The sequence below is a fragment of the Lolium perenne genome, chromosome 4, assembly GCF_019359855.2.
Source record: "Lolium perenne isolate Kyuss_39 chromosome 4, Kyuss_2.0, whole genome shotgun sequence".
Lineage (NCBI taxonomy): Eukaryota > Viridiplantae > Streptophyta > Magnoliopsida > Poales > Poaceae > Lolium > Lolium perenne.
Window position 1 is genome coordinate 194,308,157 of NC_067247.2, and position 72,089 is coordinate 194,380,245.

At 41.4% G+C, this 72,089-nt stretch overlaps 1 protein-coding gene, 1 long non-coding RNA gene and 5 other non-coding genes across 8 annotated transcripts; 1 reads left to right on the forward strand and 6 right to left on the reverse strand.

Moving 5' to 3' along the window:
- Positions 1 to 29,990: 29,990 nt before the first annotated feature.
- Positions 29,991 to 34,325, reverse strand: LOC127295280 (eukaryotic translation initiation factor 3 subunit I). Its single transcript, XM_051325193.2, has 8 exons — positions 33,791 to 34,325; positions 33,568 to 33,695; positions 32,938 to 33,057; positions 32,771 to 32,860; positions 32,011 to 32,097; positions 31,845 to 31,924; positions 30,389 to 30,482; positions 29,991 to 30,237 (listed from the first exon to the last, which is right to left on the reverse strand). The coding sequence occupies exons 1-7, from the start codon at positions 34,188 to 34,190 to the stop codon at positions 30,407 to 30,409; spliced, it is 981 nt and encodes a 326-aa protein (XP_051181153.1). The 5' UTR covers positions 34,191 to 34,325; the 3' UTR covers positions 29,991 to 30,237; positions 30,389 to 30,406.
- LOC127297742 (small nucleolar RNA U54) lies at positions 30,651 to 30,731 on the reverse strand. The gene has a single exon (XR_007849432.1). It is a non-coding gene; the product is annotated as a small nucleolar RNA U54 (small nucleolar RNA).
- Positions 30,938 to 31,017, reverse strand: LOC127297744 (small nucleolar RNA U54). Its single transcript, XR_007849434.1, has one exon. It is a non-coding gene; the product is annotated as a small nucleolar RNA U54 (small nucleolar RNA).
- On the reverse strand, positions 31,173 to 31,252 carry LOC127297743 (small nucleolar RNA U54). The gene has a single exon (XR_007849433.1). It is a non-coding gene; the product is annotated as a small nucleolar RNA U54 (small nucleolar RNA).
- On the reverse strand, positions 31,383 to 31,461 carry LOC127297748 (small nucleolar RNA U54). Its single transcript, XR_007849437.1, has one exon. It is a non-coding gene; the product is annotated as a small nucleolar RNA U54 (small nucleolar RNA).
- LOC127297745 (small nucleolar RNA U54) lies at positions 31,663 to 31,744 on the reverse strand. Its single transcript, XR_007849435.1, has one exon. It is a non-coding gene; the product is annotated as a small nucleolar RNA U54 (small nucleolar RNA).
- Positions 34,326 to 40,948: 6,623 nt separating the features above from the next.
- On the forward strand, positions 40,949 to 42,103 carry LOC127348903 (uncharacterized). Of its 2 annotated transcripts, XR_007880011.2 has the most exons (4): positions 40,949 to 41,084; positions 41,187 to 41,460; positions 41,554 to 41,880; positions 41,979 to 42,103. It is a non-coding gene; the product is annotated as an uncharacterized lncRNA (long non-coding RNA). The 2 variants fall into 2 exon arrangements; XR_011756653.1 differs by having other exon boundaries at positions 41,187 to 41,880.
- Positions 42,104 to 72,089: the final 29,986 nt, after the last annotated feature.

The window sequence follows — 72,089 nt, forward strand, 5'->3', positions numbered from 1 at the left end:
GTGGGGCCACGAGGTGGCCAGAGGGTAGGGCGGCGCGGCCCAGCCCTTGGCCGCGCCGACCTGTCTCCTGGGCCCCTCGTGACGCCCCTTGACCTGCCCTTCCGCCTACAAATAGCCTTCGTCGCGAAACCCCCAGTACCGAGAGCCACGATACGGAAAACCTTCCAGAGACGCCGCCGCCAATCCCATCTCGGGGGATTCAGGAGATCGCCTCCGGCACCCTGCCGGAGAGGGGATCCATCTCCCGGAGGACTCTACACCGCCATGGTCGCCTCCGGAGTGATGAGTGAGTAGTTCACCCCTGGACTATGGGTCCATAGCAGTAGCTAGATGGTTGTCTTCTCCTCATTGTGCTTAATTGTCGGATCTTGTGAGCTGCCGAACATGATCAAGATCATCTATCTGTAATGCTATATGTTGTGTTTGTTGGGATCCGATGAATAGAGAATACCATGTTATGTTGATTATCAATTTATATCTATGTGTTGTTTATGATCTTGCATGCTCTCCGTTATTAGTAGAGGCTCTGGCCAAGTTTTTGCTAGTAACTCCAAGAGGGAGTATTTATGCTCGATAGTGGGTTCATGTCTCCGTGAATGCAGGGAGTGACAGAAACCTCTAAGGTTATGGATGTGCTGTTGCCACTAGGGATAAAACATTGATGCTATGTCCGAGGATGTAGTTATTGATTACATTACGCGCAATACTTAATGCAATTGTCTGTTGTTAGCAACTTAATACTGGAGGGGGTTCGGATGATAACCTGAAGGTGGACTTTTTAGGCATAGAATGCATGCTAGATAGCGGTCTATGTACTTTGTCGTAATGCCCAATTAAATCTCACTATACTCATCATAATATGTATGTGCATGGTCATGCCCTCTCTATTTGTCAATTGCCCAACTGTAATTTGTTCACCCAACATGCTATTTATCTTATGGGAGAGACACCTCTAGTGAACTGTGGACCCCGGTCCAATTCTTTATACTGAAATACAATCTACTGCAATTGTTCTACTATTCTCTGCAAACAATCATCATCCACACTATACATCTAATCCTTTGTTACAGCAAGCCGGTGAGATTGACAACCTCGCTGTTTCGTTGGGGCAAAGTATCTTGGTTGTGTTGTGCAGGTTCCACGTTGGCACCGGAATCCCTGGTGTTGCGCCGCACTACATCTCGCCGCCATCAACCTTCAACGTGCTTCTTGGCTCCTACTGGTTCGATAAACCTTGGTTTCATACTGAGGGAAAACTTGCCGCTGTACGCATCACACCTTCCTCTTGGGGTTCCCAACGGACGCGTGTTGTACGCGTATCAAGCTCTTTTTCTGGCGCCGTTGCCGGGGAGATCAAGACACGCTGCAAGGGGAGTCTCCACATCGCAATCTCTTTACTTTGTTTTTGTCTTGCTTTATTTTATTTACTACTTTGTTTGCTGCACTAAATCAAAATACAAAAAAATTAGTTGCTAGTTTTACTTTATTTGCTATCTTGTTTGCTATATCGAAAACACAAAAAAATTAGTTACTCGTATTTACTTTATCTAGTTTGCTTTATTTACCATTGCTAAAATGGGTACTCCTGAAAATACTAAGTTGTGTGACTTCACAACCACAAATAATAATGATTTCTTATGCACACCTATTGCTCCACCTGCTACTACAGCAGAATTCTTTGAAATTAAACCTTCTTTACTGAACCTTGTTATGAGAGAGCAATTTTCTGGTGTTAGTTCTGATGATGCTGCTGCCCATCTTAATAATTTTGTTGAATTATGTGAAATGCAAAAGTATAAGGATGTAGAAGGTGACATTATAAAATTAAAATTGTTCCCTTTCTCATTAAGAGGAAGAGCTAAAGATTGGTTGCTATCTCTGCCTAAGAATAGTATTGATTCATGGACTAAATGCAAGGATGCTTTTATTGGTAGATATTATCCCCCTGCTAAAATTATATCTTTGAGGAGTAGCATAATGAATTTTAAACAATTGGATAATGACCATGTTGCACAAGCATGGGAAAGAATGAAATCTTTGGTTAAAAATTGCCCAACCCATGGACTGACTACTTGGATGATCATCCAAACCTTTTATGCAGGATTGAATTTTTCTTCGCGGAACCTATTGGATTCAGCTGCTGGAGGTACATTTATGTCCATCACTCTTGGTGAAGCAACAAAGCTTCTTGATAATATGATGATTAATTACTCCGAATGGCACACGAAAAGAGCTCCACAAGGTAAGAAGGTAAATTCTGTCGAAGAAACCTCTTCCTTGAGTGATAAGATTGATGCTATTATGTCTATGCTTGTGAATGATAGGACTAATGTTGATCCTAATAATGTTCCGTTAGCTTCATTGGTTGCCCAAGAAGAACATGTTGATGTAAACTTCATTAAAAATAATAATTTCAACAACAATGCTTACCGGAACAATTCTAGTAACAACTATAGGCCATATCCTTATAATAATGGCAACGGCTATGGTAATTCTTATGGGAATTCTTACAACAATAATAGGAACACACCCCCTGGACTTGAAGCCATGCTTAAAGAATTTATTAGTACACAAACTGCTTTTAACAAATCTGTTGAAGAAAAGCTTGGGAAAATTGATATACTCGCTTCTAAAGTCGATAGTCTTGCTGCTGATGTTGATCTTTTGAAATCGAAAGTTATGCCTCATGAGAATCATAATAATAAAATTGTTACTACAGCAAATGCCATCCAAGTTAGAATTAATGAGAATATAAGATTGATGGCCGAATTGCGTGCTAGGTGGGAAAGAGAAGAAAATGAAAAAGAAGATAATATAGCTAAAGTTTGGACTATTACCACCACTAGTAATGCTAATGCTACACATGTTGCTGCTCCTCCTACTATTAATAATAAAAGAATTGGTGTTAGCAATATTTCCACTTCTAATGCAAAGCGCGAAAAAGCTGAAAGCTGCTAAAAGCTATGAAAGCTTTGTGATAAAACTGCTGAAATTTTTTCCAACATTGGGGATGATGATCCCATTGCTTTAGATTATAATGGTTTGGATTTTGATGATTGCCATATCTCTGAATTTATAAAGTTCTTACAAAAACTTGCTAAAAGTCCTAATGCTAATGCTATAAATTTGGCTTTCACGAAACATATTACAAATGCTCTCATAAAAGCTAGAGAAGAGAAACTAGAACGCGAAGCTTCTATTCCTAGGAAGCTAGAGGATGGTTGGGAGCCCATCATTAAGATGAAGGTCAATGACTTTGATTGTAATGCTTTATGTGATCTTGGTGCAAGTATTTCTGTTATGCCTAAGAAAATTTATAATATGCTTAACTTGCCACCATTGAAAAATTGTTATTTGGATGTTAATCTTGCTGATCATTCTACAAAGAAACCTTTGGGGAAAGTTGATAATATTCGCATTACCGTTAACAATAACCTTGTCCCCGTTGATTTTGTTGTCTTGGATATTGAATGCAATGCATCTTGTCCCATTATATTGGGAAGACCTTTTCTTCGAACTGTTGGTGCTATCATTGATATGAAGGAAGGTAATATTAAATATCAATTTCCTCTCAAGAAAGGTATGGAACACTTCCCTAGAAAGAGAATGAAGTTACCTTTTGATTCTATTATTAGAACAAATTATGATGTTGACACTTCGTCTCTCGATAATACTTGATACACACTTTCTGCGCCTAGCTGAAAGGCGTTAAAGAAAAGCGCTTATGGGAGACAACCCATGTTTTTACTACAGTAATTTTGTTTTTTATTTGTGTCTTGGAAGTTGTTTACTACTGTAGCAACCTCTCCTTATCTTAGTTTTGTGTTTTGTTGTGCCAAGTAAAGTCGTTGATAGTAAGGTTCATACTAGATTTGGATTACTGCACAGAAACATATTTCTTTGATGTCACGAATCTGGGCACAATTCTCTGTAGGTAACTCAGAAAATTATGCCAATTTACGTGAGTGATCCTCAGATATGTGCGCAACTTTAATTCAATTTGAGCATTTTCATTTGAGCAAGTCTGGTGCCTCAATAAAATTCATCTTTACGAACTGTTCTGTTTTGACAGATTCTGCCTTTTATTTCGCATTGCCTGTTTTGCTATGCTCGATGGATATTTTGATTCCATTGACTTTCAGTAGCTTTGTGCAATGTCCAGAAGTATTAAGAATGATTATGTCACCTCTGAACATGTATATTTGATTGTGCACTAACCCTCTAATGAGTTGTTTTGAGCTTGGTGTGGAGGAAGTTTTCAAGGATCAAGAGAGGGAGATGATACAACATGATCAAGGAGAGTGAAAGCTCTAAGCTTGGGGATGCCCCGGTGGTTCACCCCTGCATATATCAAGAAGACTCAAGCGTCTAAGCTTGGGGATGCCCAAGGCATCCCCTTCTTCATCGACAACATTATCAGGTTCCTCCCCTGAAACTATATTTTTATTCGGTCACATCCTATGTGCTTTGCTTGGAGCGTCGGTTGTTTTTGTTTTTTGTTTTGTTTGAATAAAATGGATCCTAGCATTCATTGTGTGGGAGAGAGACACGCTCCGCTGTTGCATATGGACAAATATGTCCTTAGGCTTTACTCATAATATTCTTGGCGAAGTTTCTTCTTCGTTAAATTGTTATATGGTTGGAATTGGAAAATGATACATGTAGTAATTGCTAAAATGTCTTGGATAATTTGATACTTGGCAATTGTTGTGCTCATGTTTAAGCTCTTGCATCATATACTTTGCACCCATTAATGAAGAAATACATAGAGCATGCTAAAATTTGGTTTGCATATTTGGTCTCTCTAAAGTCTAGATAATTTCTAGTATTGAGTTTGAACAACAAGGAAGACGGTGTAGAGTATTATAATGTTTACAATATGTCTTTTATGTGAGTTTTGCTGCACCGCTTCATCCTTGTGTTTGTTTCAAATAAACCTTGCTAGCCTAAACCTTGTATCGAGAGGAAATACTTCTCATGCATCCAAATACTTGAGCCAACCACTATGCCATTTGTGTCCACCATACCTACCTACTACATGGTATTTCTCCGCCATTCCAAAGTAAATTGCTTGAGTGTTACCTTTAAATTTCTATCCTCTACCTTTACAATATATAGCTCATGGGACAAATAGCTTAAAAACTATGGTGGTATTGAATATGTTCTTATGCACTTTATCTCTTATTAAGTTGCTCGTTGTGCGATAACCATGTTCCTAGGGACGCCATCAACTACTCTTTGTTGAATATCATGTGAGTTGCTATGCATGTCCGTCTTGTCTGAAGTAAGGGCGATTTACCACCTTTAATGGTTAGAGCATGCATATTGTTAGAGAAGAACATTGGGCCGCTAACTAAAGCCATGATCCATGGTGGAAGTTTTAGTTTTGGACAAATATCCTCAATCTCATATGAGAAAATTATTAATCGTTGCTACATGCTTATGCATAAAAGAGGAGTCCATTATCTGTTGTCTATGTTGTCCCGGTATGGATGTCTAAGTTGAGAATAATCAATAGCGAGAAATCCAATGCGAGCTTTCTCCTTAGACCTTTGTACAGGCGACATAGAGGTACCCCTTTGTGACACTTGGTTAAAACATGTGCATCGATAATCCCGGTAATCCAAACTAATTAGGACAAGGTGCGGGCGCTATTAGTATACTATGCATGAGGCTTGCAACTTGTAAGATATAATTTACATAACACATATGCTTTATTACTACCGTTGACAAAATTGTTTCTTGTTTTCAAAATCAAAGCTCTAGCACAAATATAGCAATCGATGCTTTCCTCTTTGAAGGACCATTCTTCTACTTTTATTGTTGAGTCAGTTCACCTATCTCTCTCCACCTCAAGAAGCAAACACTTGTGTGAACTGTGCATTGATTCCTACATACTTGCATATTGCACTTGTTATATTACTCTATGTTGACAATATCCATGAGATATACATGTTATAAGTTGAAAGCAACCGCTGAAACTTCATCTTCCTTTGTGTTGCTTCAATACCTTTACTTTGAATTATTGCTTTATGAGTTAACTCTTATGCAAGACTTATTGATGCTTGTCTTGAAGTACTATTCATGAAAAGTCTTTGCTATATAATTCACTTTTTTACTCATGTCATTTACATTGTTTTGATCGCTGCATTCATTACATATGCTTACAATAGTATGATCAAGGTTATGATGGCATGTCACTCCAGAAATTATCTTTGTTTATCGTTTATCTGCTCGGGACGAGCAGAAACTAAGCTTGGGGATGCTGATACATCTCCGACGTATCGATAATTTCTTATGTTCCATGCCACATTATTGATGATATCTACATGTTTTATGCATACTTTATGTCATATTTATGCATTTTCTGGAACTAACCTATTAACAAGATGCCGAAGAGACAGTTGCTGTTTTCTGCTGTTTGTGGTTTCAGAAATCCTAGTAAGGAAATATTCTCGGAATTGGACGAAATCAACGCCCAGGGGCCTATTTTCACACGAAGCTTCCAGAAGACCGAAGAGTCAACGAAGTGGGGCCACGAGGTGGCCAGAGGGTAGGGCGGCGTGGCCCAGCCCTTGGCCGCGCCGACCTGTCTCCTGGGCCCCTCGTGACGCCCCTTGACCTGCCCTTCCGCCTACAAATAGCCTTCGTCGCGAAACCCCCAGTACCGAGAGCCACGATACGGAAAACCTTCCAGAGACGCCGCCGCCGCCAATCCCATCTCGGGGGATTCAGGAGATCGCCTCCGGCACCCTACCGGAGAGGGGATTCATCTCCCGGAGGACTCTACACCGCCATGGTCGCCTCTGGAGTGATGAGTGAGTAGTTCACCCCTGGACTATGGGTCCATAGCAGTAGCTAGATGGTTGTGTTCTCCTCATTGTGCTTAATTGTTGGATGTTGTGAGGTGCCGAACATGATCAAGATCATCTATCTGTAATGCTATATGTTGTGTTTGTTGGGATCCGATGAATAGAGAATACCATGTTATGTTGATTATCAATTTATATCTATGTGTTGTTTATGATCTTGCATGCTCTCCGTTATTAGTAGAGGCTCTGGCCAAGTTTTTGCTAGTAACTCCAAGAGGGAGTATTTATGCTCGATAGTGGGTTCATGTCTCCGTGAATGCGGGAGTGTGAGAAACCTCTAAGGTTATGGATGTGCTGTTGCCACTAGGGATAAAACATTGATGCTATGTCCGAGGATGTAGTTATTGATTACATTACGCGCAATACTTAATGCAATTGTCTGTTGTTAGCAACTTAATACTGGAAGGGGTTCGGATGATAACCTGAAGGTGGACTTTTTAGGCATAGATGCATGCTGGATAGCGGTCTATGTACTTTGTCGTAATGCCCAATTAAATCTCACTATACTCATCATAATATGTATGTGCATGGTCATGCCCTCTCTATTTGTCAATTGCCCAACTGTAATTTGTTCACCCAACATGCTATTTATCTAATGGGAGAGACACCTCTAGTGAACTGTGGACCCCGGTCCAACTCTTTATACTGAAATACAATCTACTGCAATTGTTCTATTGTTCTCTGCAAACAATCATCATCCACACTATACATCTAATCCTTTGTTACAGCAAGCCGGTGAGATTGACAACCTCGCTGTTTCGTTGGGGCAAAGTATCTTGGTTGTGTTGTGCAGGTTCCACGTTGGCACCGGAATCCCTGGTGTTGCGCCGCACTACATCTCGCCGCCATCAACCTTCAACGTGCTTCTTGCCTCCTACTGGTTCGATAAACCTTGTTTCATACTGAGGGAAAACTTGCCGCTGTACGCATCACACCTTCCTCTTGGGGTTCCCAACGGACGCGTGTTGTACGCATATCAATGTACTAGCTCCATAGGGTGTTGGGAGCATCCTTGTGTGTGGAGCTCGCCCCAACCTTGTGAAGGAATCACCGCCTTGACCGGTGCCTTAGTGGAAGAGGGGGAGCACCTTCGTGGAGCTCTCTCGAGGAAGAAGGTGAGGCCTTCGTGGTGTGGCCGTCTAGTCTCTTGTGTGAGACTAGCACCTCCTCAACGCAGACTGATACGTCCAATTTGCATCACTATTTTATATCATAATTTGCTGTTATTCATTGATATATTTCATATTGGGACACAATACTTATGTTATTTCATCTATTTTGCATGTTTCATCATTATTGGAGGATCGAACACCGGAGCCAGGATTCTGCTGGAAAAAGCACCGTCAGAACGCAATATTTCGGAAGATCAACTCTGGAAGGAAATTATACCAAAAATCCTATTTTTCAAGATGACGAAGGAAGCCAGAAGGAGGAGCCAGGAGCAGCCAGGGTGGGCCCACACCCTAGGGCGGCGCGGCCCAGGCCCTGGCCGCGCCGGCCTATGGTGCAGGGGCCCACGACCCTTTTGCCTCCTTTTCTTCGCCAAACCCTTCGTCCCGAAGACCTAAGCCACAGAGGGTACCTCGCGAAGAGTTACTGACCGCCTCGTGGGGCGGAGAACACCAGAGAGAAAAGAGCTCTCCGGCGGGCAGGAATCCGCCGGGAAATTCCTCCGGGAGGGGAAATCGACGCCATCGACACCGTCATCGAGCTGGACATCATCGCCATCACCATCATCATCATCTCCACCATCATCACCGCCGTCATCACCGCTGGACACCGCCACCGCCGTAGCAATTTGGGTTTGATCTTGATTGTTTGATAGGGGAAACTCTCCCGGTATCGATTTCTACTTGTTGTTGATGCTATTGAGTGAAACCATTGAACCAAGTTTATGTTCAGATTGTTATTCATCATCATATCACCTCTGATCATGTTCCGTATGATGTCTTGTGAGTAGTTCGTTTAGTTCTTGAGGACATGGGTGAAGTCTAAATGTTAGTAGTGAACTATGGTTGAGTAATATTCAATGGTGTGATATTTAAGTTGTGGTGTTATTCTTCTAGTGGTGTCATGTGAACGTCGACTACATGACACTTCACCATTTATGGGCCTAGGGGAATGCATCTTGTACTCGTTTGCCAATTGCGGGGTTGCCGGAGTGACGAAACCTAAACCCCGTTGGTATATCGATGCGGGAGGATCGCGAGGATCTCGAGTTTAAGGCTGTGGTTAGATTTAATTCTTAATTACTTTCTTATAGTTGCGGATGCTTGCAAGGGGTATAATCACAAGTATGTATTAGTCCTAGGAAGGGCGGTACATTAGCATAGGTTCACCCACACAACACTTATCACAACAATGAAGATTATTTAGCCGTATGTAGCGAAAGCACTAGACTAAAATCCCGTGTGTCCTCGAGAACGTTTGGTCATTATAAGTAAACAAACCGGCTTGTCCTTTGTGCTAAAAAGGATTGGGCCACTCGCTGCAATTATTACTCTCGCACTTTACATACTCGTACTTTATTCAACTGTTACATCAAACCCCCCTGAATACTTGTCTGTGAGCATTTACAGTGAATCCTTCATCGAAACTGCTTGTCAACACCTTCTGCTGCTCGTTGGGATCGACATTCTTACTTATCGAAGATACTACGATACACCCCCTATACTTGTGGGTCATCAAGACTATTTTCTGGCGCCGTTGCCGGGGAGTGAAGCGCTATTGGTAAGTGGAATTGGTAAGGAAAACCTTTACTGTTGTGCTGATTTTATTTCTGCCTACTGCTATAAGTCATTATGGAGAGATCTTCTCTTCAATTTCTATTTGGGAAATCTACTACTACTGCAACGGTAGTGGATGAGGCGCCAGGTGAGGAAGTGATACCATATAAAATACCTATGAAAATTATTGAACGTGTTATGGATAACCGCTATGAAGGGGATGGAACTGTCCATCCCGGTGATCATTTACTGTTTTTGCATGAATTATGCGGGTTATTCAAATGTGCAGGTATTGCTATGGATGAAGTGAGGAAGAAACTATTCTCTTTGTCGCTGTCCGGTAAGGCGGCGCATTGGTATAAATTCTTTGGATAATGGGGATTCTCTTGAATGGAATGATATTGTGCCCCGGTTTTATTCTAAGTTCTATCCTCCAAGTGAAATTCATAAGGATCGGAATCGCATATATAATTTTTGGCCTCATGATGGAGAGAGCATCGCCCAAGCTTGGGGGAGATTGAAGTCTTTAATGCTCAAATGCCCCATTCATGAGCTTCCTGGTAATGTTATTATTGATAATTTCTATGCAAGACTTTCTTTTCAAGACAAGACCTTGTGGATACTTCTTGTTCTGGATCATTTACACGCAACAAAGAAGAGTTTAAAAGGGACCTTCTTGATCGGATCCAAGAAAATACGAAGGATGGGAGAACGACAAGGATAGAGAATCGGTATAATTTATGATTATAAATGCATTGAAGCTTTTATGGATCTTGATAAATTTCGTAATATGAGTGCTATATATGGTCTTGATTCTCAAGTTGCTGTAAATCTTTATAAAGCTTTTGCCTCTCATTATGAATTGCCAAAGAAGAATTTTGATAAGTATCATGAACCGTATAAAGATAAAATTGATTCATCTATTAATAAATGCGTTGTAGTTGAAACTGCTGATCGTGTTATTCCTGAAGCTTATATTGAAAAAACTCCTTTCCCTGCTAAAATGAAAGAGTACTGTTATAAATAGTGCGGTTCATAAAAGTGAAAAGAAACCTGTAGAACCTGAAGAACAAATAAAAGTTGAACCTGCTTTGTTGCAATAATTAAAGATCTTGTGACTGAAAGTGTGGAGGATGGTCATATTATTTTCTGTGAAGATGCTTCTAATATTGTCTCACATCCTAATAAACCCAAACAAGCTAGTGTTCCTATGCTATCTGTTAAAATTGGTGATCATTGTTATTATGGATTATGTGATATTGGTGCAAGTGTTAGTGCTATTCCGTATGAGCTTTACACGGAGATTATGCACGAAATTGATTCTTGTGAACTTGAAGATATTGATGTGGTTATTCAGCTGGCTAATAGAGAAACTATTTCTCCAATTGGTATTGTTCGAGATGTGGAAGTTTTATGCGGTAAGATTAAATATCCTGCTGACTTTTTGGTACTTGGTTCTGCTTTGCTAGTGATTATTGTCCTATTATTTTTGGTAGACCTTTTCTAAATACTTGTGGAGCTATTATAGATTGCAAGAAAGAGAAAATTTTGACTAAATTATTTGGTGAATCTTATGAGTTTAACTTCTCTAAATTTACTAAAACTCCTTATAAAGCTGATTTGCCTAGTAATGATTTTAAAATGGAGCAATGTGCATCTATTGTTCTTGTTCCTAATAATCCTTTGCAGCAACATTTGGAGGATAAGCGAGAGCGAAATTTTTAGGAAAGAAAGAGATGAGCTTGAGGAAATTTTTCTTCGCCAACCTATTCTCAAGCATGATTTACCGGTGGAAGATTTGGGTACAACACCGCCACCAAAGGAAGATCCTGTTTTTGATTTAAAGCCTTTACCTGATAATCTTAAATATGCTCATATTGATGATAAGAAAATATATCCTGTTATTATTAGTTCTAAGCTTTCGAGATTGAGGAAGAAAGGTTATTGGAAATATTGAAGAAGCATCGAGGCGCTATTGGCTACACTCTTGATGATTTGAAGGGGATTTCTCCGTCTATATGCCAACATGCTATTAATATGGAAGATGATGCAAAGCCTGTTGTTGAACCTCAGCGTCGTCTAATTCCGAAGATGAAGGAAGTGGTAAGGAATGAGGTATTACGACTTCTTGAAGCTGGTATTATATATCCTATTGCTGATAGTAGATGGGTTAGTCCTGTGCATTGCGTTCCCAAGAAAGGAGGTATGACTGTTGTGCCTAATGATAATGATGAGCTCATTCCTCAAAGAGTAGTTGTAGGGTATAGAATGTGCATTGATTTTCGAAAAGTTAATAAAGTTACTAAGAAAGATCGTTACCCTTTACCATTTATTGATCAAATGCTAGAAAGATTGTCTAAAAATACTCATTTTTGCTTTCTTGATGGTTATTCTGGGTTTTCACAAATTGCTGTTAAAGCTAAAGATCAAGAGAAAACCACCTTTACTTGTCCTTATGGAACTTATGCTTATAGACGCATGCCTTTTGGTTTATGTAATGCTCCTGCTACTTTTCAAAGATGCATGTCTGCTATTTTTCATGGTTTTTGTGAAAGTATTGTAGAGGTATTCATGGATGATTTTTCCGTCTATGGGAATTCTTTTGATAGTTGCTTGCGAAACCTTGATAAAGTTTTGCAGAGATGTGAAGAAACTAACCTTGTTCTTAATTGGGAGAAATGCCACTTTATGGTTAATGAAGGAATTGTATTGGGACATAAAATTTCTGAGAGAGGTATTGAAGTTGATAGAGCTAAAGTTGAAGCAATTGAGAAGATGCCCTATCCGAGGGATGTTAAAGGTAATCGTAGTGTTCTTGGACATGCTGGGTTTTATAGGAGATTTATTAAAGATTTCTCCAAGATTTCAAAGCCTCTTACTAATCTTCTTCAAAAAGATGTACCATTTGTTTTTGATGATGATTGTAAGGAAGCTTTTGAAACTCTTAAGAAAGCCTTAACAACTGCTCCTATAGTTGAACCCCGATTGGAACTTACCATTTGAAATTATGTGTGATGCTAGTGATTTTCTTTGTAGGCGCTGTTCTTGGACAGCGAGTAGATAAAAAACTGAATGTTATTCATTATGCTAGTAAAACTCTTGATGCTGCTCAAAGAAATTATGCTACAACTGAAAAGGAATTATTAGCTGTAGTCTTTGCTTGTGATAAATTTAGATCTTATATTGTTGATTCAAAAGTTACTATTCATACTGATCATGCTGCAATTAGATACCTAATGACAAAGAAAGATGCTAAGCCGAGGCTTATTAGATGGGTACTTCTTTTGCAAGAATTTGATTTACATATTGTAGATAGGAAAGGTGCTGATAATCCTGTTGCTGATAATTTGTCTAGATTGGAAAATATTGCTTATGATCTTGTTCAGTTAATGATAGTTTTCCAAATGAACAATTGGCTGTAATAAAGGTGAGCTCGCGAGACAGTCCTTGGTATGCTGATTATGCTAACTTTATTGTTTCCAAGTACTTGCCTCCAACCTTTTCAGCTCAGCAAAGGAGGAAATTCTTTTATGACTTGAGGCATTATTTCTGGGATGACCCACACTTATATAAAGAAGGAGTGGATGGTATTATGCGAAGATGTGTTCCTGAGTATGAACAACAAGAAATATTGAGTAAATGTCATGGTAGTGCTTATGGAGGACATCACGCTGGAGAAAGAACCGCGCAAAAGGTTTTACAATCAGGTTTTTATTGGCCAACTCTCTTCAAAGATGCGAGAAAGTTTATTTTATCTTGTGATGAATGCCAAAGGGTTGGTAATATCTCCAGACGCAATGAAATGCCTATGAATTATACTCTTGTTATTGAACCGTTTGATTGTTGGGGATTTGACTTCATGGGACCTTTTCCGTCTTCGGAAGGTAACACTCATATACTTGTTGCTGTTGATTATGTTACTAAATGGGTGGAAGCTATACCTACGAAAAGTGCTGATGGTGAGACCTCTTTAAGAATGCTCTTAGATATTATTTTTCCTAGATTTGGAGTACCTAGATATATTATGACTGATGGAGGTTCTCATTTTATTCATGGAGGTTTTAGAAAAACTCTTGCTAAGTATGGTATTAATCATAGAATTGCTTCTGCTTATCATCCTCAAACTAGTGGTCAAGTAGAATTATCAAATAGAGAGATTAAATCTATTTTGGGAAAGACCGTTAATAAAACTAGAAAGAATTGGGCTAGTAAATTGAAGGATGCACTTTGGGCTTATAGAACTGCTAATAAAAATCCCATGGGAATGTCACCTTATAAAATGGTTTATGGGAAAGCTTGTCATTTACCTCTAGAACTAGAGCACAAAGCTTATTGGGCTGTTAGAGAATTAAATAAAGATCCTAAACTTGCCGGTGATAAGAGGTTGTTGCAATTGAGTTCTCTAGATGAATGGAGAAGTGAAGCATATGAAAATGCTAAACTCTTTAAAGAGAAAGTTAAAAAATGGCATGATAGGAGGATTATCAAAAGAGAATTTAATATTGGGGATAAAGTCCTATTGTATCGGTCTCGTCTCGCATTCTTTGCGGAAATTACTCTCGAAATGGGAAGGACCATATGTTGTCGAGGAGGTGTATCGTTCAGGAGCAATCAAAATTAGCTCTCTCCAAGGCAATGCTACGCAAGTGGTGAATGGACAAAGACTCAAGCATTATATCTCGGGTGATTCTTATAATGTTGATGTTGATATTATTCAAGTGGAAACACCGGAGGCCTACATCAAAGGGAAAATTGACAGTCCGCCAGAACTCGACTTCGAATAGGTAACAGTACTGGTAATGAAAAGTACGCAATTTACTTTCCGAACTATATTTTTGCTGTTTTTGGAAAATATGAGAAATTACGAGTTCGAAACGGAGTGGAAAGGACGCACGAGGGGGTGCCACCATAGGGCGGCGCGGCCTGACCTGGGCCCGCGCCGGCCTATGGTTTGGCCGCCTCGTCGCCCCTTTCCGACTCTGGTTCGATCTGGTGCTTTCCGTTTGTCGTGAAAAATTTTGCTATATAATCCCCCGGACCCCTGGAGGTCCGTATATCGTTTTCTCGACGTGTTTTGTTTCGAGCTGTTTCTGCCAGGATCTGTTTTTGGTTTAGAAGCACCATGGTCTCCAAGAACAAGGGCAAGGAGTTTCCGGATGAAGATGATCGAGATCTCGGGTGGAAAGAGGAAGACAAGGACGTCAAGGAAGAAGATGAAGAAGAGGTGGAGGAAGACTCGCGCGCACGCCCGCGTGCTACCATCCCAAGCATCAAGGTGGTGGACAACCCTTTTTGTGCAAACAAGAGCGCAAGAATTCGCACTGGAGGAGCAGTCCCACGTCATTACCTAGCTCCGAAAACATCTCCATCAGGCACTCATCACCCCTTTCACAATCTAATTTTCAATAATCAAATTGAAGGGACTCCCAAGGCAGCATTGCCTAGCCAATGGGATATAGATCGCTCTAACACTGCAGGAGAGAAGGAGCCTGAGGCTGAAGAGTGGGGAAATAACTCCAAGAGCTGGGACTCGCCATCAGACAGACTCTTTAACCGCGTCGAGCACAATTCATAGATGATTCGCAATCTCATATACAGGATTGATGAGCTTCAGGAGCTTATTGAGAAGCTTGTCAGGAATTCATCACCACCATCACCGAAGGAGTAATTCATCATCGGTATTGGCATCCCCTTGGTTTGTTCCAAGCTTGGGGGAGTGCCGCGGTATCACATTATCACTACCTTTTACTTTTATTGTCAAGTAGTGTCATATCATGAGTAGGGAAGTTATCATATAAGATGGGTTGCGTTTGGAAGTATCTCTCCTTTATTCGGTTATCTATGTATCCCTTGGTGTGAGTTATCGTTATGGAATATTAATGAGAAGTCTTATCATTTACATATTGCACATCTTATTTTAGTTTGCAATCTCTACTATATGATTCACCTTGTTGTTAGTATTGGTATCACTTTGGGAGCATTGAATAAATCTATTTGGTTTTGGCAAACTTAGCATTGATCAGTAGCAACAACACTTTGAGGTTTAAATAGAAAAGAGAAATACATGTAGATGTTTCATTGTCTTTCTTGTTAGCTCATAGCTTATTATTCTGAAGTTAAAATTGTTTGTACTTACAAGGAAGATGCATGATTGTTTCTATCACATGTATATTTGTTTGTTTCCCTCGACTCTTATGCTTGCTAATTAACCTTGCTAGCCAAAGACCTGTACTGAGAGGGAATACTTCTCGTGCATCCAAACCTTAACCAAAACCTATGCCATTTGTGTCCACCATACCTACCTACTACATGGTATTTTCTGCCATTCCAAGTAAATACTTCATGCGCTACCTTTAAACAATTCAAAACTTAGTATCTCTTATTTGTGTCAATGTTTCATAGCTCATGAGGAAGTATGTGGTGTTTTATCTTTCAATCTTGTTGGGCAACTTCCACCAATGGACTAGTGGCTTCACCCGCTTATCCAATAATTTTGCAAAAAGAGCTGGCAATGGGATTCCCAGTCCCAAATTGATTAAACTAAATAGACACTCCTCCATGGTATGTGATTGATGGACGGCACCCGAAGGATTCGGTTAGCCATGGCTTGTGTAAGCAAAGGTTGGGGGAGTGTCATCATCATAATAAAGCTAAAATAAAAAGGCACTCCTTCATGGTATGAGATTGTTGGCAGGCACCCGAGGATTCGGTTAGCCATGGTTTGTGAAAGAAAGGTTGGAAGGAGTGCCACACAAAATGAAAATAATATGGGAGCCGCTCTTAGGAGGTTGTCCGGCAAGGGGTTAGAGTACCCGCTACGATCGTTGACAACAACAAACACCTCTCAAAATGTTACTTTTATTCTCTTTATATGATTGCAAAAATTGAAAAAGCTCTAGCACATGATTTAATCCCTGCTTCCCTCTGCGAAGGGCCTGTCTTTTACTTTATGCTGAGTCAGTAAACCTATTTCCCTCCATCTCAAGCAAGCATTTGAGTAGTTGTGATCAAACCATTATATTGTGATTTGCTACATCATGTCTTTTATTCTTCTTTGTTTAGTACAAGTTTTATCTGAATGAATATAGCTTTGCAAGTTATCAATGATCATGAGAAAACCATTATGATTGAGTATGCAAGTTGTGCCTTATAAACTCTAACATGAGAGCGCTGCTCAATGAGATAAATATAATCTGTTAATTGTTCTCTGACCAAGAACGAAGTTTGCCATCACCAATCATGATTTCTCATGCACCTTTACTTGTGATTACCTTATACTTGTTTCAATATGAGTTATAAGAGATTGTTTACTATAATGTCCTGTGTGAATGAATATGATGCTTCTTGTCCGTATTTTATTCATCGACTCTTCACTCCATAAACATGTGGTCATGTCTATCGAGCTCAGTTTCGCTTGGGGACAAGCGAAGTCTAAGCTTGGGGGGAGTTGATACGTCCAATTTGCATCACTATTTTATATCATAATTTGCTGTTATTCATTGATATATTTCATATTGGGACACAATACTTATGTTATTTCATCTATTTTGCATGTTTCATCATTATTGGAGGATCGAACACCGGAGCCGTGGATTCTGCTGGAAAAAGCACCGTCAGAACGCAATATTTCGGAAGATCAACTCTGGAAGGAAATTATACCAAAAATCCTATTTTTCAAGATGACGAAGGAAGCCAGAAGGAGGAGCCAGGAGCAGCCAGGGTGGGCCCACACCCTAGGGCGGCGCGGCCCAGGCCCCCGCCCGCGCCGGCCTCTGGTCGGGGGGGCCCACGACCCTTTTCGCCTCCTTTTCTTCGCCAAACCCTTCGTCCCGAAGACCTAAGCCACAGAGGGTACCTCGCGAAGAGTTCTGACCGCCTCTGCGGGGCGGAGAACACCAGAGAGAAAAGAGCTCTCCGGCGGGCAGAACTGGCCGGGAAATTCCCTCCGGGAGGGGAAATCGACGCCATCGACACCGTCATCGAGCTGGACATCATCGCCATCACCATCATCATCATCTCCACCATCATCACCGCCGTCATCACCGCTGGACACCGCCACCGCCGTAGCAATTTGGGTTTGATCTTGATTGTTTGATAGGGGAAACTCTCCCGGTATCGATTTCTACTTGTTGTTGATGCTATTGAGTGAAACCATTGAACCAAGTTTATGTTCAGATTGTTATTCATCATCATATCACCTCTGATCATGTTCCGTATGATGTCTTGTGAGTAGTTCGTTTAGTTCTTGAGGACATGGGTGAAGTCTAAATGTTAGTAGTGAACTATGGTTGAGTAATATTCAATGGTGTGATATTTAAGTTGTGGTGTTATTCTTCTAGTGGTGTCATGTGAACGTCGACTACATGACACTTCACCATTTATGGGCCTAGGGGAATGCATCTTGTACTCGTTTGCCAATTGCGGGGTTGCCGGAGTGACAGAAACCTAAACCCCCGTTGGTATATCGATGCAGGAGGGATCGCAGGATCTCAGAGTTTAAGGCTGTGGTTAGATTTAATTCTTAATTACTTTCTTGTAGTTGCGGATGCTTGCAAGGGGTATAATCACAAGTATGTATTAGTCCTAGGAAGGGCGGTACATTAGCATAGGTTCACCCACACAACACTTATCACAACAATGAAGATTATTTAGCCGTATGTAGCGAAAGCACTAGACTAAAATCCCGTGTGTCCTCGAGAACGTTTGGTCATTATAAGTAAACAAACCGGCTTGTCCTTTGTGCTAAAAAGGATTGGGCCACTCGCTGCAATTATTACTCTCGCACTTTACATACTCGTACTTTATTCAACTGTTACATCAAACCCCCCTGAATACTTGTCTGTGAGCATTTACAGTGAATCCTTCATCGAAACTGCTTGTCAACACCTTCTGCTCCTCGTTGGGATCGACATTCTTACTTATCGAAGATACTACGATACACCCCCTATACTTGTGGGTCATCACAGACGTACTTCCTATTGTGGAAGGAATTGCGGTAAACAAACCTCGCCTCGCCTCCGCGCCCTCCGGTTGTCTCGCTCCTTACTCTTACTATCTTGTTGATTCCTTTACTTGTTGCACTTGTCCTAGCATCATTGTAGGAACACCACTATTGCTAAAGCTATCACCTTTACCTTCCGTTGCGCTAAAATTGAAAAGGGCTAAAACTTGTCGTAGCGCCATTCACCCCCCCCCCCCCCCTCTTGCTCGCTACGATCCATTCAGTCGGCTCCCCTTTCTTTCCTCTTCAGACTTCTGGAAGGTTCCGTGGAAAATAAGACCCTGGGCTTTTGTTTCGTCCAATTCCGAGAATATTTCCTGTGTAGGATTTCTGAAACCAAAAACAGCAGAAAACAGGAATTGGCGCTTCGGCATCTTGTTAATAGGTTAGTGCCGAAAAATGCATAAAAATGATATAAAGTGTATATAAAACATGTGAGTATTGTCATAAAACTAGCATGAAACATAAGAAATTATAGATACGTTTGAGACGTATCAAGCATCCCCAAGCTTAGTTCCTACTCGCCCTCGAGTAGGTAAACGATAACAAGGATAATTTCTGAAGTGACATGCTACTATCATAATCTTGATCAATACTATTGTAAAGCATATGAGATGAATGAAGTGATTCAAAGCAATGGTAAAGATAATGACTAAACAACTGAATCATATAGCAAAGACTTTTCATGAATAGTACTTACAAGGCAAGCATCAATAAGTCTTTCATAAGAGTTAACTCATAAAGCAATAAATTCTTAATATAAGGTTTTGAAGCAATACAAAGGAAGATATAAGTTTCAGCAGTTGCTTTCAACTTCAACATGTATATCTCATGGATAATTGTCAACACAAAGTAATATGATGAGTGCAAATAACCAAGTATGTAGGAATCAATGCACACAGTTGACACAAGTGTTTGCTTCTAAGATAGAAAGAAGTAAGTAAACTGACTCAACATAAAGTAAAAGAAAGGCCCTTCGCAGAGGGAAGCAGGGATTACTTATGTGCTAGAGCTTTTTATTTTGAAAACATGGAAACAATTTTGTCAACGGTAGTAATAATTCATATGTGTTATGCATAAAACATCCTATAAGTTGCAAGCCTCATGCATCGAATACCAATAGTGCTCGCACCTTTTCCTAATTAGCTCGGATTTCCATGGATTATCATTGCATTACATATGTTTCAACCAAGTGTGACAAAGGGGTACCTCTATGCCGCCTGTACAAAGGTCCAAGGAGATAGATCACATTTGATTTCTCGTTTTTGATAGATCTCAACTTGAGGACATCCATACCGGGACAACATAGAAAACAGATAATGGACTCCTCTTTAATGCTTAAGCATTCAACAACAGATAATATTCTCATAAGAGATTGAGGATTAATATCCAAACTGAAACTTCCACCATGAAACATGGCTTTGGTTAGCGACCCAATGTCCTTCTCTAACAATATGCATACTCAAACCATTTAATCATGAAAAATCTCCCTTACTTCAGACAAGACGAACATGGATAGCAACCCACATGATATTCAACAAAGGTGTAACAGTTGATGGCGTCCCCAGAAACATGGTTACCGCTCAACAAGCAACTTTTAAGAAATAAGATACATAAGCGACATATTCTTTACCACAATAGTTTTTAGGCTACTTTCCCATGAGCTATGTATTGCAAAGACAAGGAATGAAAATTTTTAAAGGTAGCACGCAAGCAATTTACTTTGAATGGCAAAAAAATACCACATAGTAGGTAGTTATGGTGGACACAAACGGCATAGGTTTTGGCTCAAGGTTTTGGATGCACGAGAAGCATTCCCTCTCAGTACAAGAGTTTGGCTAGCAAGGTTGTTTGAAGCAAACACAAGTATGAACCGGTACAGCAAAACTTACATAAGAATATATTGCAAGTATTATAAGACTCTACACTGTCTTCCTTGTTATTCAAACACTTTTACCAGAAAATATCTAGACTTTAGAGAGATCAATCATGCAAACCAAATTTCAACAAGCTCTACGGTAGTTCTCCACTAATAGGTTTAAGCTACATGATGCAAGAGCTTAAACATGATCTACTTGAGAGCTCAAAACAATTGCCAAGTATCAAATTATTCAAGACCATATACCAATTACCACATGAAGCATTTTCTGTTTCCAACCAAATAGCAATGAATGAAGCGGCTTTCAACCTTCGCCATGAACATTAAAAGTAGAGCTAAGAACACCAGTGTTCATATGAAACAGCGGAACGTGTCTTTCTCCCATAAGGATTGCTAGGATCCGATTTATTCAGAGAATGAAAATAACAAAACGAAAATAAAAACACACAGACGCTCCAAGTAAAGCACATAAGATGTGACGGAATAAAAATATAGTTTCAGTAGAGGTGACCTGATAAGTTGTCGATGAAGAAGGGGATGCCTTGGGCATCCACAAGCTTAGATCCTTGAGTCTTCTTGAAATATGCAGGGATGAACCACGGGGGCATCCCCAAGCTTAGACTTTTCACTCTTCTTGATCATATTATATCATCCTCCTCTTTTGACCCTTGAAAACTTCCTCCACACCAAACTCAAAACAATCTCATTAGAGGGTTAGTACATAATCAAAAACTCACATGTTCAGAGGTGACACAATCATTCCTAACACTTCTGGACATTATCCAAAGCTACTGAAAGTTAATGGAGCAAAGAAATCCACTCAACACAGTAAAAGAGGCAATGTGAAATAAAAGACGGAATCTGTCAAAACAGAACGGTCAGTAAAGACGAATTTTTTCGAGGCAATTAACATGCTCAGATGAAGAAGCTCAAATTGAATGAAAGTTGCGTACATATCTGAGGATTACTCATGATTTTTCGCACATTTTTCTGAGTTTCCTACAGAGAGATCTACTCAAATTTGTGACAGCAAGAAATCTATTTCTGCGCAGTAATCCAAATCTAGTATCAACCTTACTATCAAAGACTTTACTTGGCACAACAATGCAATAAAATAAAGATAAGGAAAGGTTGCTACAGTAGTAACAACTTCCAAGACACAAATATAAAACAAAAATTGCAGAAGTAAAATAATGGGTTGTCTCCCATAAGCGTTTTTTCTTTAACGCCTTTCAGCTAGGCGCAGAAAGTGTAAATCAAGTATTATCAAGAGATGAAGCATCAACAGAGAGTTTTGGAGTTTTCTCAACTATGCATTGTATCTTGTCTATGTAAGAAACTCCTCTTTCGTTACTCTTAGGTTTACTATCCTCTTCAAACAAATTTTCAGGAACAATCCAAGCAAAATTATTTTCTACTGCCTCATGCATTCCTAAGAGCTTACAAGGTATTGGTACTTTAATCTCCCCCTCACAATTGACTTTATTAGTGTACTTGAGCCTATCTTTTTCCATCTTTTCAAGGGTATTTGCAAAATTGGTATAAAGGCCAAGCCTCTTATGCTTAATAAAGACTTTCCTAGCTTCTTTAGCTACATCACCAAATTCTCTAAGAAGGATTTCCAAAACAAAATCTCTCTTTTCTCCTACTTCCATATCAGAGAGTGTAAGAAACATATGTTGCATTATAGGGTTAAGATTAACAAATCTAGCTTCCAACATGTGTACTAAAGAGGCAGTAGCAATTTCATAAGTAGGAGCAAGTTCTACCAAGTGTCTATCTTCAAAATCTTTAACCCTACTAACATGAGTGAAAAATTCTTCTATATTATCTCTTCCAATGATAGACCCATGCCCTATTGATATATCTTTTAGAGTGAACTTAGGGGAAAGCATGATGAAATAAACAAAAGGTAAATGCAAGTAACTAATTTTTTTGTGTTTTTGATATAAAGAAAGCAAACAAAACAGAAAATAAAGTAAAGTAAAGCAAGACAATAAAAAAAAGTAAAGAGATTGGATGTGAGAGACTCCCCTTGCAGCGTGTCTTGATCTCCCCGGCAACGGCGCCAGAAATTTAGCTTGATGATGCGTGAAGCACATGTTCGTTGGGAACCCCAAGTGGAAGGTGTGATGCGTACAGCAGCAAGTTTCCCTCAGTAAGAAACCAAGGTTATAGAACCAGTAGGAGATGAAGGCCACGTGAAGGTTGTTGGTGAAGGAGTGTAGTGCGGGACACCAGGGATTCCGGCGCCAACGTGGAACCTGCACAACACAATCAAAATACTTTGCCCCAACTTAACAGTGAGGTTGTCAATCTCACCGGCTTGCTGTAAACAAAGGATTAAACATATGGTGTGGAGAATGATGTTTGTTTGCAAAGAACAGCTGAGAACAATGATTGCAGTAGATTGTATTCAGATGTAAAAGAATGGACCGGGGGTCCACAGTTCACTAGTGGTGTCTCTCCAATAAGAAATAGCATGTTGGGTGAACAAATTACAGTTAGGCAATTGGCAAATAGAGAGGGCATAACAATGCACATACATATCATGATGACTACTATGAGTTTTACTTAGGGCATTACGACAAAAAACATAGACCGCTATCCAGCATGCATCTATGCCTAAAAAGTCCACCTTCGGGTTAGCATCCGCACCCCTTCCAGTATTAAGTTGAAAACAATAGACAATTGCATTAAGTACTGTGCGTAATGTAAATAATACAAATATCCTTAGACAAAGCATTGTTGTTTTATCCCTAGTGGCAACAGCACATCCATAACCTTAGAACTTTCTGTCACTATCCCAGATTCAATGGAGGCATGAACCCACTATCGAGCATAAATACTCCCTCTTGGAGTCACAAGTATCAACTTGGTCAGAGCCTCTACTAGCAATGGAGAGCATGCAAGATCATAAACAACACATATATGATAGATCAATAATCAACTTGACATAGTACTCCATATTCATCGGATCCCAACAGACACAACATGTAGCATTACAAATAGATGATCTTGATCATGATAGGCAGCTCACAAGATCTAAACATGATAGCACAAGAGGAGAAGACAACCATCTAGCTACTGCCATGGACCCATAGTCCAAAGATGAGACTACTCACGCATCAGTCCGGAGGCGGTCATGGTGATGTAGAGTCCTCCGGGTGATGATTCCCCTCTTCGGCAGGGTGCCGGAGGCGATCTCCTGAATCCCCCGAGATGAGATTGGCGGCGGCGGCGTCTCTGGAACTTTTCTTGTATCGTGGCTCTCGGTAATAGGGTTTTCACGACGGAGAGAATATATAGGCGAAGGGGCAGAGTCGGGGGAGTCCCGAGGGGCCCACCCCATAGGGCGGCGCGCCCCCCTCCTTGGCCGCGCCGCCAGGTGGTGTGGGGCCCCCTCGGCTCCCCTTCCTTTCCTCTTCGGACTTCTGGAAGGCTCCGTGGAAAATAAGACCCTGGGCTTTTGTTTCGTCCAATTCCGAGAATATTTCCTGTGTAGGATTTCTGAAACCAAAAACAACAAAAAACAGGAACTGGCACTTCGGCATCTTGTTAATAGGTTAGTGCCGGAAAATGCATAAAAATGATATAAAGTGCATATAAAACATGTGAGTATTGTCATAAAACTAGCATGGAACATAAGAAATTATAGATACGTTTGAGACGTATCAAGGCTCGTTTCGAAGCTAGTACAAGATCATGCAGGGAACCATCATATTTCAGCAATGTAGGATAGAAACAAATGATGAAAGGTTTGACCTATCTAAAAAAGACATACCGGTAAAACTCCAACCTTGAAAATGCAATAAGTTGCCCGTGCAAAAACCATTCTCGATGAACTAGAGCTTATCATGAGAATAAGCACAAGCTCTAAAACATCACATGGATAAGATCCAAATAACAACCAAGAAAGATGGTGCAAGGATGCAAAGGTTTGAGCTCTCCGAAGGATACGATCGAGTTACTCACTCGAGAGCCCTCTTGATAGTACGGCAACTAAACTATAAACCGGTCTCCAACTACACCATGAGACCGGTGAGAAAGAAACCCTATCAAGAGCAAACCTTAACCTTGCGCATTCCACTTGAGCTTGATGATGACGGTCTTGACCGCAACAAGATGGAACACCTTTCTTGATTGTGCTTGCTTGATGAAGTCATGCTAAATGCTCCGCCATACTCCACTATGGGAGAGCTTCTTCTTCGACGCATCTTCACATATCCATGATCACCATATGGATGGCAAGATTCAAGCATATGATCTCTTCTAGTTTGGCTCATCTTGAACTTGCACTTCATTTCTTCATTCTTCATCATGTTGATGTCTTGAAGTAACTTGAGGGCTCACTTCATCTTCATCTTCAAGACATACTTGACACTTGATACCCTTCATCAATTTCTTCTTATTGCAACCTTGAAGCCAACATATGGTTCAAGCATTGCCTATGGACAACTCCTACAAATATAACTCAATGCAAACATTAGTCCATAGGGATTGTCATTAATTACCAAAACCACACATGGGGGCTCCATGCACTTTCAATGGGGTGCACAGATCTTTCAGTTATTTGTGGGGAGCTAAGTTGACCCTGAATATAAAGATTTAGCTTTGGCTTATTAGCATAATGCCACTGCAAGAAAAGATAACATGGTCAAGAGAAAGTGGGTCGAGAATACAAAGGGAAAAGTGCAAGAGAGCAGGTGCGTTATGCGCACTCTCTCTTTTTTTTAACTTTTTCTTTTTTATGTCTCTCAAATTATATAATATTTATATTTTACTTTTTTGCAAGTCACTCAATAATAACAAATAGAATGGGAGAAAAATAGTTCAGAAATTTTTTTTACAACTTAAATTTTAAAACTATTTAAAAAATCAAAATAAATTCTTGAAGTATATATATATACTTAATGACATAAAAATCCAAAATATTTTTCCCACATTCTAGTTGTTATGTTTAAGTGATCTGCAAAATTTGAAGTTCAAATATTGTGTGGGGTGAGAGATACGAAAATGAGAAATTTGTTGGAGAGGGAAAAAAGATCTAGCACGGATATTGATACAGCTTAGACGGTCCCGATACGGGTGCGCACTGAGCACTGAGCACCTGCTCTGAAAATCCTCTCTCAGAATACAAAATATCAGTTTTGTGATGTAGAGGATACTTGTTCTTGGAGTGTGATGCATCTAAATATGTTTGGTTAAATGTGGGAAGGAAAGTTGGAGCTGGAGACAGGCTAGTATCTTTATCTCAATACCTTAACACCTAAAAGCCAGTAGATAACATGCCTGGCAGCTATTTGTTAGGCCATCTGGAAGCTAAGGAATAAAACTTACTTTGAGAAAAAATTAATTTTCATCCCCATCTAAATTAATTTTCTACGCTTGTGTATTCATATCATATTCTTCGTCCCCAACACCAGAAGCAAGATCTGAGGGAAGGTGCAAACACGCTTCAGAGGATGGCCTTGGAGTGAGAAGGATCAAGAGCTCATGTTCATAATCTAGCAAGCATCACAGCTGGTTCGGTGAATGACCACCCTGATGATGCCATGGAGGAAGATGATCAGTGACAGAGGGAATTTTAAGAAAGCAAGAGAGGTAAGCTCTACAGTCTAATGAAAAAGTAGATGCTGAAGTGGAAAAATGGAAAGAGAAACCCCGTTTTGGAGAACCTAATGTTGAAAGAAAAAGGTCAGAAAGGAAAATGGGATGGGGTGAAAAATCCTAATGCAATGGAAACTGGAAAGGTGCTTTAAAGATATAAGTTGTTGTCATTGTGGTGATAATTTTATGCGAATGTTGGTTCGTTGGTTGTTTGTGTTCTGCCAAGGTTGGAATAGTTTAGTTCTAACCATCATAAATGTTAACAGTTGCGTCGATGATGGTAGTTTTTTGTTTCCTATCCAGTTAGCACCTCTCATATGTTGTAAACTTTAACTTCCTCTGTTGTTCATTTATCTCTAATGATAGTGGAGCTCGGTCCCGTTTCTAGGGACATGTGTGAAAAAAATGATGATATGCCAACCAACCTCTTCATGTGAACAACACACGTTATTTGTATGTTGATCTTCATGACTTATAAGGCGATGGTATTTGGTTTGTGTCGTGCCGCACTACCGTGTGAGCCTGACAAAGACTATTATTTGTGCGATTCGTAAGTCCAAGCTGGTTTTGTGTAGAGGAAACTTGTGGTTTCACCGACTAAATTACAAGAGGATTTACCAATAGATCTAGACCTAGCTATTACTACATGAGCAACTGCATTGCATTCTCTGCTGAAATGGTTAAGGACTGCAATCGCGTGAGGCAATTCCAGGGCTCGACCCAATGGCAACCTTCCACATGGCCATCCAAAAAAGGAAAATTATTCATCGCCGTAGCTTCCCGTGATCGTGTGGTTGTATGTACACCACACTTATACAAGAAAACTCATGTTCCCATGATATAAAATCCGATGATTGAGCTGGACCTCCCTGATTACCCCCATAATCGTGATATAGAGTTATTACTTCATTCCAGTTTGCTCATCACCTCTGCATTATTCAATAACTTCCATAACATTAGTTGCAACTGAATTTGCTAGCTCAGGGCCATAAAGCATGGCTTGAGGCCTCGCCATAGGAATCGTTCGCGCCTAAGGTCTTGGTCATTTTCATTGTAGATAATTGGAGCTAATATTGCATATCAATGTAGCTTGTTGTGCAAAATGTCGTTGTCAGACGGTTTCACAGAGACAACATATTGGATACTGTTAAGCTTCATGCACTAGCCACTTGAACCAAAAGTCTGAACTTGTGGAAAGGGCTAGGAAATCTACTTATACACTTCACAATACCCTCACTCGCGTGTGACGGGAGAAGAGAAAGTCAACACATGAAAGAAAAAGAGCACACCGAAACAGCGGTGGCTATAGAGGGGGGGGGGGGCAACAGCAATTTTTTAGGCTTAATTGCGAAAACCATGTGAAAGCCAGGATTTGAACTTGAGACCTGGGTGTCTGATACCATGTTAAGCTTCATGCACTAGCCACTTGAACCAAAAGTCCGAACTGATGGAAACGGCTAGGAAATCCACATATACACTTCACAACAGATACATCTATGGTTTCATTCTCTTTGCTGGCGACGTTGCTGGTCCGCTTCGTCTTCGATGGCCTTGGAGGTGTGGCCAACCACGGGCCCTCACCAGCGGGGTTTTCATTTTCTTTTAGGTTGTTTTAGTGTATTTTTCATAATGGTGAGGCGGCAGCTACATCCTGAAGTTAGAATAAGGCCTTTCCCGCCCTATACTCGCTTCGGTGGTGTGTCTAGCGATGAACGCGTGGAGTCACGTGTCCGGTGGATGATCGGTTCTCGTGTTCATTTGTGTGGTATGTTAGTCTCTTCTAATCTACATGTAGTTATCATCATTGGTGATGGTTGTTGCTCTAGTGCGCTGATATTTGAGATCCTAACGACTTCTCGTATGTATACTACAACAAGCTCTACTACAATAATATTTGTCCGGCTCCGATGATGGAGGGGCGAGGACAGCGGCACGACTTCGGCTTGTGCTAGCATCTATTTGTAACTTTTAGTAATTTTAAGGCTATTTATACTTGTTGATGATTATTAATATAGCGGTGAAAAAAATTTGCTAGTAATTTTAAGGCTATTTATACTTGTTGATGATTATTAATATAGCGGTGAAAAAAATTTGCATTTTTTTGGCTAACACGGGATTAGGCAGCTCTGCCACCGCCTAGGTTAAAAAAAAAACCCGGTTCGGAGCGGATTACTCAGGATTGGAACGACGTCCTCGCTGGCCGCACCGAAGACGCGAACGTTAGGGCTCTCCTCCGCCCCGCCTTTATATACACAGGGACGCCGCCCCCGGTTCACGCGTAACCACCAAGAAATCCCGAAATCCCCAGCCATCAAACCCGACATCGAAATCGCTCGTCGCAGCGGATCAGAGATCGGAGCGATGGCAGCAAAGGAGGAGAACCCTAGCATCGGAAGTATAGAGGCGGAGGAGGCTGTCGCCGGCGTGGCCATGGTTGAGAACGAGAGGCAGGCCATCAGCGACACGGGAGTTGCAGCTGCGTCTCAGAAGTGGACGCCGGGCGCATGCTTCTCTGAAGACGAGGATGCTGGACATGAATACTCCGGCTGGAGCACGGACGAGGAAGAGGAAGATGATCGTGACGATGATGCGATCCTCTCCAAAGCCGAATTCCAGTTGGCTTTGGACAGGATAAACGCAAAGTACAACAGATTCATTGAGAGGCTCCGTGCTCGCAATAAAACATTGCGGACTAAGGATTATACCGCGGCTGATTTTCTCGATTCTGATGATGAAGAGGTCGTCCGTGACAATGCCTAAACTGTACCCGGTTCTCGTGTCTGCTATTGATCCATCCATGTTTTCATGATAGTGTCATCTTCTTGTTGAGTTAGCCTGCGGCCTTATATTGTACTGATGAACCAATGCTATGCCGATCATTTACTGTGCTGCAACTGTGTTCTCTATTGATGCAATCTTTTGCCTTCACAAGATAGGCCTTTCTGGGTTGGCTGATTGAGGAATCTTCCGTAATATGTGATGCTTTGACTACCTAAGCATTGTTTGTTTTAGAACACCATTTCCGGTGTGTGTTCTTTTTTCTAATGCAGCTTCATTATTTGTAGTTCTTAGACTACAGTTTGCTTGTCTCTGAATATTTCAGTGCAGTTTCATCAACACATCAGAGCTGAGAGGGAAGACAACAGTTCCTACTTCTAGAAATAAAACAGTACAACTCTCAGGGCAGAGTATGAAGGCCCCTGGATTTATTTCAGGATTTTAACCGACGCTTTGCTTTCAGTGGTGACTTCATCAACCGCAAGATATGCCGGCTCGGTCTCTCGAAGGTGTTCGTATGGGTAGGGTGTGCGTGCGTTCATAGGGGTGTTGGTACATACGTGTTTGAGAGCATCTGCGTTATACTGTGTTGTAAAAAAAATACATCTATATTCATTCATATCTAGACAAAAAATGAAACGTCTATTTTTAGATAGAGGAAGCATGAGATATATATATCACGAAAAATATACCATTAAATCCGTATTTGAAAGATGTTCCCACCATGGTGCCAAGGAAATAGGCAGTAGCGCCGAGGGAGAAGGGGAATGGGGTTATATGGCGCCAATAACAGCAGGAAAAATAATTTGGGAGGGGGAGGACGAGTGAAGATGCTCTTATCCTTCAAGTTAAAACAGCCCTTTTGAAATACCATCAGGCAGGGTACCAAAAAACCAACACAGATATCCAGAGGTTCCTCATGTTTAAGAAGCTCAAGATTTGTTATTTTACCAGTTGTAATTGATGTAGAACACAAAATAGTGTAATCTATAACAGCTGCTTGCTTCAAAGTACAGAAATGCATAATTAAAAAACACTCTTTGGCTTTCAGGATAGATATAATAACCCAGGCACAGAGAAGGCATCTTGGGGAACGTCCCTACTTCACACCTCGGTAACAAAGCTGTGCAAAGTGTCTTCAAGTATAGACATGTTCAGCAGAACAGGCATCATATCAAAACAGAGTTTTTCCGATAATAAACACAAACGGTACAGGAATACTATGTCGCCAATTTAAGCAGATCTCCATCACCCATTCATAATATGCTACTCCAACTACATAGTAACCATCCAACAAAGTAAGTTTTCAAAAACTGAGCTAAAAAACGCTATGTTCTCTCCAGGGGACAAGGGAGGTCTCTCAGCTGCAGCCTGAAAAGAGGTTAACAGTGTAATCAAAGGCCTGAAGCAAAAGGGATATTTGGTAACACAATAAAAGATAATATGGCAATAACAAACAAAACGTGGCAACAAAAAGTATAATCAAGTTGCAAACCTGGCCAAGAAAGGGCCATAGTCATACCTCGGCTGATTTAGAAGATCACATCTTGATGTTGAAGTACTCAGGATCAAAATGGTGCAGCCTTACATACCCATCCTCACCACCACTCGAAAAGCTAGAAATATTACATGGGAAAAAACAGTTTGTTAAAGTTGGAATACATAAAAGACACAAGAGATAACAAGGGAAGTTCAGAGAGAGCTGGAACCATATTCTCCAAAGTATTTGGAGAAACATAAATTAGGCACAAAGATACAAAAACAAAATCTAAAGGAGGACCGGTAGCTCTCATAAATTTATTTTACAACAACACATTCAGAATAGCGTATATAACCAAAATGCATTTGGTTGAAATCACTGAGCTGCCAAAACCATCAGACACATGAAGAACAAAATAATGCAGTCAAAACAGAATGTACAAGAAAGGTTGATCATTGATAGCTATAACAGGCTAGGTCTTTGAAAGCAAAATTTTGGTGAACGATCAAAACAGAAAGTGGTACAAGAAAGCATGATCATTGATAGCTATAACAGGCTAGATCTTCGAAAGCAAAAATTTGGTTAACAAGTAGCTCTCATATCCAACTTTTCATCAAAACAAGGTCAGTATAGCGTATATTGCCAATGTAATTGGCTCTAATCACTGAGCAACATATCAGTACACATGACAAAATAGGGTTGTTTAACAAGAAATGAAGTGAAAAGAGAAGACCCCAGAACACAAAAGAGAGCACCAAAATATGGAGGACAGGGCAAGACACAAAACGGAAGGCAACTAAATGAGGACTGAGGATTACTCACATGTAGCTCTCATATTCAATTTTTCATCAAAAGAAGGTCTGTATAGCGTATATTGCCAATGTAATTGGCTCTAATCATTGAGCAACATATCAATAAACATAACAAGAATGGTTCAACAAGATAGAAAGTGAAAAGAGAACGTCAAGATTGGGAGGATGGGTAAAGACACAAAACAGAAGACAACAACATGGTGATTGGGGATTACTTCACATGTAACTCTCATATTCAATTTCTCATCAAAATAGGTCAGTATAGCGTATATTGCCAATGCATTTGGCTCTAATCACTGAGGTACATATTGAAAAATGTAACAGAAGAGACAGCGATTCAAGAAGATAAAATGTGGGATGAGAGGGTATTAGAACATCAAGAAGAAATATGTCAGGTGAACAAGATGTAACAAATAAACAAGAGGCGAGAAAACTGTAGACTTAATCTACAAGATAAATAAATTTGAAATACATGGGGTCCATATAAAATTAAATATCAGGATATGCTCTCATAAAATTTGATGACATCCTAAAGACTCAGAATAGCGTATATCGCCATGAATCTACATGGCTTAATCATTGAGCAGATTTGCATACAAAAAGAGTAACAGAGACATATCACAAACTCAAAAGGAAGTGGCAAGATGTATAAGAAATACACATGCAACATTAGAATAAGTAATTACCTCCGACCATCAGGATTAAATGCCAATGCATTGATTGGTCCAAAATGCCCTTTAACACCACCAATTTCTTCTTGTAAAATCTAAATAACAAAGCCATGGTAACAGCCGCATTATAATATGCATACAGAAAGTAACTTCACATAGAATGTCAAAAAGTATAATTCACCTTGTGGAAAAATTTAGCCTCGAATTTGCCCGCACGGCGGTCTGTCATAGTCACGTTCATAGCATCTTGCCCACCTCCAATAACCACCTGACAACGGAAGAAAAACATAATTTTAGAGAAGTAAAAAAAACAAATAAGTTGGCCAGAATATAACAGAATGTGCCACAATGTGCTTTAGTTGTGCCACCTAGTTCAGCATCAAGCATGCAGTGGGATAAGTTTTGAAAAGAACATGACTCAGATGCTGACAAATTAAGACAGTAAAAAATACTTGCACCAGTGTTACTAACAGTTTACATATTTACATATTTGAGAAAACCAACAGGACTACCTAGTAATAAAGAACCATAGCCTTGACTCATGGACACGTAAAAATTTACATGTAGACATCTTGCACTACCAGCTGCATTGACCATTAACCCAATAACAAGGAAAATTTCTGTGCCACATAACACAAATACGTTGGAGCCTTTGATAAACTTGGCTTCACTAAACTACAGCAAGAATCGAGGTATGGAAATAGATGAGCAGGACATAATCAAACTTCAAGAAATAAATCAAAGGAACGTATAGACATAGAATTCTATCCAACTTCAAGAATAAATCAAAGGAGTGGTCGCTAAGTGCACACTCGGAATAAATTAATAGCCATTCCCAGCCTCATAATTCAAGACAAACCATGTGTTCATATGGCGAAATACTCGCAGGAACAAACTAACATTGGCATAGATAAGAAAAAAGGAATGATACATGAGCATACATGGTCAAGGGTAGGAGATATGTCGACAGCATTAACCGGTCGCTCCGTGACATATGTCTTTATCAGGGTCAGTGTTCTTGCATCCCATAGCTAGCCACAAAACAGATGTCAGAAAATCCATATAACAGTGAAGTATGAACATGTTATTAGGACAGCAATCTCGTCACCTTAGCAGATTTATCCAAGGAACCTGTAAGGAAATGAGACCAATCTGCGGACTTTGACAGTGAACTAATTGCTTTCTGATGTCCCTCCTCCTTGCCTGACTCCTTCAGCAGTTTTCCGGTCTAACGAACAAGAGAAAATAGAACATAAATGCATTGTCATAAAAAGTTGAGAAAAGATCATGCCTATATTGACCGAATTAAACAACTGTATGCAGAACAGAGCGGTCAAATGGCTACATCACATAGCAAGATAATCCTTTATGGATCAAGTAAAGTAGACCTTTCTAGCAAACAGGCCACAGAAAGCATTGCATTCTAGGAAAAATATTCTAGCAAGACTGGATCAAGAACTAAGTAGTAGTCACCAGGAATATGTGGCCAGACATATAGGTATTAACTGCCTGCTGTGTCAACTAGAGGTGTACTGCTGTCAATAAGAAACTTGAATCATCCACCAAGGTAACTGGGATCATGCAGCAGCATTAAGCTCACGTAATGTCTTTGGATCGTCGACAGCATTTTTACTACTGAATAATACCAGCGAGCTATCTACAGCCATCACCTCAACAAGCATGCAACAGCACTTCTACATTTGGGCAACGATAAGTAGTAATGGTCAGCAGAACTCACCTCAGAGTCCCAGATGCGAATGGTTGCATCCTCACCAGCGGTGATGATTGTCCGGTTCCCCGGTCCCCACACAGCCCTGTTAATCCTCCCGGTGATACCAGAGATCACGAGTGCGGACTCATCCGTCTCTGCAAAACGGCAACAGACACTTCAAATAAAACCCACATCGCAGTAGACATGCAAAGACTTCCAACCGGATATTATGGAGGAGAATGAGCCATACGGTCTTGCAGGTCGTCGGCGATCCGCTTGACCTGCGCGGTGGGCATGTTCCCCATGAAGCTGTCGGTGGTGATGACGGCGAGGTGGTCGCCGATGGCGAAGTCGACGGAGCGCGCGGGGGCGTCGAACCTGAAGGTGAAGAGCTCTCTCCCGGTCTTGACGTCCCAGAGCTTGGCGGTCTGGTCGGCGCTGCCGGTGATGAGGCGCGTGGAGTGGCGGGAGACGTCGCAGGACCACACGGCGCCGTTGTGGCCGCGGTAGGTGCCGAGGCGGTCGCCGTTGTCGGCGAACCAGACGGTGGGGGTGTGGTCCTTGGCGCAGGAGAAGAGCAGGTCGCCGTCCCGGTTGTACTTGAGGAACGTGAGCGGGCGCTCGTGCCCCTTCATGAGAATCGGCCTCATCTCGCCGCTTGCTGCTGCTCGCCGCCGCCGCGGCCGCCGCCGGAAAGGAAGGAGGAGGGTAGGGTTAGGGCAGCTGGATCGTGCGTTGCGGCGGAGCGAGAAACCCTAGCTGCGCGTGGACAAGTGGCTTTTGTGTGGGACGGGAAACCAGTGCGGTTATTGGCCGTCTTAAGCACGTTGCTTGGGCCGGGTCTGGCCCAAACAAGAATAACGGGCTGGCTCAAATACGGCCTACATTCACATCACGATGATGATGGATCTGAAGCACAGAAGGTAGGAATTCTCACTCGCGTCCTTCATGGTTCTGGTTCTTTTTTTCTGAATCCATTGTCTAGTCCTCATACTGCAATGCCAATAGATCTTTGTAGGTGTAAACACGCACAATTGTAGCGGACTGATTATGGTCGGTGCTTTTGGCTGGAACAAATCAACCGGTTGAAGATGACGTTTTGGTTGAATCTCTCTACTACCTAAAAAGAATGTCAAGGTTCCGTCGTCAATCGCTCGCGTCGTCCGTCCTTGGCTTCGTCGCTCGATGTCATTTGCTTTTTGACCCCTCGAAATGTAGAAAATCAGTCTACAGTCTAACCCTACTAGCGGCCCCTTCGATCCCTTCCTCAGCCCCCTCTCTCGTGGCCGCCCCGAGCTCAACGGCCGGCCTCCATGGCACTAGCGTCGCCGCCCCTGCCCTCCTACACCTTACAAGCGTCGCCGCCCCCAGCCTCATCCACCACGGATGGAAACTCCGGCTCCACCTCGCCCACGTCGCGTGCCCTCCTCCCTGAACTTACCACGCCCGGTTTGCCTCGCCGGCGCGCCACCGGACCAATCCCTCCGCTCCTGCTATGGTTTGTGTTTCCAAATGTGAGATTTGATGTATGGATCGGGCGCCTCCCCGATGTATCTACTCACATGTGGTGTTCCCTTGCCCGTTGCTGGCAGACACGCTCCGGCCACTCGAGTCTAGCTCCAACCCATGGAAGGAGGTGCCTTTCCTTGAGCTGAGGCCTTCGATGGTGCTTACCTTGGCCAGCACGTCCTGGTTCTGAGGCACCATCGACTAGAGGACATGGCAGGTTTTTTTGTTATGTCAAAGTTAAATGCGATCAGAAGAGACAATATCAGCAATATTTGCAAAGGCATGACAAAGTTGTTTATGTCAGGTGATGAGATATATACGATTAAAGTTGTAGGCATGCAATTATTATTTTCGTTAACCAGAATCAAGCTTGCAATTGGAATCACCAAAATACAAACATTCTCTTTACTACATGTAGACTAATTCGAATGTTTCAGTGTCAATGGAAGATTCATGTTTCTCCCTTTTGAAATGTTGTAGGTCAAGCGGCTAGCTGAACAGACACAAGCTAGGAAGCTTGCTTATGTTCAAGTGATCAGGTCTCCAAATAGCTGCAACCTACTCTTATCCTTTCTTGGTCCTAATTGGTTGAAATTGTTTTATATATGGCAGGCCATAGTTTTAACTCATGTCCCAGCTAGATTTAGGAGCTTCACAATAGAAGGTTCTTCTCACTTCAGTAATAATTCTCACCTTTATGTCATTGTTTCTTCAAAGCACATTCCTTATTTTATTTGTTAGCAACACATATTTACAGTTTTGTTTTACTGTTCTAAATTTCCAGTTCAGTTAAACAAACAGTAAGGGGTGTGGATCTCCTTGCATCATTATGTCATAACTATCATACATCTGAATATTGCTTGAAAGAAATGATGGGAAAGTCTCGCGAGGTTGCAGAGGAGTTCTTCAGCAAGAAAGGAGTAAGGGCTTCCGAGTGCAAAACTGAAACTTTGGAAAAAAAATAGATACAAGCATGACCCTGAATAGCCTTTCTCTCGTGTGCATGCATGCTTAATGAGTTATATGTATTTGGCTATTGTTCAGTTAGATGATGTTTTGTTTTACTGGTATATGGACTGATTTACTTCAAGGATCTCCTTGATAAAGAGTGTTTTTAGTCAAATTTGGGAATACAGGAGAAACTAAGGTATGCTCATCATATTGCACTAAATCTTGACATGCTAATGTTGCGATGTTGTTCGTTAGTCATTAACTAACATAGGCCATTGGATTTTGTATGTTTTGACAGACCTATGATGGCCCACTTTTGTTACTGCATAATAAACTCGTTAAGAAACATATGGATACTTCATGGATACCCAAGCATGGTGGGTTCTTAGTTGAGAGATTCTGCACACTGAACCTCAATCCTTCATTCTTTTTTGCTCCTTCCACTCGTAGCCTTAGAACTGTGATTCGCTCAGAAAACACCAGCACAAGCCATGAATAGATTGCGATATTTTACTATGCTTGAAAATTAAACACAACTCACGTGTAAAATTCTGTATAACAGTTATGCTAAGGTATGATTTGAGGAACTCCCTTGCCTAAGCATGGTAGCTTCTTGCAGTATCGTTTCTCTGAATATTGACTGCTTTTTTTTGTGCAAGGAGGACTTCATATGATTTTATAGCCATCTAATTGGCTTTCATACGTCTGGATTGGATTAACTGCCACTGTACTTTTCAGCGGTAACAATAACTTTTGAGCATAATATATTATCTCTCTGTAGATAGTTTATTTGATTATTCACATGCATTATGAATCACTCTTGTGATGGTACCTTGGGCCCTTGGTCATGGCCGTGAAATTGACTATGACGGGGATGATTATATTGTGCCTGTGAGGTTGGCTCTCCTATGAAACCAGGCCCAAACTATGTTGAACCTAACTTTCCTTTCCGGAGTGATTCATGTACTGTGTGAATCTTGGATGCGGTTAGATGCTTCCCTACAAGTATTGTTTCCTTCTTCACACTGTTTTTTTTTGTCAATCTGATAAATGTTAATATAGCGTTGCAATTGTTTTGTTGCAGACTAATAAATAAGTTTTTTCTGACCATTGGTGAACCCTTCGGAAGGAGAACCAATTTGGCTCTGATTACTTTGAATCAAATCCAGCCTTCATTCAGTTTATATACCTAGAGCGTCGGTGCTAGATCACGGGCCGGGCGGCAGCACGAAGGCACTCACCTACCTCCACGCCCCCAACGCCGCACGCATCTCCACCGTCCTCCGCCTCCCAGAGGCCTGATCCGTCTGGGCGAAGAAGGCGCTCGACCTCCACCCTGGTTTTCGACATGGAGCACGTGGCGGTCGGGATCACAGAGGACCTCACCTGCCTCCACGCCCTTAACTTCGCCCGCATCTCCAGCATCCTCTGTCCTCACAGATGCGCGGCCTTCGACTGCGCAGCTTATTGCAGCCCAAGCTCTGAAGCTGCTGAATCAAAAATCCTTCGGTTACCCAATATCTCCCCGCGCTGCATCCAAGGTTCTCGGGGTCAGGTCGCTAGCTGCTACAGTGGTCGTGGATTACAAAGTAGACACTGAATGAACTTGATAAAAAGATGCCCTCATGCTTCAAACGTGTGGCATCTTGCTTGTACCTAATACTGGAAACTGCACTAAACTGGCAATCACACACTGAATCTTGAGTTACATGTTCATCAATTGCAAATGGATCAGGAAAGGAGAATTGAAGGAAGATCGGTAACGCAACAAGATGTCATTGCCACAGGGTTGAAATCTAAATACTTTTTCAGAGTTCTTTGTGTTTTAACCTTTGATTTACATAACATTTCTCTTTGAAAAATTGTTAAACATTATGTTTGTATGGGATCTGAATGGTGTGAAACAAAACCTGCATGCTAAAATATTTTTTAGAAGCTGATGTCGCTTCAACTGTATACTCCTTATACAGAATGGTAATGTCCGAAATTCTCTGCATCTTATTTCGCACGAAAGGTGTATTGCCAGATTAATTGCAGGTCAGCTACATGATCGTAGGGTGACCTGACCCTTCTTCTTCTGCATTTTTGGATCAGGGGATTGATCGACCTGACAAATTGTCTTATTTTTAATATCAGATGTTGAACTCTGTATTTGTTGGGATTGACGCCGAACACCCAGTAGGAAGTTTCTGCGGGACTGTTTTCGATGAGGGTGGTTTTTATTATCCAAATGAAGGGCTGCAATGACTGAATTGATGATTATGTTCCATGTCAGACCTGCAATCTCTTCTTCACCGAAGCACACTGTTGCATATGGTCCTAAGGTTTCTGAGTTGATGATTTGGGTTGGTCGTCTTTCGCCTATTGCATATGGTACTAATATGACAGAATTGATGGTTTGGGTGAGTCGTCTTCGCATGTTGCATATAGTCTGTGCATTTCTTTTGCTTTTGATGTACCTGTTTTAGTCTTATTGGTTGTGTACTGAATGCTCTTTGTTTTCTGTTTTCAGTATCTGCTACTCATTTCACAACTTCTAACAGGGTTGCTGCAAATCATCGGCGGCATTTGGATGTGCGTCTACATACTGCTTGCCGCAAAAAAATACTAAGACAATGGCAGAAAGTTAGCTCTATGTTGTAATACAACTACACTTTGGGACTATGTACACACAAATATACTATGTTCTGGATCTTTTGAGCTTAACTAGATACATTGTACCCCGTTCTAACACACCATTGTTGATTTGGTTTCAGTGCTAAGGTTACTCATCAATATCAGTATACCATCAAGAAATATCATAAGATCTCGTGCTATGGTTTCCGTGTCTATGATAGAAGCTCAAAGTAGTGCCGATTATTCTAGATTAGCTATTGCAGCCCCTTAGATTTCTCTGTATCTTAAGGCTGTCATCTCTACTTTTTTTTCTATATTTCCTTTTACCGTTCTGATTAGTTTTCTTAGTGATGATCTAGCGTATATATGTAACTATTTTTTTATCTATAAGACAATAACTCTTCATTGTTCACTTATTCATTCTCTTTAGTACAATAAGCATACTGGGAGTGGAAGTAGAATTCAGACTGTTATGGTGTGATAGTTGTTGCAACCAAAGAGAAGCTTCAGTAATACTGAGCAAACTGGAGGTAGAATTCAAAGTGTTATAGGTGTGATAGTTTCAAACATGTGTGTTTGTTTGTTTGTTTAGAATCAAGACCATTATATTGAAACAGTTTCGAACATGTGGACATGACGGTTCAGTTGGTGACCGGGCGTGGTCTTGCACAGTACCGGAATGGTCTTCAGATGTACCTAACTTAGATTATTTTTTCGAAATGTCCAGGTCAATGACGGCTATAGAGCCCTTCCAACCTACAACCACACAAACCATCGAAGATGTGTTACGAGGCTCTTCCAACAGAAGATACAACTACAGAACATGAGCCTTGTACATAATTTTCAGCTTATGCCTGTTTTTGTTTTTTACTTAAGCTTATGCAGTTAAACTGTATACAACCTATGTTTCGAATTGATTATCTCTCTACTACCTAAAAAGAATGTCAAGGTTCCGTCGTCAATCGCTCGCGTCGTCCGTCCTTGGCTTCGTCGCTCGATGTCATTTGCTTTTTGACCCCTCGGAATGTATAAAATCAGTCTACAGTCTAACCCTACTAGCGGCCCCTTCGATCCCTTCCTCAGCCCCCTCTCTCGTGGCCGCCCCGAGCTCAACGGCCGGCCTCCATGGCACTAGCGTCGCCGCCCCTGCCCTCCTACACCTTACAAGCGTGGCCGCCCCCAGCCTCATCCACCACGGATGGAAACTCCGGCTCCACCTCGCCCACGCCGCGTGCCCTCCTCCCTGAACTTACCACACCCGGTTTGCCTCGCCGGCGCGCCGCCGGACCAATCCCTCCGCTCCTGCTATGGTTTGTGTTTCCAAATGTGAGATTTGATGTATGGATCGGGCGCCTCCCCGATGTATCTACTCACATGTGGTGTTCCCTTGCCCGTTGCTGGCAGACACGCTCCGGCCACTCGAGTCTAGCTCCAACCCATGGAAGGAGGTGCCTTTCCTTGAGCTGAGGCCTTCGACGGTGCTTACCTTGGCCAGCACGTCCTGGTTCTGAGGCACCATCGACTAGAGGACATGGCAGGTTTTTTTGTTATGTCAAAGTTAAATGCGATCAGAAGAGACAATATCAGCAATATTTGCAAAGGCATGACAAAGTTGTTTATGTCAGGTGATGAGATATATACGATTAAAGTTGTAGGCATGCAATTATTATTTTCGTTAACCAGAATCAAGCTTGCAATTGGAATCACCAAAATACAAACATTCTCTTTACTACATGTAGACTAATTCGAATGTTTCAGTGTCAATGGAAGATTCATGTTTCTCCCTTTTGAAATGTTGTAGGTCAAGCGGCTAGCTGAACAGACACAAGCTAGGAAGCTTGCTTATGTTCAAGTGATCAGGTCTCCAAATAGCTGCAACCTACTCTTATCCTTTCTTGGTCCTAATTGGTTGAAATTGTTTTATATATGGCAGGCCATAGTTTTAACTCATGTCCCAGCTAGATTTAGGAGCTTCACAATAGAAGGTTCTTCTCACTTCAGTAATAATTCTCACCTTTATGTCATTGTTTCTTCAAAGCACATTCCTTATTTTATTTGTTAGCAACACATATTTACAGTTTTGTTTTACTGTTCTAAATTTCCAGTTCAGTTAAACAAACAGTAAGGGGTGTGGATCTCCTTGCATCATTATGTCATAACTATCATACATCTGAATATTGCTTGAAAGAAATGATGGGAAAGTCTCGCGAGGTTGCAGAGGAGTTCTTCAGCAAGAAAGGAGTAAGGGCTTCCGAGTGCAAAACTGAAACTTTGGAAAAAAAATAGATACAAGCATGACCCTGAATAGCCTTTCTCTCGTGTGCATGCATGCTTAATGAGTTCTATGTATTTGGCTATTGTTCAGTTAGATGATGTTTTGTTTTACTGGTATATGGACTGATTTACTTCAAGGATCTCCTTGATAAGGAGTGTTTTTAGTCAAATTTGGGAATACAGGAGAAACTAAGGTATGCTCATCATATTGCACTAAATCTTGACATGCTAATGTTGCGATGTTGTTCGTTAGTCATTAACTAACATAGGCCATTGGATTTTGTATGTTTTGACAGACCTATGATGGCCCACTTTTGTTACTGCATAATAAACTCGTTAAGAAACATATGGATACTTCATGGATACCCAAGCATGGTGGGTTCTTAGTTGAGAGATTCTGCACACTGAACCTCAATCCTTCATTCTTTTTTGCTCCTTCCACTCGTAGCCTTAGAACTGTGATTCGCTCAGAAAACACCAGCACAAGCCATGAATAGATTGCGATATTTTACTATGCTTGAAAATTAAACACAACTCACGTGTAAAATTCTGTATAACAGTTATGCTAAGGTATGATTTGAGGAACTCCCTTGCCTGTTTATAAGCATGGTAGCTTCTTGCAGTATCGTTTCTCTGAATATTGACTGCTTTTTTTTGTGCAAGGAGGACTTCATATGATTTTATAGCCATCTAATTGGCTTTCATACGTCTGGATTGGATTAACTGCCACTGTACTTTTCAGCGGTAACAATAACTTTTGAGCATAATATATTATCTCTCTGTAGATAGTTTATTTGATTATTCACATGCATTATGAATCACTCTTGTGATGGTACCTTGGGCCCTTGGTCATGGCCGTGAAATTGACTATGACGGGGATGATTATATTGTGCCTGTGAGGTTGGCTCTCCTATGAAACCAGGCCCAAACTATGTTGAACCTAACTTTCCTTTCTGGAGTGATTCATGTACTGTGTGAATCTTGGATGCGGTTAGATGCTTCCCTACAAGTATTGTTTCCTTCTTCACACTGTTTTTTTTTGTCAATCTGATAAATGTTAATATAGCGTTGCAATTGTTTTGTTGCAGACTAATAAATAAGTTTTTTCTGACCATTGGTGAACCCTTCGGAAGGAGAACCAATTTGGCTCTGATTACTTTGAATCAAATCCAGCCTTCATTCAGTTTATATACCTAGAGTGTCGGTGCTAGATCACGGGCCGGGCGGCAGCACGAAGGCACTCACCTACCTCCACGCCCCCAACGCCGCACGCATCTCCACCGTCCTCCGCCTCCCGGAGGCCTGATCCGTCTGGGCAAAGAAGGCGCTCGACCTCCACCCTGGTTTTCGACATGGAGCACGTGGCGGTCGGGATCACAGAGGACCTCACCTGCCTCCACGCCCTTAACTTCGCCCGCATCTCCAGCATCCTCTGTCCTCACAGATGCGCGGCCTTCGACTGCGCAGCTTATTGCAGCCCAAGCTCTGAAGCTGCTGAATCAAAAATCCTTCGGTTACCCAATATCTCCCCGCGCTGCATCCAAGGTTCTCGGGGTCAGGTCGCTAGCTGCTACAGTGGTCGTGGATTACAAAGTAGACACTGAATGAACTTGATAAAAAGATGCCCTCATGCTTCAAATGTGTGGCATCTTGCTTGTACCTAATACTGGAAACTGCACTAAACTGGCAATCACACACTGAATCTTGAGTTACATGTTCATCAATTGCAAATGGATCAGGAAAGGAGAATTGTAGGAAGATCGGTAACGCAACAAGATGTCATTGCCACAGGGTTGAAATCTAAATACTTTTTCAGAGTTCTTTGTGTTTTAACCTTTGATTTACATAACATTTCTCTTTGAAAAATTGTTAAACATTATGTTTGTATGGGATCTGAATGGTGTGAAACAAAACCTGCATGCTAAAATATTTTTTAGAAGCTGATGTCGCTTCAACTGTATACTCCTTATACAGAATGGTAATGTCCGAAATTCTCTGCATCTTATTTCGCACGAAAGGTGTATTGCCAGATTAATTGCAGGTCAGCTACATGATCGTAGGGTGACCTGACCCTTCTTCTTCTGCATTTTTGGATCAGGGGATTGATCGACCTGACAAATTGTCTTATTTTTAATATCAGATGTTGAACTCTGTATTTGTTGGGATTGACGCCGAACACCCAGTAGGAAGTTTCTGCGGGACTGTTTTCGATGAGGGCGGTTTTTATTATCCAAATGAAGGGCTGCAATGACTGAATTGATGATTATGTTCCATGTCAGACCTGCAATCTCTTCTTCACCGAAGCACACTGTTGCATATGGTCCTAAGGTTTCTGAGTTGATGATTTGGGTTGGTCGTCTTTCGCCTATTGCATATGGTACTAATATGACAGAATTGATGGTTTGGGTGAGTCGTCTTCGCATGTTGCATATAGTCTGTGCATTTCTTTTGCTTTTGATGTACCTGTTTTAGTCTTATTGGTTGTGTACTGAATGCTCTTTGTTTTCTGTTTTCAGTATCTGCTACTCATTTCACAACTTCTAACAGGGTTGCTACAAATCATCGGCGGCATTTGGATGTGCGTCTACATACTGCTTGCCGCAAAAAAATACTAAGACAATGGCAGAAAGTTAGCTCTATGTTGTAATACAACTACACTTTGGGACTATGTACACACAAATATACTATGTTCTGGATCTTTTGAGCTTAACTAGATACATTGTACCCCGTTCTAACACACCATTGTTGATTTGGTTTCAGTGCTAAGGTTACTCATCAATATCAGTATACCATCAAGAAATATCATAAGATCTCGTGCTATGGTTTCCGTGTCTATGATAGAAGCTCAAAGTAGTGCCGATTATTCTAGATTAGCTATTGCAGCCCCTTAGATTTCTCTGTATCTTAAGGCTGTCATCTCTACTTTTTTTTCTATATTTCCTTTTACCGTTCTGATTAGTTTTCTTAGTGATGATCTAGCGTATATATGTAACTATTTTTTTATCTATAAGACAATAACTCTTCATTGTTCACTTATTCATTCTCTTTAGTACAATAAGCATACTGGGAGTGGAAGTAGAATTCAGAGTGTTATGGTGTGATAGTTGTTGCAACCAAAGAGAAGCTTCAGTAATACTGAGCAAACTGGAGGTAGAATTCAAAGTGTTATAGGTGTGATAGTTTCAAACATGTGTGTTTGTTTGTTTGTTTAGAATCAAGACCATTATATTGTAACAGTTTCGAACATGTGGACATGACGGTTCAGTTGGTGACCGGGCGTGGTCTTGCACAGTACCGGAATGGTCTTCAGATGTACCTAACTTAGATTATTTTTTCGAAATGTCCAGGTTAATGACGGCTATAGAGCCCTTCCAACCTACAACCACACAAACCATCGAAGATGTGTTACGAGGCTCTTCCAACAGAAGATACAACTACAGAACATGAGCCTTGTACATAATTTTCAGCTTATGCCTGTTTTTGTTTTTTACTTAAGCTTATGCAGTTAAACTGTATACAACCTATGTTTCGAATTGATTATGAGAATGAAAGAAGTTTACTTTTTGCATATTTTTCAGCTTTCCTCCTACAACAGGTATAGTCTTACATATGTGAATTCCTGATTAAATTATCTGCTTGGCCTCCACAATGTAATGTATTATACATATATATGGTACATCGCTTTTGCCTATCATATTATCTTCGCTTCAAACTTTGCAAAAAGATTAACATACACACAACTCTGCAATTACCGTTCAGATGATACGCCACGGGCGCGGCTAGCAAAAGCAATACAGAATAGAACTGTGTTGTGAAAGAGATCAAAAGTAACCCCCGCTAAGAGTTATGTTGATGTTGAAATGCCGATTAATAAGGTCTCTTCCTTCACATATCACACCCGTAATCGTTTTGTGAATTATGTACAGGTGTGTAGTGAGAAAAGAAATTTAAGAACCCGTAGCAACGCACGGGCATTCAACTAGTCTACTAGTAAAAAAATTGCAGCTAGCACCTCACATGTTTATATACGCAGGTAGGACTTGAAGTGCAAGTAGGCTAATAATGAGATAAAAACAAATCTACTCAGGGCAAGTACTCAACTGAGCAGGAAGATGTACTATATCGTAAAATACTTTCATACAAAAGATGAAAGTGTATTAGGGCATGTACAATATGGACGCTTAGCCCAGGCGTGAGGGTACTAATCGTTGCAGTTATGCCCAATTCTGGCTTGCGTCACTACTTAAAGTCGTGTCGGCGCTAGGGGCTCATTTTCTTTAGCGCAAAGGTAGCTTGATGTGCAGCGTACGCTAGCTAAGCAAACTGAATAAGCGCTTTGCGTTGCATAAGGGCGTTTGGCTCATAAATCTAGGTTTATTAGATTTTTCTTTTCGCACAAGCGTCCAACTAAATTGTGTAGTGTTATAACAAAAGCAACAACATTACGCATCACATAGTTGTACATATTAATGCTTGAGAGCATCAAATTTACTACTTTGTTTTACACGGGCATACAAGTTTTCTTTTCCCCCAAAAAACTTGTGTGCAAACATAGAATGTACATATGTGCCTGCATAATTTTTGTTTCAATTTTTACATTTTAAAATGTGTTTTCACACAATAGGTTCATATGCACCTTGAGCCGAATTGGGTTTCGATGTGTCCTGTGAATAATATAGAAGTTCTGAGATGCTACTGTCATTGTGGGGGTCCTATAAATTACGAAGTAGCATTTAAAAAAAATGTCAAACATATGTGTTTAACTAATGTGAATGTTTATTCATTTTGGTTGTGCGAGAAATCACATATCATGTTAATAAACGGGTACCAAAGCTAGACATTACTCTTTATCTGAAGAAGAAGCTTGTCCATTTTTATAAAAATTACACGCAATATATTGGTTTTAGCGTCCGAAAGGGTGGAAAGCATTATGTAAAGAACACTTCTATAATACAACACATGCCATTTTCTGTTCCCATCAAGGCATATGGACTAACCGTAATTCTATTTTCAAGTATGATCATTTTCATATTCATTAATGACTACAGTTATTAGGAGCCCGTGGTGAAGATAAAAGAGAAGATACATTCAAATATAGTACGCCTGAATCACAATGTGGCTGCAATGTGCACATGAAAATAAGTTATAGGAACGGATTTTATCAGGTGTATGAATTCGAAGAGACACATAACAAGCAATCACAACCAACACGAGGACCTAAAAGAGAGAAATATCTAGTCGCTACATGGATTTGTACAAAATGTTCATGAAAATAGCTTCTCATGCCATTGTGTCTGATAAATCATACAATAAGTATTGTAAAGCTAAGACACGTGTTTAGCTTTCTTTATGTCTTGCAGGACTGGATTTCCAAAACACAATGAGTGGCTTGCCAAACCAATAGGTATACATGCCAAGGAGGAGGCTGTCCGATGATCAAGAAGATCTCTACAACCTGAAATCACCTCAATGATTTAGAGATGCCTCGCTTGTTTGTATGCAAAATTAATTTTACTAACATTTATCAATTGTAATTTTTATAGGATTATTTAGAGTTTAATGTAGAAAATGGATCGCGTGTGTGCAAAGTGTGGTGACAACAGACTTTGTGCATGTTACCAGGTGGTTCACTACCCGGAGTTCACGTTATTAAGTAGAGTTCACGTTATTAAGTGGCAGATCTACGGGTTTCTTCATTGTGCTATAGTTCTGCCTAAATTAACACAAAGAAGTCCATATTACACCTCTAAACTTGTTGGAAAGTTTATATTACAACCCTTTTGTTTGATTGGTCTACGTTACGACCCTTAACTCTCAACACCGTTCAAGATATGCCCCTCTGTTTACCTTATCTGGTTTTGACCATGGAATTGACTAGTTTTCATAGCGAGTCATCATTTCCCATCATGATTCTCTCCTATCTCACGCGTTCCTTGTGAGAGGAAAAAGAGATACCACGGTGCTACATAGCACCACTGTCGGCCAACCTCCCCTCACTGAGGTGTAACTGAACGGTAGAAAAGGCCCTACGGGGTCGTCATCGCAATGTGTTTTCCTCTTCTTGTTCAGTTCTTATCCTCGTCTTACCTGTCGGAGATGCATGGGCGGTCTTGCTTGACCATTGTGCATCCAGCCGGGTGCCGAGTGACAAGGGATTAACTTGTCAATGCCTACAGATTGTAGACTTGGGTTTTCATAGAAAGTAGAGGGCAAGCAGATCGAAGGTTCAGCCGATAAGGTGCTCGACAAAGTAAAAACTAGGGTTTGTGGATAATAGATTCGATATATTCTTTACCCCTTGGCTCCCCTTTATATAGGAGGGAGAGCCGAGGGATCTTCTTGTCGTACAAGTTACAAATTTCGGGAGGCTCTCTGGCTCTCTCCCGTATAATTACATGACTCTCGACTTCTAATATAACTCTAACTTCCATATCGATGTTTGCTGGGATTCTGGGCCTTGAAAGATTCAGGTCGTGGGCCTCCAAATAACCTCGGGTATCTTATTCGGCAGGCCCATCCGGGATGCCTATGTCAGTAGCCCCCGAGATTTTGTTTGAATCGTAGAATCGAGCAAAATCTTCGACGTAGAATCAAACTATATCTTTCTATACCGATAAGTCGAATATTTCTGTTTTAGCGTCTATTTTGTACACGGATAGTGGTAATGGGGCTAGTTCATATGACGGACCAGGTACCAGTTAACTGCTCTTGTGGCAAACCCGCAGAAACCTACTTCGAGCCCAAGTCACTGGACTTGAACTCGGGATACTGGTGTAACTCGACACGTGCCACTTAAGGACTTACCGTAAATTGAATCCCAGACATGTTTTATCGAGTACCTAACGTGTCTGCTAGGATTTTTCTTCGTATCTGTTGATAAGGATAAAGTAGTAGAGTGCATTCTGGTGCGATACCACGCCACATAGGACGAATCCTGGGGACTTACCTTCGTAAAGTTTTACGGCATCCAGAGTTTTTACCGCGGCGGACGCGCTCTGGGAATATTTTGTCGAGTGCCTTTATCGGCCGCTGAAGTTGCCAATTTCTCTGAGTCACTAAATGACAATATCTTGATCTCCCGATGGGAGTACATGACGAGTTATGTATAAATCGAAGATGTACGATGAAAACGTCTTATCCGTTCTTCTATGTTGTCTTGTTTTTTCTTCTTCATAATTCATCGGGTGCGAAACCAGCGCTCCCGATGGAAATAACCCCCGAGGCTACAGTCGAGTGTTTGCACTTGGCTGTAGGCTCAACTTTTATTATTTTTTACCAACTCTATATTTTTGTCTTCTGCATTATCCTCTTATCAGAAGTATAGACAATACTTCTGACAAGAGTAGCCCCCGAGCATATGACCAGATGCTTGCATTTGATCATAGGCTCCCGATACTTCTCTCTTTGAATACCCGATATTTTCTTTGCCATTATATTTTGTTAACGCAGTCGAAGCTTTCTTTGAGTGACGTCGCTGCTGACGATGGCCATGATACCCACCTTGGAAAGCCACGACTTATGTCACCTCACTAGGGCGTGGGTCCAAAGTTCTACGCCATCGACACCTCGCGCAAGTGGGGGACACACGTCCTCCGTAATTTCCAGCACACGCGCAGTAACTTTCGTCCAGTAATTTCAGACTGATAAGACCGTTTTACCCTTTTTGACACGCGTAAGGCTGGAAACTCTTCCCCTTTTCATCCAACGGCACGGCGGATCAAATTCTCGCTATAAATTCACCGCGTCGTCCTCATTCATCCCCTTCGCCGCGCCGCACATCTACTTTTCTCTTTCTTTGTCCGCCATTGCCATCCCCAAGCTTCTTGCGCTCTTACTTCATGTCGTCCTACTCTTCCACCAAAACACTCCCCATGACTCCACGCACGAAGCTGTTGAAGCACAAGGCTCTGGGCACTGACGCCTCGGTGGAGAAGGCTCGGGTCTCTGGCTGGGAGTGGTCCAAGATCTCTGCCCAGGACCAGAAGATGCTGAAGAAACCGGGTCTCCTGAAGACGCAGGAATCACTGAAGTTTCCCATTGATGAAAGCTTCCCTCATCCTCCTATTGGATTCAGGGTAACATTCATCGACTTCCTCATCCGCGGCCTTTCCACTCCTATCCATTAATTTCTTCGTGGTCTTCTTTTCATCTACGGGATCCATCTACATCAGCTGACCCCGAATTCTCTCCTCCACATTTCCATTTTCATTACTCTCTGCAAGTGTTTCCTGATTGTTTTTTAAACAACCCTGGCTCTCCTTTCTTTCTCCCCCGGGTCTCCTTTCTTTCTCCCCTTGAGAGTCTCCCGTGAGTGGTCGGGCTGATCCCGAGCCTCCCCGACGGCGCGTCCGGCCGGAGATGGCAGAGGAGAGGCGCCGGAAGCCCTTGTGCATATTAGCTGTAGGTTTTCCCCCAGTTTTTGTGCTTTTCGGCCTTGTGCTGTGTTGGAGTAGAGCTCCAGGTCTCGTGGGCCAGATCTGGTGCGCCCCGGCGGCTCATCCTCTTCCTGTCGAGCTCCATCGGTCGGAGCCGGAGGCGGGGAAGGTGATCCTTTCCGGCATCTCCGTAAATAAGGTCCGTTTTGGCAGATTTGGCGGCGGTGGTCGGGGATCCGGTGCGCTCGCTTTTGCTCGTCGTGGAGGCGAGGGAAGTGGTACCCTTGATGCCTCTGGCTGCTGTTGGTCGATTCTGCCACAGGGGAGCAGTGCTGCTTCTCTTTGGAGGTTCATTACGCCGGCGTCTTTTTCGCTGTCGTCACTTATGGTCGAAAGGCGACCCCTCCAGCCTACTGCGTCGGTGACGGTGATCTCCGGCCGGCGTACGAAGGTCTTCATCAACCTCCAGGCTGTTATGCCACTTCAGAGGCCCTTTGGCTTCGGTGCAGTTAGCTCCCGCCTCCTCGTCCCAAGTGGCTTCGTCCCCGGCGACGTTGAGGTTGACTGCGTCGAGCCCAATCACGGTGGAGTTGGAGCGGGACTTGATCGCTTTTTTGTTGTTTCATCTAAGGTCCTTTGTGCTAAACGTAAGGGTTTGTGTGTATTTCTTCTTTTCTGTATGGCCCTACATGTAATTTGTACCTCCACTGTTGAATATAGTTGAAGCTGTCGGTCCTTCGGGGCCATTCCCCTGTTCAAAAAAAAAGTGTTTCCTCGGTATCCATCCTTATTGGGACGTGTGGAAGCGCATTTTCTATCTCCGGCGCAACAACTCTAGGAACATCGTCTACAATGTAGGTGGCGTTTACATCTGCGTAAGCCCCGACATTGATTATTTCGACGTGAAATTCCCTGACTCTGTCCAAGGTTGGCACAAGAGATGGCTATATATCCAGGACGAGTGTATCATCTCTCAGGAGTATGGTATCGCGCCGTTTGAAGCTGCCGAAGAAATTCAAAGGCGCGGATCCTGGGACACAGAGGCCACTGCCGAAGAAAAAGTGGCCACTGAAGCTCTGATGAACCGCATGCATCAAATCCAAAACATCGACGGAGAAGAACTCTCGGGTGTACAAATAACCACCTACTTCCTTAGAATCCGGGTGCGGCCACTTCAAGCTCGCAAAAACCCTCTTTGGATGTACTTAGGGGCTAAAGATGTTGACCGTTTATCCAAGGATCTTTCTTTCAAGGACTTGGAGAAGCTCATCCGATGTTTTACCTCTTTGAGCAAAAAACACGAAATTCCTTCATCTTGCCGCGTGGAGCCATACAGTGCTTCCCACGCTCTTCCCGAAGTAAGTGCTTCTTTTGGGTTAAGTTCTCCATTTTTATCGGTTGCCGTTGTTTTCTATCGTGTTCTCAATTTCTTTTCTTTGCTTTGTGCTTTGCAGGACCACCAAATTCTCTCTTTTCTTCCCCACTCCCTGAAGGTGGAGAGGTAGATGGGAGAGTCGTTGTCACTGACGATTCGCAAGAATCCTCTCTTCCTGAGAGTGAAGGAGCGGAATCTCAGAAATCCGCGGGTTCCACCGAAAAAATAAACTGGGTCAGAGCAACAATCTGAGTCGAGCCATTCCATCTCTCCTCCTCTTGCCACTTCTCCTGGGTGCAAGACGAAGAGAAACAAAGTCGAAGATTCCGGCGCCTCCAAGCCTGCTGAACAACCTACCGAAGAATCTTCTCCGGAAGATGAGGGTGCCTTCAACCCCTTCGATGATGTTGGCGCTGTTAGCTCGTGAGTTACTTTTATTTTTGTCTTTCCCTATCTTTTTTCCTTTGGTGATCTCATATTTTGCCTTACTGCTATATTGACAGCTCTGAGGAAAAAGCAGAGGAGGATGAACCCGCAGCTCATGGCACGGCTCGTACGAGCATGTCCAATACCATGGTTCTTTCTGAGAAGCACCGCACTGCTGCGGAAACTTCGCCTCCCCCACAACAAAACACAAAAGCATCAATTCCCGTGCCCAATCCCTGAGCGCCTCTGCCGAAGAAAGCAAAAACTGGGGTTGGTAGTACTCAAGAGATTGTCACGGGGAGTACTTCGACTCCTTTGTTGGACGATGTAATTAAGTTCCCTTTTTCCCGGTTTTGCCATTTTGCTTTGTTTGTCTATTTTTCCTATTTCTGCCGATGTTTTTCACCTTTGTCGAGTTTCCTTCCTCTGACGATGTTATTTCTAGCTTGTTATTTCTTGACATCCCTTGATGAAGGATCTCATCAGCCTAGCCTCCCAATTTAGAGAGAATTCCTTATTTGGCCCTGTCTAAAGTTTGCCTTCTCTCCCCAATTTATTGGGTTCCGCCACTTTGAAAGGTAAAACCGCATGGTTCCTTAAATATTTTCTATTTCTGCCAAGTCATTGTTTACCTTCTAACGAGGATTCTTTGCCTTCTAATCTCCTCTTCAGAACGTGCTGATGTGCTGGAGGCCAAGCTTAAATCCAGCGAAACGGCTCGCAAGAAAGCCAAAAAAGATGATACTGCTGTCGAGGGTCTCCACCAGAGACTCAAGACTGCTGAGGATGCTTTGAGCGAGAAAGAGGCCCATCAAATCGAGCGTGAAGACACCATAGTGGCGCGCTTTGACACGCAGAACCGAAGATTCACTAGTAAGTTGTTACTGCACTTGCCTTTTGCTTCTGCCTTTATTTGTGTGGTTATCTCCAATGTTGATGAACTCGTGGTTTCCTGTAGCAGGGCGGATGGGTGAAGAATATACTTTACACGAAGAGACCGAGGATCGTATTCTCGATGCTCTCTCGATTCTTGAACTAAACGACGACTTGGCGCACACCAACATTTCCAATGCCCGGGCCGCGTTTAAACGCATCTTCCCCCATTTCTTCCCCAAGGAGACGTAGCTGGAGGTTTTCTCTGAACTCGTCCAACGCTTCCTGGTGAAGGAAGATCCTGCTTTGGCCCATCGTCAAGGTAGCCTGAAGATTGGAGTTGAGGGGACCATCGCTTTGGTCGCTGCCAATGGCCAGGAAGTTGACTGGGTGAAGGCTGGCACTCCCCAAGGACTGAACAAGGAAAAATGGAAGGCTCTGGTGAGGGACGCCAATACCCAGTCGAACAAAATCATCGCCTATCTTGATCTGAAGTTTGCTACGTCCGCTGGCACTGCCAGGACGGAGGTCAAGTAGACCAAACCGTGTCTATTTTTTTATTTCCTTTTGTAGTTGTCGCTTTCTTTTGTTACTCGCGACAATGCATGTCGGCTCGCTGGGAGTCGCCTTTTGTAAGGACCCTCTTTTATGTAAATGTATTAAATGTTAATGAAAAAGTGTTCCTTGCTGAATGATTGATGTCGATATTTCTTTCTTCCAGTTGATTTTTGATAACTATACCGAAGCTACCGAACCTTCCAACGCTTCACCCGCCACTTGTCATTTTGCGAGAGCTCCTGCCGGTGTTTTCTTGGATGATTCTTCGTGCGCTGACTCAATTCATCAAGAACTAGCCGATCTTCGACAGCAACTCCAAGCTATGAGGAAACAGGCTGTGATAGTCATGGACCAGTCTCGTAAATCCTCGGATCGTGAACAAGCTGCTCTTCGGCAAGCACGAGAGGCTCTGGAATTGAAAGAATCTGTTGTTGCCGATGCCTTACGGGCTACTAAGTGTGAGGATTATATGCTTGACCTGATGATTGATGCAAGTCAAGATATGGCGGGTATGTTACGCTTTATCCTTCCTTTTCCTTGACATTATTTGTATCCCTTCTCACATTTTTGTTGTTTCCCTTATTGCATATAGCTTCGTTTCTGGATGCTGTCACCAAAGAACAGCGCGTTAATGCGCGAGTCGAAGTCCTTCTTTGACTTGCCAAACAGAACGACATTGACTTCTGGGCGGACGAATGTCGCACTCGCCGAATTGTTCGGTTCCACGATTTCCTCGAAACCTTCAGCCTGCAAATCTTACTGAGCTGATGAATAAATTCAAATATGTGGAGAGTATCCACGACTTTGTAAAGGCTCAGATGGTGGCCGGTGCAAAGTTTGCTCTAATTTGGTTGAGGGTCTGTCATTCCAAATTGGACTTCAACAATCTCTTCAACATTTTTAACCGCAAGACGTCGAAGAGGAGGGTGACAATTGACAAACACAATGAAGTTGTATCACCTGTAGCCGAAAAAATGACCGACGAGTTTCTTCGGTACGATGCTGCTTTCTTCACAGATCTTCGGTATGATGACTCGACGCATATTGTTTGCGTTGCCAGGGAGAACATAACCATAGATAGATTTATATAGAAACTATTTTTCTCTTTTCTCGATGTATTTGGTCTGAGCCGAATATATTTGTAAGTTGTATATATTGTAACTATTATTGCGAGACTTATGTGAAGTCAAGGCAAAATTTGTGTTTTTTCCTTGAAGCCCCCAAGTATTTTGGCTGGCACGTCTATCTTTATTGTTCGCGAGGTTAATTTTATGGAACCAAGGCGTATAAATTGAGATATGTATTGAAGTCGAGTATTTTTTTTGTGAATTTGTCGGGTACGAGCCCCCGAGCCTTGTTTTGCGAAAAAGATATATGCCATCACTATTTTTATTATATTACAACATCGCAAGCCCGTCTTATTAAAAACCTTTCAGCCTCACTCGGTGCCCTGAAAGGAAAAGAGTGCGTCTGAAAACTTGCGAGCTCTTCAGGTACAATGTATGCTTACATAGTCGATACTATATTGGTCTCTAAGCGTAGAACCGCCGTAGCTACACCATGTTCCACGGGTTTGCTTCATTCTTGCCCGTTTTCTTGTCCTTCAGCCGATAAGCTCCTCTTGGAATCACTTCAGTGATAATGTACGGTCCCAACCATGGAGACTCGAATTTCTCGTGTCCATCTTGTGTGAGTCGAAGGACTAGATCGCCAACTTGAAAGGACATGGGCCACAAACGTCGGCTGTGATAATTCTTGAGGTTCTGCTGGTATGCACTTACTCTTGATAATACCTCATATCTTGCTTTGTCGAGTGCATCGACATCATCCTCCCACGCTTTCTGTGAAGTTCCATCTTCATATTCCGTGACTCTTGGGGAGTTGTGTTCTATTTCTATCGGCATCACTACTTCGGCTCCATGGACCAAGAAAAACTGTGTTTCTTGAGTTGTCGCGTTTGGCGTTGTTCACAAGCTCCATAATACGTACGGCAGCTCATCGAACCAGATGTGTCGCGCTTTCTCCAGCGGTGTTAACAGACGTTTTTTGATGCCATTGTAGATAAGCTCATTGGCTTTTTCGACTTGATCGTTGGTTTGCGGGTGCACCACTGATGCAAACTGCATCTTGATGCCCACACTTTCGCGGTAGTCTTTGAATTCTCGGGAGGTGAAATTACTGCCATTGTTCGTAACTATGCTGTTAGGGACGCCGAACCAAAAAACTATCCCCGTGATGAAGTTCACCGCTGATGTTGCATCTTCTGAAGTCACTGGTACTGCTTCAATCCACTTGGTAAATTTGTCGATAGTTACAAGCAAATATACGTGTCCTCCTGGCCAGTACTTGTGTAACTTTCCCACCATATTGAGCCCCCATTGTGCAAACGGCCAAGCCAATGGTATCGGCATCAACTCTCCTGCCGGAGAGTGGGGTTTAGACGCAAATCTCTGGCACGCATTGCACATGCGGACTATTTCTTTTGCATCTTCTACTGCTGTCAGCCAATAAAATCTTGCCCGAAAATCTTTGGCCGCTATTGCTCGACTGCTTGCGTGATGGCCACATATTCCTTCGTGTATGTTCTTCAATATAACTCGCCCTTCTTCGCGTGTAACGCACCTCTGCAACACTCCTGAGATGCTTCGTTTGTATAGTTCTCCCTTGACCACAGTGAAGGCTTTGGATCGTCGGATGACTCGCTTTGCTTCGACCGGATCTTCGGGTATCTCTTTCTTTGTGATGTATGCCAGGTAAACCTGCATCCAGGAAACTTTTATCATCATAACTTCCTATGGTTCCTCCTCATCTTCCAATGTGTGAGTCTCAGGAGCTGCCGGAGCCCCCGAGTCTTTTTTGGACTTCTCCTTTTTCTTTGGCTGCTTCGGTACTTTCTTTGGCTTGGTTGATCTTTCACTTATCTCTTCCTAGAAGACTCCAGGTGGTATCGGAAGGCACTGCGAGGCGATGTTTGCCAAAACGTCGGCTTCATCGTTGCTGAGCATGCTGATATGATTAACTTCACAACCATCGAAGGTTTTCTCAAGTTCATTGTACACCTATTTATATGCCATCATGCTATCGTTGACTGCATCGCACTTGTTCATCACCTGTTGAGCCACCAGGTTTGAGTCGCCGAATATTTTTAAGCGAGTAGCGCTGCACTCCTTTGCCATCTTCATCCCGTGTATGAGGGCTTCGTATTCTGCCTCATTATTAGATGCATTGGGGAACGTCATCTGCAATATATACTTCACTTTGTCGCCTTGAGGTGAAACGAGTACCACACCTGCTCCAGCTCCTTCCAATCTCTTGGACCCGTCGAAGTTCATGTGCCAGGTACTCGACAAATGAGGGGGTCCCGTGTTCTGTAGTTCCATCCACTCTGCGACAAAGTCCGGCATGATTTGTGACTTGACCGCCTTTCTTTTTTCATATGTGATGTTCCAAGGGGAAAGCTCGATTCCCCACAGGGAAACACGTCTCGTAGCTTCTGGGCTGTTCAATATGTTGGAGAGAGGAGCCTCGTTGACCACTATTATCGGGTGCACCGAAAAATAGTATCTTAGCTTCCGTGCGGACATGAAAACTCCGTAAGCTAGCTTCTTGTACTGCGGGTAACGTTGTTTGGATGGTAATAAGACTTCACTAAGAAAATATATTGGCCGCTGCACCCCGTGAATCATCCCTTCTTCTTCCTTCTCGCTCTACCACGAGGACTGTGCTGACCACTTGAGGTGTGGCCGCAATATATAACAACAACGGTTCTTTTTCTTGGGGTGCCACCAACACTGGTGGTGTCGAGATAGTCCGGTTCAGGTGCTCAAATGCTTTGTCTGCTTCTTCGTTCCACTCGAATTTTCCCCTTGCTTGATTAGCGCGTAGAAAGGTGATACGTCTCAAACGTATCTATAATTTCTTATGTTCCATGCTAGTTTAATGACAATACTCACATGTTTTATATACACTTTATATAATTTTTATGCATTTTCCGGCACTAACCTATTAACAAGATGCCGAAGCGCTAGTTCCTGTTTTCTGCTATTTTTGGTTTCAGAAATCCTACACACGAAATATTCTCAGAATTGGACGAAACAAAAGCCCACGGTCTTATTTTCCACGGAGCCTTCCAGAAGTCCGAAGAGGAGACGAAGAGGGGCGTCGAGGCGGCCACACCCTAGGGGGGCGCGGCCCCACCCCTGGCCGCGCCGCCCTATGGGGTAGCCCCCTCGAGCGTCCCCCGACTATGCCCCTTCGCCTATATATTATCTCCGTCGCGAAAACCCTATTACCGAGAGCCACGATACGAGAAAAGTTCCAGAGACGCCGCCGCCAATCCCATATCGGGGGATTCAGGAGATCGCCTCCGGCACCCTGCCGGAGAGGGGAATCATCACCCGGAGGACTCTACATCACCATGCCCGCCTCCGGACTGATGCGTGAGTAGTTCATCCTTGGACTATGGGTCCATAGCAGTAGCTAGATGGTTGTCTTCTCCTCTCGTGCTATCATTTTTAGATCTTGTGAGCTGCCTATCATGATCAAGATCATCTATTTGTAATGCTACATGTTGTGTTTGTTGGGATCCAATGAATATGGAATACTATGTCAAGTTGATTATCGATCTATCATATATGTGTTGTTTATGATCTTGCATGCTCTCCGTTGCTAGTAGAGGCTCTGGCCAAGTTGATACTTGTGACTCCAAGAGGGAGTATTTATGCTCGATAGTGGGTTCATGCCTCCATTGAATCTGGGACAGTGACAGAAAGTTCTAAGGTTATGGATGTGTTGTTGCCACTAGGGATAAAACAACAATGCTTTGTCTAAGGATATTTGTATTGTTTACATTACACACAGTACTTAATGCAATTGTCTGTTGTTTGCAACTTAATACTGGAAGGGGTGCGGATGCTAAACCGAAGGTGGACTTTTTAGGCATAGATGCATGCTGGATAGCGGTCTATGTTCTTTGTCGTAATGCCCTAACTAAATCTCATATTAGTCATCATGATATGTATGTGCATTGTTATGCCCTCTCTATTTGTCAATTGCCCAACTGTAATTTCTTCACCCAACATGCTATTTATATTATTGGAGAGACACCACTAGTGAACTGTGGACCCCGGTCCATTCTTGTACATCTGAAATACAACCTACTGCAATCATTGTTCTCTGTTGTTCTTTGCAAGCAAACATCATTCTCCACACCATACGTTTAATCCTTTGTTTACAGCAAGCCGGTGAGATTGACAACCTCACTGTTAAGTTGGGGCAAAGTATTTTGATTGTGTTGTGCAGGTTCCACGTTGGTACCGGAATCCCTGGTGTTGCGCCGCACTACACTCCTTCACCAACAACCTTCACGTGGCCTTCATCTCCTATTGGTTCGATAACCTTGGTTTCTTACTGAGGGAAAACTTGCTGCTGTACGCATCACACCTTCCTCTTGGGGTTCCCAACGGACGTGTGCTTCACGCGTTATCGAGCTCTTTTTCTGGCGCCGTTGCCGGGGAGATCAAGACACGCTGCAAGGGGAGTCTCCCACATCCAATCTCTTAACTTTGTTTATTGTCTTGCTTTACTTTATTTTTTGTCTTGTTTGCTTTCTTTATATCAAAAACACAAAAAATTAGTTACTTGTTTTACTTTACTTAATTTAGTTTGCTTTACTTATTTTTATTATTGTTAAAATGAATACTCCTGTGAACACTAAGTTGTGTGATTTCACTAGCACAAATAATAATGATTTCATATGCACACCTATTGCTCCACCTGCTACTACAGCAGAATTTTATGAAATTAAACCTGCTTTACTAAATCTTGTTATGAGAGAGCAATTTTCTGGTGTTAGTACTGATGATGCTGCTGTCCATCTTAATAATTTTGTTGAACTTTGTGAAATGCAAAAGTATAAGGATGTAGATGGGGACATTATAAAACTGAAATTGTTTCCTTTCTCCGTAAGAGGAAGAGCTAAAGATTGGTTGTTATCTTTGCCTAAGAATAGTATTGATTCATGGACTAAATGTAAAGATGCTTTCATTGGTAGATATTATCCTCCTGCTAAAATTATATCTTTGAGAAGTAGCATAATGAATTTTATGCAATTGGATAATGAACATGTTGCCCAATCATGGGAAAGGATGAAATCTTTGGTAAAGAATTGCCCTACCCATGGACTGACTACTTGGATGATCATCCAAACCTTTTATGCAGGATTAAATTTTTCTTCGAGGAACCTATTGGATTCAGCTGCTGGAGGTACTTTTATGTCCATCACTTTGGGTGCCACAACAAAGCTTCTTGATGATATGATGATCAACTACTCTGAATGGCACACTGAAAGGACTCCACAAGGTAAGAAGGTAAATTCTGTTGAAGAAACCTCCTCCTTGAGTGATAAGATCAATGTTATTATGTCTATGCTTGTTAATGGTAGATCTAATGTTGATCCTAATAATGTTCCTTGAGCTTCATTGGTTGCTCAAGAAGAGCATGTTGATGTGAACTTCATTAAAAATAGTAATTTCAACAACAATGCTTATAGGAATAATTTTGGTAACAACTATAGGCCATATCCTTCTAATAATAGTAATGGTTATGGTAATTCTTATGGTAATTCTTACAACAATAGTAGGAGTGTACCCTCTGGTCTTGAAGCCATGCTTAAAGAATTTATTAGTACACAAACTGCTTTTAACAAATCTGTTGAAGAACAGCTTGGTAAAATTGATGTTCTTACTGCTAAGGTTGATAGTCTTGTTGCTTATGTTGATCTTTTAAAATTGAAAGTTATGCCTAATGAAGATAAAGATATTAAGTCATTCGCTACAGCAAACTCTATACAAGTTCGAATTAATGAAAATATTAGAATGATGGCTGAATTGCATGCTAGGTGGGAAAGAGAAGAAAAACTTGCTAAAGAAAATAATGTAGCTAAAGTTTGGACTATTACCACCACTAGTGATGTTGATGCTTCACATGTTGCTAAACCTCCTACTATCAATGGTAAAATAATTGATGTTGGCAATGTTTCTACTCCTAATACAAAGCGTGCAAAATTGCCTGAAACTGCTGAAACTGTTTGTGATAAAAGTGATGAAATTTTTCAGAATATTGGGGACAATGATCCCATTGCTTTAGATCATAATGGTTTAGATTTTGATAATTGTCATATCTCTGAAGTTATTAAGTTCTTGCAAAAACTTGCTAGAAGTCCTAATGCTAGTGCTATAAATTTGGCCTTTACAAAACATATTACAAATGCTCTCATAAAAGCTAGAGAAGAGAAACTAAAACTTGAAACTTCTATTCCTGGGAAGTTGGAAGATGGTTGGGAGCCCATCATTAAAATTAAGGTCAATGATTTTGATTGTAATGCTTTATGTGATCTTGGTGCAAGTATTTCTGTTATGCCTAAGAAACTCTATGATATGCTTGACTTGCCACCATTGAAATATTGTTATTTGGATGTTAATCTTCCTGATAATTCTATAAAGAAACCTTTGGGGAGGATTGATAATGTTCACATTACGGTTAACAATAACCTTGTCCCCGTTGATTTTGTTGTCTTGGATATTGAATGCAATGCATCTTGTCCTATTATTTTGGGAAGACCCTTTCTTCGAACTATTGGTGCTATTATTGATATGAAGGAAGGAAATATTAAATATCAATTCCCTCTTAAGAAAGGTATGGAACACTTCCCTAGAAAGAGAATGAAGTTTCCATTTGATTCTATTATTAGAACAAATTATGATGCTGATGCTTCATCTCTTGATAATACTTGATTCAAACTTTCTGCGCCTAGCTGAAAGGCGTTAAAGAAAAGCGCTTATGGGAGACAACCCATTATTTTACTTCTGCAATTTTTGTTTTATATTTGTGTCTTGGAAGTTGTTACTACTGCAACAACTTCTCCTTATCTTTATTTTATTGCATTGCTGTGCCAAGTAAGTCTTTGATAGTAAGGTTGATACTAGATTTGGATTTCTGCGCAGAAACAGATTTCTAGCTGTCACGAATTTGAGTAGATCTCTCTGTAGAAAACTCAGAAAAATATGCGAAAAATCATGAGTAATCCTCAGATATGTACGCAACTTTCATTCAATTTGAGATTCTTCATCTGAGCATGTTAAGTGCCTCGAAAAAATTCGTCTTTATGGACTGTTCTGTTTTGACAGATTCTGCCTTTTATTTCGCATTGCCTCCTTTACTGTGTTTGAATGGATTTCTTTGCTCCATTAACTTTCAGTAGCTTTGGGTAATGTCTAGAAGTGTTAGGAATTATTGTGTCCTCTCTGAACATGTGAATTTTTGATTATGCACTAACCCTCTAATGAGATTGTTTTGAGTTTGGTGTTGAGTAAGTTTTCAAGGGTCAAGAGAGGAGGATGATATAATATGATCAAGAAGAGTGAAAAGTCTAAGCTTGGGGATTCCCCCGTGGTTCATCCCTGCATATTTCAAGAAGACTCAAGCATCTAAGCTTGGGGATGCCCAAGGCATCCCCTTCTTCATCGACAATTTATCAGGTCACCTCTAGTGAAACTATATTTTTATTCCGTCACATCTTATGTGCTTTACTTGGAGCGTCTGTATGTTTTTATTTTTGTTTGTGTTTGAATAAAATCAGATCCTAGCATTCCTTGTGTGGGAGAAAGACACGCTCCGCTTGTTGATATGAACACTGGTGTTCTTAGCTTTACTTTTAATGTTCATGTTGAAGGTTGAAAACCGCTTCGTTTATTGCTATTTGGTTGGAAACAGAAAATGCTTCATGTGGTGATTGGTATATTATCTTGAATAATTTGATACTTGGCAATTGTTTTGAGCTCTCAAATAGATCATGTTTAAGCTCTTGCATCATGTAGTTTGAACCTATTAGTGGAGAATTACTGTAGAGCTTGTTGAAATTTGGTTTGCATGATTGGTCTCTCTAAAGACTAGATATTTTCTGGTAAAAGTGTTTGAACAACAAGGAAGACAGTGTAGAGTCTTATAATGCTTGCAATATGTTCTTATGTAAGTTTTGTTGTACCGGTTCATACTTGTGTTTGCTTCAAACAACCTTGCTAGCCAAAGCCTTGTACTGAGAGGGAATGCTTCTCGTGCATCCAAAACCTTGAGCCAAAATCTATGCCATTTGTGTCCACCATAACTACCTACTATGTGGTATTTCTCTGTCATTCCAAAGTAAATTGCTTGCGTGCTACCTTTAAAAATTTCATTCCTTGTCTTTGCAATATATAGCTCATGGGAAAGTAGCTTAAAAACTATTGTGGTAAAGAATATGTCGCTTATGTATCTTATTTCTTATAAGTTGCTTGTTGAGCGGTAACCATGTTTCTGGGGACGCCATCAACTATTACACCTTTGTTGAATATCATGTGAGTTGCTATGCATGTTCGTCTTGTCTGAAGTAAGGGTGACTTGTCATGATTAAATGGTTTAGTATGCATATTGTTAGAGAAGAACATTGGGCCGCTAACCAAAGCCATGTATCATGGTGGAAGTTTCAGTTTGGACATTAATCCTCAATCTCTTATGAGAATATTATCTGTTGTTGAATGCTTAAGCATTAAAGAGGAGTCCATTATCTGTTTTCTATGTTGTCCCGGTATGGATGTCCTCAAGTTGAGATTTATCAAAAACGAGAAATCAAATGTGATCTATCTCCTTGGACCTTTGTACAGGCGGCATAGAGGTACCCCTTTGTGACACTTGGTTGAAACATATGTAATGCAATGATAATCCATGGAAATCCGAGCTAATTAGGACAAGGTGCGAGCACTATTGGTATTCGATGCATGAGGCTTGTAACTTATAGGATGTTTTATGCATAACACATATGAATTATTACTACCGTTGACAAAATTGTTTCCATGTTTTCAAAATAAAAAGCTCTAGCACATAAGTAATCCCTGCTTCCCTCTGCGAAGGGCCTTTCTTTTATTTTATGTTGAGTCAGTTTACCTACTTCTTTCCATCTTAGAAGCAAACACTTGTTACAACTATGTGCATTGATTCCTACATACTTGCTTATTTGCACTCATCATATTACTTTGTGTTGACAATTATCCATGAGATATACATGTTGAAGTTGAAAGCAACTACTGAAACTTATATCTTCCTTTGTATTGCTTCAAAACCTTCTATTAAGAATTTATTGTTTTATGAGTTAACTCTTATGCAAAACTTATTGATGCTTGTCTTGAAAGTACTATTCATGAAAAGTCTTTGCTATATGATTCAGTTGTTTAGTCATTGTCTTTACCATTGCTTTGAATCACTTTCATTCATCTCATATGCTTTACAATAGTATTGATCAAGATTATGATAGTAGCATGTCACTTCAGAAATTATCCTTGTTATCGTTTACCTACTCGAGGGCGAGTAGGAACTAAGCTTGGGGATGCTTGATACGTCTCAAACGTATCTATAATTTCTTATGTTCCATGCTAGTTTTATGACAATACTCACATGTTTTATATACACTTTATATCATTTTTATGCATTTTCTGGCACTAACCTATTAACAAGATGTCGAAGCGCCAATTCCTGTTTTCTGCTGTTTTTGGTTTCAGAAATCCTACACAGGAAATATTCTCGGAATTGGACGAAACAAAAGCCCACGGTCTTATTTTCCACGGAGCCTTCCAGAAGTCCGAAGAGGAGACGAAGAGGGGCGTCGAGGCGGCCACACCCTAGGGGGGCGCGGCCCCACCCCTGGCCGCATCGCCCTATGGGGTGGGCCCCTCGAGCGTCCCTTGACTCTGCCCTTCGCCTATATATTCTCTCCATCGTGAAAACCCTATTACCCAGAGCCACGATACGAGAAAAGTTCCAGAGACGCCGCTGCCAATCCCATCTCGGGGGATTCAGGAGATCGCCTCCGGCACCCTGCCGGAGAGGGGAATCATCATCCGGAGGACTCTACATCACCATGCCCGCCTCCGGACTGATGCGTGAGTAGTTCATCCTTGGACTATGGGTCCATAGCAGTAGCTAAATGGTTGTCTTCTCCTCTTGTGCTATCATGTTTAGATCTTGTGAGCTGCCTATCATGATCAAAATCATCTATTTGTAATGCTACATGTTGTGTTTGTTGGGATCCGATGAATATGGAATACTATGTCAAGTTGATTATCGATCTATCATATATGTGTTGTTTATGATCTTGCATGCTCTCCGTTGCTAGTAGAGGCTCTGGCCAAGTTGATACTTGTGACTCCAAGAGGGAGTATTTATGCTCGATAGTGGGTTCATGCCTCCATTGAATGCAGGACGATGTGAGAAAGTTCTAAGGTTATGGATGTGCTGTTGCCACTAGGGATAAAACAACAATGCTTTGTCTAAGGATATTTGTATTGTTTACATTACGCACAGTACTTAATGCAATTGTCTGTTGTTTGCAACTTAATACTGGAAGGGGTGCGGATGCTAAACCAAAGGTGGACTTTTTAGGCATAGATGCATGCTGGATAGCGGTCTATGTTCTTTGTCGTAATGCCCTAACTAAATCTCATATTAGTCATCATGATATGTATGTGCATTGTTATGCCCTCTCTATTTGTCAATTGCCCAACTGTAATTTCTTCACCCAACATGCTATTTATCTTATTGGAGAGACACCACTAGTGAACTGTGGACCCCGGTCCATTCTTTTACATCTGAAATACAACCTACTGCAATCATTGTTCTCTGTTGTTCTTTGCAAGCAAACATCATTCTCCACACCATACGTTTAATCCTTTGTTTACAGCAAGCCGGTGAGATTGACAACCTCACTGTTAAGTTGGGGCAAAGTATTTTGATTGTGTTGTGCAGGTTCCACGTTGGCGCCGGAATCCCTGGTGTTGCGCCGCACTACACTCCTTCACCAACAACCTTCACATGGCCTTCATCTCCTACTGGTTCGATAACCTTGGTTTCTTACTGAGGGAAAACTTGCTGATGTACACTCCTTCACCAACAACCTTCACGTGGCCTTCATCTCCTACTGGTTCGATAACCTTGTTTTCTTACTGAGGGAAAACTTGCTGTTGTACGCATCACACCTTCCTCTTGGGGTTCCCAACGGACGTGTGCTTCACGCGTTATCAAAAGGAAACACTTTTTCTCCCAATCTGGCGACAAACCTGCTCAAAGCTGCGACATGTCCAGTCAACTATTGTATCTCCTTGAGCTTGGTTGGTTTTCTCATCGTCAAGATAGCCTGTATTTTCTCGGATTGGCCTCGATTTCCCTGGCTGACACTAAGTATCCAATGAGTTCACCCGCGGGAACACCAAAAGAACATTCCATCGGGTTCAGCTTGAGGCGAAACTTGTCGAGGTTGTCGAAGGTTTCCTTGAGATCATCAATCAGGGATGATCCTTGCTTTGTTGTTATGACGATGTCGATGTATACTTGGACGTTTTTTCTGATCTGCGTGGCCAGGAACTTGTGCATCATCTGCTGAAATGTGGCTCCCGCGTTTTTCAACCCGAAGGGCACACACCATAAGGGGTTATGAAAGCTGTTTTGACTTCATCATCTTCTTTCAGGCGGATATGATTGTAACCAGAATACGCATCGAGGAAGGAAAGACGTTCACAACCTGCCGTGGAATCGATAATTTGGTCGATCCTCGGGAGGGGAAAGTGATCCTTGATGTCTACGCACGCTTCTATTCCTGTAGATAGTGTTGGGCCTCCAAGAGCAGAGGTTTGTAGAACAGCAGCAAGTTTCCCTTAAGTGAATCACCCAAGGTTTATCGAACTCAGGGAGGTAGAGGTCAAAGATATCCCTCTCAAGCAACCCTGCAATTGCGATACAAGAAGTCTCTTGTGTCCCCAACACACCTAATACACTTGTCAGATGTATAGGTGCACTAGTTCGGCGAAGAGATAGTAAGATACAAGTAATATGGATGATTGTAAGTAGTAATTGCAATCTGAAATAAAGATGTCAGCAAGCAAACATGTAACAGAACTTGTTGGAAACGGTGTTTCAATGCTTAGAAACAAGGCCTAGGGATCATACTTTCACTAGTGGACACTCTCAACATTGATCACATAACTGAATAAATAAATGCTACTTTCTACACTCTCTTGTTGGATAACAAACACCATTCATTGTGTAGGGCTATAAAAGCACACCTCAAGCCGGAGTAAACAAGCTCCACAACATCCGGAGTTCATATTAAAGTAACCTCTAGAGTCCATAATAGACCGTTGCAATTTAGACCGAGTACTAACATAGCATACACACTGTCAACAATAGCTATGAAAGGGGGAATAGATCGCATCAATACTATCATAGTAATAGTTAACTTCATAATCTACAAGAGATTACAATCATAACCTACGCCAAGTACTACATGATGCACACACTGTCAACTTTACATCATGGAGGAGGAATAGACTACTTTAATAACATCACTAGAGTAGCACATAGATTAATAGTGATACAAAGCTCATAATCACATAAAGATCACACCATGGGAGAGAGATGAACCACATAGCTACCGGTAGAGCTCTCAGCCTCGGGGGAGAACTACTCCCTCCTCATCATGGGAGACAGCAATGGCGATGAAGATGGCGGTGGTGTCGATGGAGATGACTCCGGGGGCAATTCCCCGTCCGACGGGGGAGTCTTAGGAATAGAGACTTCTGTCCCCCGAAACGGAGTTTCGCGATGGCGGCGGCGCCCCTGGAGTCTTTCTGGAGTTTCGTCAATTGGTGTCGAGTTTTTAGGTCACGAGGGGTTATATAGGCGAAGATGCGGAGTCGGAGGGGCAATAGGGCTCCCTCACCACATGGCGGCGCGGCCATGGTGGGACCCGCGCCCCCCTATGGTGTGGGTCCCCCTTGGCCCCCCTCCGGCTCTCCTTCGGTGTTCTGGAACATTCCGGGGAAAATAAGGCCTTGGGCTTTCGTTTCGTCGAATTCCGAGAATATTGCCCGAACAGCCTTTCTGGAACCAAAAACAACAGAAAACAGGAACTGACACTGTGGCATCTTGTTAATAGGTTAGTTCCGGAAAATGCATAAAATCATTATAAAGTGTGAGCAAAACATGTAGGTATTGTCATAAAACTAGCATGGAACATCAGAAATTATAGATACGTTGGAGACGTATCAAGCATCCCAAGCTTAGTTCCTACTCGCCCTCGAGTAGGTAAACGATAACGGATAATTTCTGAAGTGACATGCTATCATAATCTTGATCAATACTATTATAAAGCATATGAGATGAATGAAGTGATTCGAAGCAATGGTAAAGACAATGATTAAACAACTGAATCATATAGCAAAGACTTTTCATGAATAGTACTTTCAAGACAAGCATCAATAAGACTTGCATAGGAGTTAACTCATATAGCAATAGATTCTTAGTAGAAAGTTTTGAAGCAACACAAAGGAAGATATAAGTTTCAGCAGTTGCTTTCAACTTCAACATGTATATCTCATGGATAATTGTCAACACAAAGTAATATGATGAATGTAAATAAGCAAGTATGTAGGAATCAATGCACACAGTTGACACAAGTGTTTGCTTCTAAGATAGAAAGAAGTAGGTAAACTGACTCAACATAAATTAAAAGAAAGGCCCTTCGTAGAGGGAAGCATGGATTACTATTTTTGTGCTAGAGCTTTTATTTTGAAAACATAGAAACAATTTTGTCAACGGTAGTAATAATTCATATGTGTTATGCATAAGACATCCTATAAGTTGCAAGCCTCGTCATAGAATACCAATAGTGCTCGCACCTTGTCCTAATTAGCTTGGATTTACATGGATTATCATTGCATAGCATATGTTTCAACCAAGTGTCACAAAGGGGTACCTCTATGCCGCCTGTACAAAGGTCCAAGGAGATAGATCGCATTTGATTTCTCGTTTTTGATAGATCTAAACTAAGGACATCCATACCGGGACAACATAGAAAACAGATAATGGACTCCTCTTTAATGCATAAGCATTCAACAACAGATAATATTCTCATAAGAGATTGAGGATTAATGTCCAAACTGAAACTTCCACCATGATTCATGGTTTTAGTTAGCGGCCCAATGTTATTTTCTAACAATATGCATACTCAAACCATTTGATCATGATAAATCACCCTTACTTCAGACAAGACGAACATGCATAGCAACTCACATGATATTCAACAAAGGTGTAATAGTTGATGGCGTCCCCAGAAACATGGTTACCGCTCAACAAGCAACTTATAAGAAATAAGATACATAAGCTACATATTCTTTACCACAATAGTTTTTAAGGCTATTTTCCCATGAGCTATATATTGCAAAGACAAAGAATGGAATTTTAAAGGTAGCACTCAAGTAATTTACTTTGGAATGACAGAGAAATACCACATAGTAGGTAGGTATGGTGGACACAAATGGCATAGGTTTTGGCTCAAGGATTTGGATGCACGAGAAGTATTCCCGCTCAGTACAAGGCTTTGGGCTAGCAAGGTTGTTTGAAGCAAACACAAGTATGAACCGGTACAGCAGAACTTACATAAGAACATATTGCAACCATTATAAGACTCTACACTGTCTTCCTTGTTGTTCAAACACTTCACCAGAAAATATTTAGACTTCAGAGAGACCAATCATGCAAACCAAATTTTAACAAGCTCTATGGTAGTTCTTCATTAATAGGTGCAAAGTACATGATGCAAGAGCTTAAACATGATCTATTGAGCAAAACAATTGCCAAGTATCAAATTATTCAAGACAATATACCAATTACCACATGAAGCATTTTCTGTTTCCAACCAAATAGCAATGAACGAAGCAGTTTCAACCTTCGCCATGAACATTAAAAGTAAAGCTAAGAACACCAGTGTTCATATGAACGAGCGGAGCGTGTCTCTCTCCCACACAAGCATGATAGGATCAAATTTATTCATAGAACTAAGATAACAAAACGAAAATAAAAACACACAGACGCTCCAAGCAAAGCACATAAGATGTGACGGAATAAAAATATAGTTTCACTAGAGGTGACCTGATAAGTTGTCGATGAAGAAGGGGATGCCTTGGACATCCAAGCTTAGATGCTTGAGTCTTCTTGAAATATGCAGGGATGAACCACGGGGGCATCCCCAAGCTTATACTTTTCACTCTTCTTGATCATATTGTATCATCCTCCTCTCTTGACCCTTGAAAACTTCCTCCACACCAAACTTCTCATAAACTTTATTAGAGGGGTTAGTACTCAAAAAACTTTAATCCACTTTGGTCCTGTAGTGACACATTGCAAGAACTCAATAAAACATTAGCTACAGCTCTCCAAGTCTAGAAAGCCTTGCTTAAAGTCCACAAGAGACAATGCAAAAAACAGAGACAGAATCTGTTAAAACAGAACAGCCAGTAAAGACAAATTTTTAAGAGGTACTTACGTTGCTCAAATCAGAAAACTCAAAACTAATGAAAGTTGCGTACATATCTGAGGAACACGCATGAAAATTGGCAGATTTTTCTGAGTTTCCTACAGAGAGCCCTGCTCAAATTCGTGACAGATAGAAATCTGTTTCTACGCAGAAATCCAAATCTAGCATCAACCTTCTATTAGAGACTTTACTTGGCACAACATTGCAATAAAATAAAGATAAAGAGAGGTTGCTACAGTACTAATTACTTCCAAGACACAACAAAACAGTAGCAAAAATAAAAACATGGGTTATCTCTGAAGAAGTGCTTTCTTTATAGCCATTAAGATGGGCTCGGCAATTTTAATGATGCTCACATAAGGATGAGAATTGAAGCAAAGAGAGCATCAAAAAGCAATTATGAAACAAATCTAAGCCTAACCCACTTCCTATGAAAAGGAATCTTGTAAATAAACAAGTCATGTAAGCATAACGCAACAAGCATAGAAAGGCAACACAAGCGCGACTTCAAGATTCTCAACATAAAGAGGGGGAACTTAATATTATTAAGATGCATATAACCATTTTTCCCTCTCTCATAATAACTTTCAGTAGCATCATGAACAAACTCAACAATATAACCATCACTTAAAAAATTATTATCATGGTTCATATGCATAAAAGTATCATTAATTTTGGCATAAGAAGAATTCTTCTCATTGATAGTAATTGGAGCAGGATCATTATCAAGAATTTGAACATGATAAACAAGTTGCATACTAAGGGAATTGTTTTTGGCAATCCCATCATAACTATGACAAGTTTCATAAGGATAATTATAACCTATGTCATAGCATTCTTTATAATAATTGTCAAAGATTGGAGGCATAGTGTCATCATAAGAAATAGAATAGTTATCTTCCACAGTATGTCCATTTGTAACCTTACCATCATTGTTACTAGAACGAGATGTATCAAGCATATAATCATCAGTAGCAAAAGGATTTTCAAACACCTCATCCCCAAGCTTAGAGCTTTCTATATCATTATGGGAAGAAGCATGGATAGTACTAATACTATGGCAATTATTAACATCATCATTTTCAGAATTAGTTTCCCAGAGATTTTCAATATCAAAAGTAGTGTGTTCTTTCAAATCATGATCACTAATGTAGGTAAAGGGCATAGGAAGATCATTGTACTCAGATTCATTATCATAATAATCAGTAGGAGCAACATACTTACGGTTACCTATCGTTATCTCATACACGCGGGGATATGCCGTTACCTCTTTCTTTTTATTCTCCCTCTTCTTCTTCTTCTTCTTCTTCGTTCCCTTCTTCTTGTTCCCTTCTTTAGGAGGAAGAGGCTTGAAGGTAGGCTTCTCCACATGACCTGATTTATTTCCAGAAACAATAGAATAAACTTGGGAGGATTTCTCCTTTTCATTAATAAGTTCAAAACACACAGCGGTCCTATCATATTTTGGCAAAGTGTCATCTTCTAAAATATTTTGTATGTAAGTATTTGTATGGCAATTATCAATGCAATAAGAAAGACACCCATGCAAGACACTATTAATATCAAGATCATTCATATCTAACAAAGAAATTTTTCTTGATAACTCTTCACACCCCAAAAATAAAGTAAGTTCATCATGCTGATTAGGAAGGATTTCATCATCACAATACAAATTTGCAGCACTCATGGGGTTCGAATTATCATTGGAGGAGCATTGAAAATTAAAATGATCCACTCTATGGCAAAGTTCACAAATAAAAGGATAGATGGCACACACTTTTTCACCAAGATCATCTAGAGCCCTAAACCACTTTCTAGTTTTTTCATTCCTATGATGGATACAATATTCATCTTCGATTTGATTAATTCCACAAGGTCTATGCATTCCACAAAAATTAACATGCTTATAGGAAATAACATTCTCAGGAGTTTTAGCATGTTCATTGCAATCATTAACAACAATTTCATTTTCCATGCAAGTGTCTTTAAAAGGTTCATGATACATGTACCAGTTTTCTTTAGGAACATTAATATGAGAAGTGATACGTCTCCAACGTATCTATAATTTCTGATGTTCCATGCTTATTTTATGACAATACCTACATGTTTTGCTCACACTTTATAATGTTTTTATGTGTTTTCCAGAACTAACCTATTAACAAGATGCCGAAGTGCCAGTTCCTATTTTTTTGTTGTTTTTGGTTCCAGAAAGGCTATTCGGGCAATATTCTCGGAATTCGACGAAACAAAGACCCAGTATCTTTTTTTTCCCGGGAGACCCCAGAACACCGAAGGAGAGTCGGAGGCGGGCCAGAGGGCCACCACACCATAAGGCGGCGCGGCCCCAGGCCTGGCCGCGCCAGCCTATGGTGAGGGGGGCCCAGGCGCCCTTCTGCGCTGCCTCTTCGCCTATAAGACCCCTTTCGACCTAAAAACGCGAGACGAATTGACGAAACTCCAGAAAGACTCTAGGGGGCGCCGCCGCCATCGCGAAACTCCAATTCGGGGGACAGAATCTCTGTTCCGGCACGCCGCCGGGACGGGGAAGTGCCCCCGGAAGCCATCTCCATTGACGCCACCGCCTCCATCATGCTCCGTGAGTAGTTCCCCCATGGACTACGGGTTCTAGCAGTAGCTAGTTGGTACTCTCTATCCCATGTACTTCAATACAATGATCTCATGAGCTGCCTTACATGATTGAGATCCATCTGATGTAATCGGTGTTGTGTTTGTTGGGATCCGATGGATGATACATTATGATTAGTCTATCTATAAAGTTTGTGAAGTTATTGTTGCTGCAATCTTGTTATGCTTAATGCTTGTCACTAGGGCCCAAGTGGCATGATCTTAGATTTAAGCTCTATAATTATTGCTTAAATTGTATCTACAAGTTGTTTGCACATATTGTTGTCCGGAACCCGAGGCCCCAAGGTGACAGAAATTGGGACAACCGGAGGGGAAGGCTGTGATATGAGGATCACATGTTTTCACCAAGTGTTAATGCTTTGCTCCGGTGCTCTATTAAAAGGAGTACCTTAATAGCCAGTAGATTCCCTTGAGGCCCGGCTGCCACCGGCTGGTAGGACAAAAGATGTTGTGCAAGTTTCTCATTGCGAGCACGTACGACTATATATGGAAAACATGCCTACATGATTAATAATCTTGATGTTCTGTCTTAATGCTTTCAATCCTATCA

Coding starts and splice junctions, on each gene's coding strand:
- LOC127295280 (XM_051325193.2), bottom strand. CDS start 34,190: ATGAGGCCGATTCTCATGAAGGGGCACGAGCGCCCGCTCACGTTCCTC. Junction 33,696..33,790: donor CGCCGACGACCTGCAAGACC/GTATGGCTCATT, acceptor GCCGTTTTGCAG/AGACGGATGAGTCCGCACTC. Junction 31,925..32,010: donor AGGCTAAATTTTTCCACAAG/GTGAATTATACT, acceptor TTTGTTATTTAG/ATTTTACAAGAAGAAATTGG.